Below are 70,770 nucleotides of genomic sequence, written 5' to 3' on the forward strand. Positions count from 1 at the left end.
AACTATTCTAGACATTAATCCCTTGTTGGATTTAGATACTTCAAATTTTTTTTTACCACTTTTGTCATCTATTTGTTAATTTTGTCTATAGTGTCTTTAAAAAGATAAACTGAGGCATATTAAAAAATTTTTGAGTTTATTTGAACAAAATTTGATTCAGTGGCAAACCAGAAGTGGTTAGGAACATGTCACAGACAGGGGCTTGGGGAAATTCTTTTGTATAGAAAAGGCAGAAGAAAAGTAAGGAAATTATTGCTTGGCTACAGCTTATAGCACAGTTGGCTGGTTGTGACTGCTAATTTTCCTTAGCATTTTGGTTTTGAAACCTGAAGGCATTTATAGACTTTGATTTGGGTTAGAGCACATCAGTTTAATGGCCTCCTTCTTTATTTTGATGTAATTAACTTCATCCATTTTTTTACTTGCAATTTGTGTTTTTGAACTGTTGTAAAATAGGTTGTTCTTCACCATGGGTGTAAAGGTAGTCTCTTCTACTATCTTCCATCAGTTTCTTAGTTTGACCTTTCACATGCAGACCTTTAATGCATCCAGTGCCCCTCTTTTAATGTGATGTTTAATTTTCTCCAGTTTATTTTCTTTTCTCTATTGATTTGTTGACCTGTGTTATTGTACATTATGTTTCCAAGTGAAGCTGATGTTGCTAGTCCAAGAAACACTGTTTGAGTGGCAAGATACTCAATAATAGGAGTGAACACCTAGTTGAAAGAACTGATGATAGTAGATAAGGGTGAATTTAGGAGAACATAAGGGCAATGTGTCATATTATTAAACATACCAATCCATAATGAGGTAAAAATCATGCTCATTAGAAGTTTTTAGATGACAAAATGGGGATGGTTTTAGTAACTTGGAAAATACGAATATAGAAACTACTCCCATTCAGGACCCGTTCAGACCACCTATGGATTCCCAGAGCTAAATCTATGAAATACAGAAACAAACCTTTGTTCAGTGATATTGAGAGCATGATTACCCAAAATATCAGGTAGCTATTTGAACAATGCCACGAAGTCCTGCTTTAAAAAAATAAGTTCATTCCCTTTGTCCAACAATTCTCCAGAGGAAAAAAAGCAATGGGTATGTACATCCTATTGCAAATAATGTAGGCACCAGTTTTCTTATCTACCTAACTGAATTCAAGAAATGTCAAGGAAAGGCATTTTTCAATTTTATAAACCAGTGTACTTGCCCTGATTAAACAATTCATACTAAAATCAAATCAGTAGGAGGGAGCTATAGACACAATTAGCTGCGGATTTAAAGTGTATGGGGTGAGGCATGGGCGGCAGGGGAATTTCCCCCCCCCCCCCCCATACTGTGGAATTTCATTGTTGGATGTCTTTGCTACTCATTTTTAACTAGGTCAATGCAAGACAGGGAGAGGGGCAGGAAGAAGGCAGCGCCACCCTGAAGTGCAGAGAACTAGCCTGTTAGTCAAGGGGGGCCGGCTTTCAATAGTGGGTTCTCTTGTTTAGCACGGACAAGTCGTTTCACTTTCTAGAGGTTCAGTTCTCGGCATCTGCAGTAGGCGTAGGGCTTGAGAGGCGTCTGATCGCTGTGTGCTCCACGTTTGCGGTCACAAAACTCTTCTCGCCCTTTCACCTACCCTCTCCGCGCCTGCGCCGAAGACGCGCCCTCCAAGGGCCTCTGGCCGCTTCTGCGCACGCGCCCTTTTTTATCCTTCCTCTCCCAAGTCCACCAGTCGGAGAGAGACAGGACTTCCGGTCCTTTCTAGACCGGATGCCGGAAGTGACTGCGTGCGAATCGGCGTTTTTGGAGGCCGGGAGAGCTGAGGTGCCTGTGCTAGTAGCTGCTTTCAGCCTGCAAGATGCCGGGTCTGGCGGCCGCAAGCCCTGCTCCTTCTGAGACGCAGGAGAAGAAGCCGTTGAAGCCATGCTGCGCTTGTCCGGAGACCAAGAAGGCGCGCGATGCGTGGTCAGTGCGCAGCCTGGGATGGGCAGGCGGCGGGCCCTGCGCCTCCTGCCGGCGCCTTGGCCCCCTGCTCCGCCTTGGGCGGGTCTAGGCCCTCGCTTTGCTGAGCGATGCTCTTCGGGGTGTTAGGGCCCCGCAGGCTTTCCTGTCGTCTGCGTTGCTGACAGCTCTCTGCTCGGGCGGGAAACGGATGAAGGGAGTGGAGAGAGGTCAGACTGACCGAGCTCGCTTCATACACTCGTTTCTTCCTATGAAGGGTGTTTGAACATAACCTTAGTTCGAAAGATGTAGGAAAGGATGGATTTGCTACTTGATTTCAAGAAGCTTTAAGTTAATGGAGACATATATACTAGTAATTGCTAGGCCACGTGGTATGGGCTGTTACAGAAGATTTAGCAAGACCAAAGAGTAGAAATATTCTGGGAACGCCTACCAAAATTTAGGCATAGTAGGACACAGGGTACCTGTCTTACAGTACTCAAGCGTTTACCCCCTCCCTTAGGTAGCTAATTTAAAAAGCAACAGTTTAGGAATGTTAGGTGACATTGTGTTCGGAATAGTACATCTAGATTACCGTCAATTGCTTCAGACCACTGTGGCTTCTCCCCAAAAATAGAGAGTCAGGAGTTAGTTATCTGATTCTTTGCCCCAAATAAGCTGTATGGTCCTAGTCTTTAATATGTGGATTTTAAAATGAAAAGTTCTTTGATTATCATGAGGGGTGCTCTTGCCTGCCAGTTTTTGCTGTTTATATTGTTGGGTGTCTTCTGATTAGAAGTAGATTTATTTAGATGTATCTTTATATAGGGCAGAATAAAAAATTTAATTCCTCTGTGATAGCAGGCAAAAAATTAAGTTCTCTCTGTCCTATATTTAATGTAAATAGTTTATTATAAAGCAGTATTATTCCTTGGACTAGAGGCAATATTTGATTTGCATACTTATTACTTCTAGTCAGATCCCCCCCCCCCCCAAATTAGTTACCTGTGAAACATCTTTATGAGCATGGTCATATCACAGGAGCCCCCCCTTCCCCTCCAAAAAAGCCATTTGATGTATTAGCATTTTTTTTAACTCAGGCTACATTCCATCAGACCTGTATTCTACCTCACTTCACATCACTACTATGCATGCTTATTTACTGCTAATATGCCTACTTTGTTAGATAATAAGTACATTTTGTTTTGTAGCATCATTGAGAAAGGAGAAGAGCACTGTGGACACCTAATTGAGGCCCACAAGGAGTGCATGAGAGCCCTGGGATTTAAGATATGAAATGGTGAGCATGGTACTCTGATTGGGAAGGTAATACATAGGCTCATTGCTTCAAATTTCTCCATTACTTTACAGATTTAGTTAGCAGTGATTGGGCAGCATTCTTTCTGAAAGGTAGTTCACCTGGTTAATCTAACATGCTGAAATATCACTAAAAAATAACTTTTCAGTTTTTAATGTAGGAAGTAAGTGATGCTAATAAATTGGGAGACATTTGGTGGATTTAGGAAGGGGGGAATTTAACTTTCAAGAAAGGGCTTGACAAAAACGTTTAGACTTATGTTAGAGTCAGAAGGAATCATGGCTTAGGAAGTTCATAATATTCTGTTGTGTAACTTAAAGGAACTAAAAGGAAAACATTCTCTGTTCCTTGTTTCTAATGTGGGTCTTCAGTAAGTGCTTTTAATCAAGGAGTAGGCAATACACAAAGCATTACTTTCTGCAAAACAATGGAATTTTTGCTATTTCTTTTTTGTACTGTACTTTATCCTAATAAAGTTCTAATAATTAAAACCTCAGACCATTTTTTTGAAGAACTTTGAATCTAAATTTTAATGCTGAACTGGACTTGAATAAATGATTTTCTTTTGTTTGGAAGCTCTTCCTTCAGGTAGCAACTTGACTCACTCCCTCACTTCATTCAGGTCTCTGTTCAAAACCCTCCTTATTGGAGAGGCTTTCCCTCAACATTCTATCTAAAATAGCATCCTTTCCCCATCACCATATCCCAGCCCTGTCCAATAGAACTTTCTGTGATAATGAAAGTGCTCTGCATTTGCACTCTCTAGTATGGTAGCCACTAGCCATATGTGCTGTTGAGTTAGTAAATGTGAGTTAGTAAAACTGAGGAACTGTATTTTTAGTTTTATTTAATAGCCACATGTGGCTAGTAGCTACTTTATTCTTAACACCATTGCCTGCATATTATGTATTTATTTATCAACTTCTTTGTTTTACTCCAACTAGAATGTAATCTTTGAGACAGTAGGAATTTTCTGTTTCACTCACTGTCACATCCCCAGTAGCTGTAATAGTACCTGGCACATAATAGGTGTTCATTAGAGGATTGATGTTAAATGAATAAATAAATGAGGAAGCTAAGTCCTATAAGTATGAGGATAAGAACTGGAACCTGTCTCCAGGCAGACTCCCTCTGCTTTGTGTCCCCACCCCTGCCTTTGCCCCCCACCCCTCCCATACACATCACACTGCCACTTTTAACTTAATAATAGTGAGAGATAATGTCAAAGCCACATACCAATATAACAGTAATAGAGAGCCTGGCTTCTTTCCCTTTCACCTCCGTCCGGCCTCTTTGGAATTTCACATGTGACCAGTGTTCCTCATTGAGCTGTAAAAAAGGAGGGGTAAGGAACTTGTCCTGAGCTGATAAGAAGTACCACTGTATAGTGGAAATAGTCTGGGCTGAAAGTCCTCAGGCTTAATTTTGGTTCTCCTAATGTCTAGTTTAGCATGTGTTTTACTTCAGCTACATTTAATGTTCATCAAGACATTAATCCTCTCTGGACTTTACTTTTATTTATAAAAAGAGGACGATAAGTTTTGTGATTTAAATAAGTTATGGTATATCTACTCTATATACATGAGATACTTAAGTGGCTTTTAGACTAGATGGTCATGGTGAATCATTTTGTAAAATATGTAAATTTGGGTAGGGGCCTGTGGTCTTAAAAAGTATAAATATACCTATTGATTATGTTTAAAGACATGGAATCTCAACATTTTTACATGGTTTTCTTGTTAGTATATGCAGGTCCAGGGGAGAGCCCTGAGACTGAAAATATACCTCCCTAAGTGGAGGGCAAGGAAACACCAAAGAGGTTGGCCAATCCAATCTGGTAATTATTGGTGTTTATTAAGGGAAAGGTATACAAGGACTCTCTTGGGCTGCTGCAAGACGAAATAGATCCCTGCACCCCTTGACAGGCACCAGAAAATTGTATAGAGTAAACGGAGGGCAGGCACAGGTACTAGTATGTGAATGCTACCAGCTCAGGACAACAACCTGTTTCAGAAACCAGCACATAGGAGGCAAGGGAGGGGTGCTGGTTTATGTCAGAATGAACATTAATTAAGATCAATCATTCTCTAAGGGGGGCAGTTGCAGAAAGCAACTGCTTTTCTGGCCCAGCTCTAGCTTGCGGGACAGATAATGTTCACATCGTGGAACAGACTCTCCTCCGCACTTGGTCATAATCTAACATAACTGGCTTCCTAGTCAGTTCTGTAAGCTGTTGGGTAGGGTCAAGCCTGCCTTAATAAAAGGGTGATTTTTTAAAATGATAATTTTAGGAGCATCAAAAGCTTCTCTTGGATTTCGTGTGGATTGCAAAGGTAGTACAATTGTTATAAGTAGCATATATTCACAAGGACCAGAAAGATATCATAGTTTTCTTATGTAATTGAGACAGAGTGAGAGTGATTCCTATGTTCTTCATTTGTCTATAAAAGAATGCAAGCGCTTTGGACTTAGAAGACGTTGTGTTTAACTGATTGTGTAGTCTTAGGCAAGTCCTTAACTTTCTGAACCTTAGTTTCCTCATCTGTAAAGCAAAGATAATAATACATGACCAAACTACTTCATAGAGTCATCGTGATGATTAAACGATATATGTATGAATAGGCTTTGTAAACTGTCAAATAGAAACCAGAAAGGTATATCCCATATCTTGGGAGTTGTGGATAGTGGACATTCAGTTGAGGTCTGTTGAATATATGACCTAATAATTTACTTTTGAATTCTGGTTAGGAGAATAATCTGAATTCAGAAGAGGACCCTTCTAAGGATTTTTGAAAGAGGAACAGGTGTCCTGTTTCCCTAATCCCCAGGGGGAAATGGAGGAACAGTGGAACAGTGAAGTCAAAAAGACTTACTGAAGTTGAGTGGATAGATGGTAGAATTAAAACTAGAGTCCAGGTCTATTTTTTTTTAATTTTTATCCTCAGTCCAGGGTATTTTTCCATTGATTTGAGAGAGAGAGAAGGGGTTCAGGGGGAGAAACATCTATCCGTTGCCTCCCGTACACACCCCAACTGGGGATCAAACCCAAAACCTTTTTGGTGTACAGGATGATGCTCCAACTAACTGAGCCACCTGGCAGGGCACTTTACACTTCACTCCTTGCACTTAATGAGGTTTTATTGCCAACATGCTCATTTTTAGGATTGCACATAGTCTTGATTTATAATCTGAAAACTTTATTATGAATGCTAATTAGAAAGGCCTATTGTTGAAATGCATAGCTATATAAATAACTCAGTAACCAGGTCATTGGCTGTAGGGTAAAATTGATATCTCTCAGACTGTTGGGCCACATTTTTCTGAGGATAGCTTCAAAGGAAAAATATTTTGCAAACTTAGGTCTTTCCAGTAACGATTATGAAAGTTCCAAATGCAAAAACCTTTGTAGATATTGTTATTTCCTAAATAGATAGGTCTTAAATTGTACCTTGAAATTAGTAGGTTGGGACTTAATATAATCGTAGGCCGCATTCAGTCTGAGGTGTACCTTGTAATCACCTGAGGAAATATTTTCCAAAACTCACAACCTTGGGCCCTGATCTGTACCTGTTGACTCAGAAACTCTTAGATGATTTTCAAGTGTGCCCCTCTTTAAGAATCAGTGGCTTAAGCCGAAGGGATGATTCTAAATATAGACCATCAAAAGACTTAATAGTATCGAAGGCAGAGACTTGAAAACTACTACTAAGAAAAATTAGGTGTGTGATGGTGGTGATTCTAAACATTTTCTTCTGTCTTATGACTGCTTTTATTGAAAGAGAAACTAGGGAAACCTAGAACCTGCTAAAAATGTGAAGAGGAAATAGCAGCTGGTATTTTTCTGCCTTTAGGATTCAGAAGGAACCTGGAGAACTCATTTTGGGAGTGAAAATCATTGAAAGAAATTTGAGGACTACACTTAGTGGTGGTGATAATCAGTATTTATTAAGTTTAACTGAACTTAATAATAGGTTGAAATATGCTTAAAATATGTTGATTTCACACACACAAGCAACTGGTAATGTATGAAAACACGATCCCGAGAAAATCCAGGAGAAGGGTTATTTATTCAATAGATATTTATTGTTTAAGACCCTAAAAATGCCAAGATGAGAAGGACAGGATCTCTTCTGTCAAGAACTTTACACCCAGAGATATAACCTAGAGGTTTACACAGAGACTTTCAGATATATATATATGATATACAGTCAGTAGCAAAAGGTAACTGTTTGCTTGAAATGCTGAGTGGCTTTATTTTTGGTGATCTTTCCTGCTCAAACCTTTTCTTTAACTGTATTTTTTCTTTGTGCCTTTTAGAACACAGAAAGTTTAGATGTTTTATTGTTATGAGGCTTATTTTTTCTAAACCAAATATAGGGAATAGCTAGATGAGGGAAGCACTTGCATTAGACTTGAAGAGTTGGCTAGCCCAAATGACTTAGTTACCATTTTAGCATTGTTCTGTTTTCTGGGATAGGGACTGGGGGTTGGGTTGAGGGTGAGAGGGGAGGTGGATGGGAGCTGTCTGGAGCAAAGCCTAGTACTGCCTGACTAGACCTGGTAACCCTGTCCTCTGCTACTCTTCCTTTTTGATCTTTACAAATGAGTTTCAAAAGGGTTACTTTTATTTTGCCCTTGAGATGAAGTGAGTAACTTTCCAGAGGAAGTGACTTGTGTGTAGAGCTGGCCTTCTGCCTTTCACGTCATACACCTTTGCCAAACGTACTTGAATCGGCAGGGAGGGGTTTGCACATCTCTTTTGAGTATCTAAAAATAAACTGCCTTAGCCTTTTTGGGGAAGATATTTTTGAGAAAATACATAGTATTACTTCAACAAAGACTTCTGAAGATTAAACAATGTGATGGATCGAACAGTTTCAGTAATGTTTTTAGTTAGACAAAACTAGAATTTTAGAATATGGGTGTTTTATTTCATGAATGGTTTAGAATAATTGTGGCAGTTAGTTGATTATACTTGGCTGAGGCACTCATTTCTAGTGGTCTTAATTTCCTAACTCCATAGGTCTGGCATGATTTTTGAAATTTGACTTTCTAAAATAAATCTTTTTCTGTAGGTGGTCTGCTCTGTGAATGACTAATTCCTGAAGAATGAAGATAATTTGATAATTTGGGGAGTTCTTTATTGAACTTTGATAAATGGAAAAAGAATTTATAATTTATTAAAGAAAAAAGGAAATTCCTTTGTCAAAAGTCTTTAGGTGTGTTTCTTTTTTGTGTCCTCACATCCTCACACAACATTCATTCATTCATTCATTCATTCTTCTTAATATATAGAATAAATATATAGAATAAATAATGTAAATTTCTCATGTCATTCTGGGAACTCTGGGTATTTGTTGTAAGGAGAAAGCAAATATTGATCTCATCCAATTAAATCTCCAAAATCAGGTGCATGGAAGTAAGAAATAACCCTTTACCAATTTGGCATGAATATGGTAGCCATGTCATCTCACTTAAGGTTCTTTTTGTTATATTTTTAACTTTCTTAAAGAACTAGACAAGCCTTCAGTCTCAATATTTTAAATTCATATTGTTGTTCATTTAAAAAAGTAATTTTAAATTTTGGACCACATTAGGGTGCCTTGGCTTGGAAGATCTCAACTGTTTGGCATAATTAATCTATAGGTGGCTAGTTACATTTTAGAATAGACTAAGATCCTAAGGTTAATGCCTAGGGGCCAGCGAGAATTGTCTCATTAATTAGATCCCAGGCCAGAGGCTGAATTATTACAAATAAATCACTAATAAAATAGCTCTACTCTCTGTAGTGATACCTGGAATAAAACAGAGTATGGTTCACTAACCCTGTGCTCCTGTTAGTTGCTTAAGGGCTAATGAAGCAATTGCTCATATTCTGCCTTTAACTAAATTGAGTTTCGGATCTCAACAAAAGATACTGAGGAACATAAGTAAGAGAATATATACTGTTTATACGTCACTGTGTGATGGGAAAGTTGCCAATCTTATAAAATAAAGGAGCTGAATTAAGTTATTTCTTAGGATTCATTCCTATTAATTACGAGCATGGCTTTGAAGTGTGACAGCCTTAGCTTCAGCAGCTGCCTATGTGACCTCAAGCAAGTTATAACCTCTTTGGGTCTGTTTTTCTCATCTGAAAGGAAAAAGAAGCAAGGATGGTAGTAATACCTAATTTACAAAATTATGAGTACTAATTAAAATAGTGTCTATAAAGCATTTGGCACAGTATCTAGCATTTAGTGTTACTGACATTCTGTGATTCTGTATGCATATTTTCACTTGAATATTTGACTAAATACTTTTACTTTAGTAAGTACTTTATAGTTTTTAGAGCATTCTTCTAGGTGAAGAATAGAATCTTGGACTCCTAAGACAGATATGAACCAACTTTTCACCCAGTACAGATCCCTGGCAGGTGATTGTCCAGATTCTGCCTGAATATATCCTGGGATTACGGAAATTAATATCCTTATCACTTAATGTTAAAAGTTTTTAAAAAATATATTTTGTTTTTATTGATTTCAGAAAGAGGAAAGGAGAGAGAGAGAAACATGAGTGATGACAGTCATCATTGATCCGCCTCCTGCTCAACCCCTGCTGGGGATCGAGCCCACAACCCTGCATGTGCTCTGACGGAATCGAACCTCAGTCTCCTGGATCATAGGTTGATGCTCAACTGCTGAGCCGTGCCGGCCAGGCCTTGTTAATTTTTGATATAAGCTGTTCCATACTTTTCATATGCATTTATATATTTTTTTAAACAAAAAGGTCAGTTTTCTATGCTATGTAGTTTTAATGAGATCATAATAGTAATTGCCTTTTGCCTTTCATATATTTTACCATCAGTGAGTAGTTCTACAGTGTGATTTGTATTGGCTATGTATAAGTCCATTCTGTGGCTTATTTACCAATTCCCTATTTTTTGTACATTTATTTATTAAATGTTTTATAGAATGCCTGCTCTATGGTAGATACCATTCTAGGAATTGGGTCTTAGTCTTGAGTAGGATACATACCAGATGCCTAAATTATTTCTGATTTTTTTTGGGGGGAGGAGGTATTTTGTTTTGTTGGTTGGTTTTATGGAAACAGGAAGAAATCACCTGAAGTCCTACCAGTCTACAATAGGACCGTTTTTTGGTGACCTTGGCATTCTTTCTGCATGTATACACCTTTTACTTTTTATTTTTTTAGTACTTCTTAATAGCACTGCAATGAGAGTTTCACAGGAAAGTCTTTACAAATGTCTTTTACTAATCACATAGCCAAGGAGGGGCCAGAGGTTGCACATTTTCAAGGTTTTGGATGAGGTCTACCTGACTGATCTCTAGAAAGGAGGTACCCATTTGTACCTTAGTATCTGAGGATGCCTAGTTCCCTAAACTCTTAGCAAGGTTAATTTTTTCAACCTTTGCCAGTTTGGCATGCTCACCTGATTCATAAAGGAACTAAAAGCACTCTTCTTGACATCTGCCATAGTTAAAAGTACATCTCACAAGACCTGCCCATCCTTGCATAGTGCTTAAGTCTTCCCAAAGATTACATGCAGCATTCTGGTACAACTAATAATAAGAGGTGTCACCACAGTAATTTGAAAAATGAAGAACTTCGCTTCCTAGTAGGTGACCACCACATTCTGAGGTACCACTTTGCTAAGCCCCTGCTATTCACAATAATTCCCAAACCCTTAATAAAGATTCATTCATACTATCCTATAATTAGTTCCCTTTGTCTGACTTTGAACTGTTTGACTTGAAGGCTAATGAGAACAGGACCATGTCCCTAGGCTAAGCCTACCTTAAGATTTAACTACACCTTCCATAGGTCTGATGTGAGAGTGCTGGAGGAACTATAACCGCAATTTTACAGACATTTAGGTGAGTACAGACATTCAGAAAGGTTTAAGAAATTGCTCTGGTCAAATAGATGGTGACCTAGGATGTGTCTTGGTTTTTCAGAGTTCAGGCCCAAGTTCTTTCCTGCACCAGCTGTCTAATATAAACATTCATAGTTATAAATTAATTTACTCTAAGCACATATTTTGTGAGGGCCTATTATGTGCAAAGAGTACATAATACTAGGTTTTGAGTATTCATGTGTGAATCAGATGTATATCTTGTCCTCAACGAGCTGAGAGGCTATTTGACTCAACATTTACTGAGGACATACATTATGCGAACTGTGTTCACTAACAAAACTTAGTAAGACATGGACCCTTCTCTCAAAGAGCCTATGCTCTAGTGGGTCTGTGTATATAAACTAAAAACATGACGTTGAATACTCAGTGCTATGAATATTCCCAGATGGCTTTCCTTAAAAGAATTTCTGCATGCGAGACTATACCAGTGTTTCTTTAGCTATTAAAAACCTCTAGGTAATAGTTCTGTCTGCATTGATTATGGAGCTTTTGACAGCAAGTAATAGATAATTCCTCATCAAGGAAGCCCAGCGTTAAGACAAGTTCTACATGCAATAATATAGGCTCAGTGATGCCTTCTAGGGCTCAAGTTATTTTCACCTCCAAGCTCTCCCTTTCAGGACTGATGTAGCCAATCATATACTTTGTTATTAAAGTCTTGCAGAGGACAGAAACCATTCCCAAGGCATGAGTTGTTGGTTTTTTTTTATAATCTGATTGAGCCAAGTTAGGTTTGTTTGTATTTTTATGAACCAATAATAGTTGTCAGCAGAATGCCTTATGCTGATTGGCTTAAACAGAATCCCTTCTCCCCATTTCTTGGACCCATGTGTAGAATAGATCATTAAAACAAAACTGGAATTCTGTTACAAGGAAGAAGAGGTAAATGGATATTGAGTAGGTATCCAATTTTCCACTAAACCATCTTGTTCCCTTCACAACTAGGTCATCCTGAATGACCAAGTTGAGTTTAGAGGAGCAATTCCTCTCACAGTTTACTCAAATTTTTGAGAGAATTATTATTATTATTTTAAAAATATATCTATTGATTTCAGAGAGAGGGAGAGGAAGAGAGAGAAACACCAATGATGAGAGAGTTGTCATCGATTGGCTGCCTCCTGCGTGCCCCCAGCTGAGGATCAGGCCCGCAACCGCGGCATGTGCCCTGATTGGGAATCGAACTCCGATCTCCTGGATCCTAGGTCGATGCTCAACCGCTGAGCCACGCCCGGCCGGGCTGAGAGAAAATTATTGATGGAACATAATAAGTAGTCTGATGCTCAGTTTTCATAGAATAAGACAATCACGTTCAGACAACTGTTGTCTGAAGAGAAGCCCTTACAGAAATCCTTAGGGAGCTCTGAATCTGGAGACGTTCAACTGCAAGTACCAGAATACCAGCTACACCTCCACGTCTGGAGGTTGCAAGTTCCAGGACTGAGACAATGGCTCGGTGATACTTTCAAGAACCGAGGCTTCTCTGTTTTCCTGTTCCTTACCCTTCTCTTCCTTAGGCATATAGTGTCTCCTGGCTATGGCAACTGCAATCATTACATCATCGCATAACTGTATTCAAGCCAGGATGAGAGCGCAGGCCTCCTGACTGTCTCCCGGGGAGTATACTTTGTCCCAGAAGCTCCCACGTGCACTTCCTCATATGTCATTGGTCACACGCCCACCCGCCAGCCTGTTGCTATCCAGGGGAATGGGATCTCATGCTTGGCTTTGACCAGTCTTATTTCAGGCCCTAGCAAGTCGGGGAGAAGCCCACCTTCCTTAACATATTGCTGAAGCAAAATCAGATTTTCATAAATTAAGGAAACTAAGGTTGCTATAGGATAGGCAACCAGTAGTGTCTGCCTAAGACCAACTTGGCAGTATGTGTCCAAAGCCTCTGTTCTATTTTAATATTTATTTTAGGAAGCATCCATCTCAAGCCCAGTGTTTCTCAGATTCTGTGTGGTGAAGAACCAGCCTTAATGTTTTCCAACTAACTCACAGCCCGATACTGGGAAAATGAAATTAAAAAATAGATAGAGAAAGGTACTTTTAAAAAAGACACAGTACACAAGCCCAAAGTTTTTATTAAACTCAAAGGCCACAAGTTTCTCTGTCAAATGGCTATAAAAAATGTCTAAATACTCTTAATTTCAGTTCTTATCTCATCATGGACCAGTAACTGTTCGCAGACCACTGTGCTTCATGACCACACTTGGCGAGGCACTGTCAGCGCGCTGACTTCATCATCTGGTGCCTGCCTGTCCCTCCTGCCTCGAGTGCTGCTGCTTCCTTTGATTCACCTACAACAAGCTGCTGTCTGTTACCAGAATATGCCGTGTGGTTTTGTTTTACTTCTGGACTTGACTTCACATTCTGTTCTCCCTTCCTGGAATGCCTTCCCCGAGCCGGGGAACACCTACTCATCATTTTAGACCAGCTTAAATGTCACCTTCCTTGCAATATTTTCCCCCAATTCGTTGCTCCCCCATCAGTGTACTTATTTTATTGGATTGTTATTTCTAGGTCAGCCTCCCTCACCAGATCAAAAGTTCCCTGAAGGTGATAATTGTCTTGCTCATATTTATATCCCCTGTTCTTGGAGCACATCCTTTGCCCTAAATAAGTGCTTATTGAATTGAGTCCACTCAACAAATAAGACTTATGTTTCTCTCTTGTTATTCTCCCCCAAATATTTTTTACTCTGCTTCTGCCTGCATGTTTGTGGGTTTCCTTATAAGAACACACCATTTTGACATGCAGATTTTTCTTTTGTCTTCTATCAAGGCTGGGTTTAAAAAGAAATTACAACTTTCAATTGTGTATTCCCAAGACGGGCCCTATCCTCACACATCAACATCACTATCACCGCAGCCAGCGTGGGGTTTATGAACCCGTGGTGCATTCCAGCAGCGTGCCCCAATCCCCTATAGCAATCAGTGAGCCCATATGTGGATACATATAATCTCCTAAAAATACCTAGCAAGGTGGTACAGCACAGAGAACATACAGTTTAGAGTCACAGTGACCTAGGCTTTAGCCCTTACCCATACACGAGCTCTGTGACCTTGGGCAAGTACCTTAACTTCTCTGAGCCTGGGATGACATGAGGAAACAGTAAGTGCTTGGTCAATGTTAGTCCCCTTTGCTGAGATGGGCACATGTGTGGACTGACAAGGAAAGCAGCCTAAGAACAGTAGTCAATGGGTTTGCCTGTCTCTTTAAAGTGTCGGGGCCAGCCTATGCTTCAGGCTTGCTGAGAAAGATGACTAGCTTTGAAATTCTATCTTGGGTTGCTTCTCTGTTCCTGTGCTCCTGATTTCTTTGCTCACAGCTGGCAGGGACAGCTGCATTGGCAGCTCAAGGGGTGCATGACTAAGGTGGAGGGATGAGCAGCTGCTGCCTGTTAGAAAGTGGGTGGTTTGGTTGGGAGGCAGGCATAAAAAGCAGTATGTGAAAATTCCCCCAGCCCCACCACCTAAATGGTATCACGGGTCCAAACCATTGCTATGATGGAGGCTCCAGGGAAGGCCTTTCCTTTCCCAGGCACTCTACCTCTTTTCCTTTACCACTGACTTTCTGCCCTCTTAACTTTAGAAAGGAGGGAATGCAATGCACATTTGTTGATTTTAATTAAGAAAAAACCTGACTTCCTTCAACATGCCATGCATTTTCACTCCTCTGTGCCTCACTGTTGCTGTTCTCACCACTGGAAATCTCCTCTCCCTCTACCTACCTGGACAATTCAAACCTTACACCTGGAATCAAACGTTAGCTCTTATGTCTTTCTCTATGCCACCTTTCTTCTAAGCTGCCACCTCTCTTTGAACTTAACCCAGTTGTGCATCACACATTGAATTGCCCTTGTTTTGTTCTGTTTTTTAATTTTATTTTTCAATTCCAATTGGCATTCAATATTATTCTGTACTAGTTTCAGGTGTACAGCATAGTAGTTAGATAATCATGTACTTTACTGAGTGGTCCCCTCGATATTTCTAGCACCCACTTTGCACCACACATAGTTATTACAATATTATTGACTATATTCCCTGTGCTGTACTTTACATCCCCATGACTATTTTGTAACTACCCATTTTTACTTCTTAATCCCTTCTCCCTTTTCACCCAGCCCCCCAACACCCTTTCCCTCTGGCAACCATCAGTCTATTCTCTGTATCTATGAGTCTGTTTCAGTTTTGTTTGTTTATTTATTTTGTTTTTTAAATACCACATATAAGTGAAATCATATGGTATTTGTCTTTCTCTGACTTATTTCACTTAGCATAATATTCTCTAGGTCCATCCATGCTGTCACAAATGGTAAAATTTTATTCTTTCTTATGGCCGAGTAACATTCCATTGTGTATATGTACCACATTTCCTTTATTCACCCATCTATTGGTGGAATCTCCCTTGCTTTTGAGGTATCTTTCCCTTGACAGAGTGAAGGCTCTTGGGAATCTTTGATTCTCTAAGTGCTTTGCTCATAAGCACTCATGAGTTGAAAACCTATGCTCCTCAGCATATTTGACAATTTCTAATTTCTCACTGACTATGGCAAGGTTATTAGCAGTATAATAAAAGCCCCTATGGATTGAGCACTTGAATAGTTCTGGAAGATGCTGGGCACACCCCCTCCCCCCTTCCCATACCTCAGGGGCAGTAGGAGTAATGGAGGTAAGGGCTAACCAAAAGCAAGGGAAAAACATCAAGGACTCATTTGGAAGCCAGAGGCACATTTCTTAGTATAATGTTTGCGTGTTCCAGATTTATTTCTTGGTGACTCAAAGTGGACCCCAGGTTCCTCCAGAAGTTCCTTGGACGTCATCAGACTTCTCAGGGGGAGTGTGGGGTTGGGAGTCGTGGATCTAGTCCTCTATTTCCACTTACTGTGCAAACTGCTTGGGACACAGCAGTAAGTCCTGTAGACTTGGGTTCAAATCCTGATTCTGCCTCTGACATGCTACCTGTGGGAACTTGTTACCTCTCTGAGCCTCAGATTCTGCCAGAGCTAAAAGGAGGATAATATTTATTTGGGTTGTTGCGATGACAAAATAATATTTATGTAAAGTACTTAATCTAGGTCTGGCACTCCATAGCTATTTAATAGGTAGTAATTATTATGCTTTGCAGATACTGGGGTGGGTAGGAGGATGGCCCGAGCATCTATACCATTGCATTAGCTATGACTAGATCCAAATATACACAGGGGAAAGTCAGCTTAGAACGCAATATGTCAAATAAATGCCTAGTGATATTTACAATGTGACTTAATAAAGGCCTGCAAGGGGCTTTCCAGTTCTCACTGTTAGGATTTTTTCTGATAATAGTCCCACATTTTCCTACTTTGATGTGCTCTCCTACCTCAGGAGAGCCCCTGACCCTGCGCAGAGAGAGCCCTGGACAGTGTCCTGCGTGAGTTGTGGTAAAGGCCGTGCTGGCTTTTCCTGTGTTCCCCTGCCTGCCTTTCTTGCCCCCGAGGTCTTATCTTGTCCTCTGGGGAGGTATGTTAAGTGCCCTGCCAGCCAGCCTGTGTGCCTGGCCTGTTTTTTCTCACTGCCAGTACCTCTTGTATTCCAATTCCAAACATGGTATCCATCTGGGGTCACCCTTTCTTCCGGTGCCAAGAGAGACACATTCCAAATGGAACACAAGTGTGCCTCCTGTGCTGGGCGCTTCATTCTGTTTGGGGAAAACAGAGCCGGCTGCAGCCCCTTCGCTGTCGCTCACTGCTGAAGTTCTCAGGCCCACAGTGCTGGCCTCTCCTCGGGACAAGTTAGGTTTTCTGCTAAGAGCCAAATGGGAAGACTGGCCTAAGAAATCGGGAGCCAGGAAAGCTCGCCAGAGCTCCGCCGGGAGGGCCAGCGCCTTGCTGAGGGAGAGAGGGTAAAGGCTTCAGCTTCTCCATGAAGTGTACTATGTCCTGCCATTCATTCCCAAAGCTCCCAGAAGCATTGCTCCTTGCGGAGGAGAAGCTGGTGGTGCGAAGCCAGAGGTGAGAAGACGCCTAGGAGGACAGACTACTCTGTTTTCGGAATTTCCTATGTGGGACAGTTTTGGAGCCCAGCAAGGCTTTGAGACGCCCCGAAGATGAGCACCAGCAGCAGCACCCTGGGCCAGCGTCTCTGGCAGGGGCCGGTGTGCGCTGGCTGGAGGCAGGATGTGGAAGGGGCTCTCTACCACCTGGCTAACTGTGTCTTCCTCCTGGGCTTCATGGGGGGCAGTGGGGTACATGGATGCTTCTATTTCTTTGGCTTTCTAGGCACGGGCTACGTGTGCTATGTGCTGTGGGGCTGGTTCAATGCCTGCGGCCTGGACATTGTCATCTGGAACATCCTGCTGGCAACGGCCTGCGTGCTCCAGCTGGCACACCTGGTCTACCGCCTGCGCAAGGACACCCTCCCTGAGGAGTTCGAGCTCCTCTACAGGACGCTGTGTCTGCCCCTGCAGGTGCCCAAGCAGGCGTACAAGGAGATTGTTCGCTGTTGCGAGGAGCAGGTCTTGACTCTGGCCACGGAGCAGACCTATGCCGTGGAGGGCGAGACGCCCATCAACCGCCTGTCCCTGCTGCTCTCTGGCCGGTAAGCTACTCTGTCACTGCCCACGCTTCTCGTTTCTCAGTAAGTCCCTTTCCATTTCATGTCCCTTTCCATTGAGGGAAGGATGTGGCAAGTAAAACACACCAAAATAGATTTTTCTAAGCATGGGTTTGCTTCCTCTTTCTGAGTATTTTCCCAGAGGAAACTAGATCATGAGGCAGCTTCTTGACTGGTAGGAAGGCTTGTGTGCGCACTTGCTGCTGGGAGGTACCGGGTGAGCGCTTCCCAAGCCTGGGTCTGAAATGACCACACTCACCCACACACACCCCCACACACACCAGTGTGTTATGCCTAAGCTATAGCAGTAGCTCTGTAAGCTTTGGAAAACTGAGCATTTCAATAAGATTAATTTATTCCTCCCATGTCCATTTAACATTTGCCAAGCGCCAACTATGTACAGGGACCAGTGCCCAAACAGAGGGGTTTCCTGCAAGCCCTGTTCCCTGCCAGGGCATCAAGGATGTTGGGGATGTCCTGTACAGACTCTGGAAGAGCCATCTGTACACGCCCAGGTATGGCGAGGGAATACCCCTTGGCCACTTTTCCATTCCCAGTAGTTCTAGTAAGTTTCTTACAGGCCAAGAAGTCAGATACTGTAAATCTGAGGGCCAGAGACTGAGGGGAGAATGGTGAGGCCCACATGTGTCTCACTGAGGATTTGGTGGAGACGCCTGGCTGACTCTATCAAGGAGGCTGACAGTCAGACAGGAGCAGTAGCGGTCTCAGTCAGGGTCAGTGTGTGCCCGACAGCCTGCATGGAGTCTCTGCTTCACATTTGGTAGGCAGTTGTGGAGCCTTAGTGGGACTTGATCTGCGGCTGAGCAGCAAATCTGGTGCACTGGTGCTGGCTCTGGAAAGCAAGCAAAGTATTTCAAAAGGCTTTGTCTTCAGTTTCCTCCTCTGCTTTCTTGAGGCCAAGAGAATGTGGTAGAAAAGATAAGCTAGTAATCACAAGGCTCTATTTTAAGGGGAAAAGAAATGAAACCAGATAAGACTGCCAATCACACAGTGGAAAAATAGAGTTTGATGATGGTACTATAACTTCTACTACTAGTGATAATATGCATTTATCTATTAATGTTTAGAATAAAAAATGTTATATATATATATATATTTTTTTTTTTTTTAATTTTTTTTGAGTCAGAGGTCCTGGATTGAAAAAGCTATCACATTTTGTGGGGAGAAATTTTATTTTATCTGAGTGAACTGAAGTGTAAGCAAATGCAATTATTTGTAAACAAATACATGCATAAATAGAAATACATTATGACTATTGCCAAAATGTTTGCCACCTACAATTCTATGCTTAAAATAAAGACAATTTAGGAAATGTGCTCGTTCCTGAGATCCATGTCATTTGCTTGCTCCTCTTAACTCCTCTCTGTTCAAAGGAGGGAATTGAGACTGGTGGGGGAAATGCCCACTCCGCTTGTATGCTGCTCACTTATGGAAATATGTTATAATTATTGTATGGTTCAGGTATCCTTAATGTGGTGGATTGACCATGAATTTCTATAAGACCACTTCCCTGTGAAGGGGAGAGAGGGGCTTGCTCTCTCAGCATGGCTTTTCTTAGTATACTTAGCATCGAAAACCCGAGTCAGAAATTAGGCCATTTTTATTTTTATTTCTTGCTTTTCAAGGTTTGGAGTAAGAGTTCTGTTTTGTTATTTTTCAATATCATCCTCTCAGTTTTGCTAGGTTGGAGCTGGGGAAGAGGCTTCTAGTCTACGAGCAGGCTCAGGTTTTACGAGAGGATCCTGCCCCTTTGGCTGGTTGTGGCGAGGCACCACGCACCTCAACGCAGCAGGCCAACGCTCCGCCAGGGAGGGGAATTTGTTGTGCTGCTCTCCCCACCCAGAGACAGACTCTCATCTGGAAACCGTTGCTGAAACCTCAGACATCCTTTTTGCTTTATTTTAATAAAGGCAAATCAGTCCCTTTCAAGACTTAGAAAGTGACTTCCTCAAAGTTTATCACCCTGTTTTTAGCTGTGGGAGAATTTCTTAATAATTATTCAGAACACCAGTACACACATGCACAGCCTCCAGAGCAGGCAACTGATTGTCTAAGATCTTCTGGAAAAGATGTTAGAAATGAACTTCCAATAAAATCATCAAATGTTATGGTTGACAAATTTCCTTGAAAGTCAAAGTCAGATATATAGTGCATTCTGGAAAAGAGGAGGGGCAAGACAGGCTCCGCCCACTCGTGAGTTTCCTCAAGTCTGTACCTACTCAAGGGTGGAGAGATAAGGTGACTTTCAAAACGGAGTATGCTGTTAACTGAGGCATTTACTCTGCTGGTTAGGAAGGGCACAGGTGGGGAACATGTTTTCTAAACTACATGTAGGAAGTGGAATGTGGAATCACTCTGTACTCCTCCCCTTACGGGCTGTCCAATGGCTCATGAAGTTTTAAAAATGACTAACGAAAAAGGGAAACAAACAAACAAACACCTAGGCATCCCAGATTACTCTCCAGGGTGGAACTGGGGAGCAGCTTCAACAACCCAAACTAGTCTGTTACAGCATCACCACAGGCGCACCTTGCTTTTAAACAACAACAACAAAACAACATAACAAAAACTAGCACTGGTTACTTTTCTAGCAATACGCAATTACACAAAATTAACTAGTACTGAGAAGGGGGAAGGGGCCCTGGCTGTGGACCTTGTCTCACACCAGTGCATGTGGGTAAGTGCAGGGCCTTGGTCATTAATGCAAAACTGAACTTTTCATTTTTAGCCTTTAGTTTGATTTAGACATTGTTTTTAGTATGATGTTGACACCAGCTGTGCAGAAAGGGCGCTGGAGGGATGCTCATAGTAGCACACCCCTTTTTCAGTTCTGGAGGCTCCGGGGAAGCCAATATTGTTTCATCAAATACGTTCTTTAGACCTTTCTGTGTGAGTGCAGAACACTCCACATACATGACCGCCTTTGGGTCACAAGCCAGCTTTTTGGCAGTCTCTGGAATGACAGGCTTTTTTTTTTTTTTTTTAAATTGTTGACAGTATTACAGATGTCTCCCATTTTCTCCCTTTTTGCCCCTCCGCTCAACCCCTGCCCCAGCCCAGGCCTTCCCCATACTATTGTCTATCCATGGGTTATGCATATATGCATGTATGTTCTTTGGTTAATCTCTTCCTGCCCCCCCCCCCCCCCCCGAGATCTGTTATTCTGTTCCATGCATCCACACCTCTGGGCCTATTTTGTTTGTCAGTTTATTTTGTTCATTAGATTCCACATATAAGTGAGATCATGTGATACTTCTCTTTCTCTAACTGGCTTATTTCACCTAACTTAACAGTTTCCAGGTCCATCCATGCTGTTTCAAAAGGTAAGAGCTCCTTTTTAACAGCTGCATAGTATTCCATTGTGTAAATGTACCACAGTTTTTTATACACTCATCTACTGATGGGCACTTGGGCTGTTTCCAGATCTTAGCTATTGTAAATTGTTCTGCTATGAACATAGGGGTGCTTAAGTTCTTTCTGATTAGTGTTTCAGGATTCTTAGGATATGTTCCCAGAAGTGGGATCACTGAGTCAAACAGCAGTTCCATTTTTAATTTTTTGAGGAAACTCCATACTGTTTTCCACAGTGGCTGCACCAGTCTGCCTTCCCACCAGCAGTGTACCAGGGCTCCCCTTTCTCCACACCCTCGCCAGCACGTGTTGTTTGTTGAATGATGGTAGCCATTCTGGCAAGTGTCTGTTTGTCCTTGGCAAATGACAAGTTTCTCCATAGTAGAGGGGCCATCTCTGAGATCAATTTGGGTCCCCAAAGCAAGAAAAGGAGTCTTTGGACAGTGGTGAGTTATCTCAGGCACCCACTGTCTTTCACATTTTCAAATGAGGATGAAGAGACCACTGAAAAACATACTAGAAACACATCTGTTTGTGGATAACTCAGCGGCTGTAATCTGTCATAACCCTCTTGTCCTGTGGTATCAAAAAGCCCAAGAGTATAGGGCTCTACACTGATCATAACTGTGACTGCATAGTTGGCAGAAAGAGTTGGTACACACTCAGGTGGAAATTTGTTGTGTAGAATATCAGGAGACATGTTTTACCAACGGCACCATCTCCCACAACAGCACATTTAATTGTCTGCACTGCTGAAACAGTTTTCTGTGCACTTTAACTGTTTCAGATCCAATGATGACCTCAGCTTCTCCTTAGAGATCTTTTTGTCTGCTCCCTTTGCCTCATAGAGACACCTCCTTTCTTGGTATAACTCACTTTAGAAGAGAAGTTGAAGCTAAAACTCTGTGTTTTCTGGGGAAAAGAGGGAAAAACCCATACTGGATCATAATCATTTTCCATTTTTTAATGTCATTTAGACTTTGAAGAGGATTTGGGGAGTCATTCCCTTTTTCCCACAGTCTCTTTTCTCCCTTTGCCAGGGTTCGTGTGAGCCAGGATGGGCAGTTTCTGCACTACATCTTTCCTTACCAGTTCATGGACTCTCCCGAGTGGGAATCACTGCAGCCCTCTGAGGAGGGGGTGTTCCAGGTAATAGGGAGCCCCATGGCAGTACCACCCCGCTCATCCCACTGTAACCCAGCAAAAATCCCCTCCCCGACCTCTCCCCTCTGACGTCCGTCCTTGGAGCCACGGCCAATATGATGCTAGGGGGTGAGAGCGCTCTCCTTCTGTGCAAAGAACACCTGGGCTCCTGGAAGAGGGATGGGTACCGACCACTGACAGGTGGGTCATGTCACTCCTATGCCTAAAACCCTTCAGAAGACCCCGGGGACCACAGTGTAAGAACCCATGCTTCTTAGAAAGTAATTTAAGACCTGTAGTGGTATCCAGCTTATCTCCCACCCCTCCCCCTCCCACTCTTTGCTCATCCCAGCCGTACTGAACTGGAAGTACTGCTCTAAACACAGCACGCTGTTTTGCCCTGCCATGCCTTGGCCCCTCCTGCCCCTTCTACCTGAAATGTGTTTGCCCATCTAGATGAGGCTGTGGCATCTCACTTCCTGTGAAGCCGGCCCAGACTGACCTCACCAGCTTCCACCCCCAGAGCCCGTTGTCCTGCCTGTGTACCTTTCTGTTCCTTCTACTTACGCTGCCTGGTGCACTTATTACTCTCTAAGGATCTGATTTCCTCTCTGTCTTCTGCACAGTGAACTCTTTGAGGTAGAAAGCTGGGCTTCCCCTTCTATCTTCAGGCTCTAAAGGACAGTAACTTGAACACAGTAGGTGGTCAATAAACATTGGCTGAACTGGCCTGTCAGTGGGCAGTTGGTGTCTCAGAGGACTCCATGGGGCATTCACATACACACCTTAAGGTGGGAACCTGGCTGCTTGTCCCCTCCTCTCTTCCCTGCCAATCCTCAGACTTCGCTTGCCTTCTTTGTAGTCCTCACTTACTGAATGGTTAATATGTGGCAAGCACTACATATTACATCATTGCCTTATTGGTTCTCACACAATCCTCTGGGCTAGATATTATTATTACCCCCATTTTACAGATGAGAAAACTGAGGCTCAAAACCATCAAGTAATCTGTCCAAGGTCATCTAGAAAGTGGCAAAGCCAAGCTGCCTGGCTCTACTATTTCTGATCTTTTTTAAAATGGTAGGGGCCCAGCTGGGCATGGCTCAGCAGTTGAGTGTCGACCTAGGATCCAGAAAATTTGGGTTCAATTCCCGGTCGGGGCACATGCCCGGGTTGTGAGCTGCAGCAGATCAATGACTCTCTCATCATTGATTTTTCTATCTCTCTCTCTCCCTCTCCTTTCCTCTCTCTGAAATCAATAAAAGATATATTAAAAAAAAAAAATTAAAAAAAAAAATGGTAGGGGCCACCAGTAGGGTAGAGTTTACACACACACACACACACACACACACGAGTTCTGTTACAGGGATTCCCCTTACCAGATAGTTTGCCAGCACTAGGTTCCATGTTTCTCCTACCGCTTTTATCAGGGAGCCTCTCAGGCTAGCATACGAGCCAACCCCATAATAGACACATGCCAGGCAGTACCACCTGGCTGGGCCTGCTTCCGCCCCACCCACCCTGACTCCTGGCTCTATGAGGACAGAGCCTGAGAGGTAATCCTGATCCCCCTGCCAGGACTACCAGCCTTAGGCCCCCTCTGATCAGGTTCCTACACACATACACACACGCAGTGTTCTTCTTTGAGAACTCCCCCCGCCCCCACAGGGCCATAAGAACCTCTAGGAGGGCTGAGTCAGATCCTGAGCCAGCAGGAACAGGCTCAGTTTCTGACAGTGATACTGAGAAACAGGTGGTGGATAAGATGAGTGTCCTCCCCTAAGTTATACTTGAAAGGAAGGGCTATAACCCCAGATGACCTTGCAGCCTGGAATGTAGGTACCGTCATATTCCTCCCATTTATATTTTTAGCATGCACCTCATTTGGGATCAATGAGATCGACATGTTTGCTGTGTAAAGTCCCATTTCCTCTTTGCAAATGTCAAGTGCTGTCCTGAGTTATAGTTCATCTTGTCCTTGCCTTGAATTACAGCCTTTGTTGACTAAGGTGGCAATCCATATCCTGAACCATAATTCTTATCGCGCTTACCACAAATGAATGGACATTTCATCCCACCTCTCACTTTTTATTGGGCCCAGGGCCTCTTTCATATGTTATCTCATTTAATCAATTCAGCCAAACTCTGAGGTGAGAATTAAAGAAAAAGCTTGTCAAATTTACAGACATAAGTTAATAAACAGGTTTCCTGAAGATCTTTGGGGAAGGATTGTAGACAGAACATGAGAAAGTGACATTAGGTTGTTTAACAACATACGAGGTAGAAAATCTTCACCTGAATCATTCATTCACTTCAGTGATATGTATACTTACCATATACCAGGAATTGTTGAAGGTGCTTAGAATTATCAGTGAACAGAACAGATGAAGATTCCCTGCCTCCATGCAATTTATATTTTAGTAGGGGAGGGCAAAAAACCCCATAGATATAATGACTAAGTAAATTATATGATATGTTAAACAATCATAACTGCTGTTTAAAAAATTGAGTAGTGTGAGACATAGTTGCGATTTTAAATTAGGGTCATGGAAATCTTGTTGAGCAGGTGACATCTGAGCAAAGACCTGAAGAAGGCGACAGTGTGAGCTCTGTGAACATCTCAGAGAAGAACATATCAGAGAGAAGGAAGAGCCAGTGCAAAGGCCCAATGTTGGGAGGGGCTAGCATGTTTCAGCTACAGAAAGGGGGCCAATGCTGCTGGGACGGAGACAGGGAGGGGAGAAGGTAGAGGGAAGGGAAGTCAGAGAGGTTACTAGGAGCCACATCATGTAGGGTCAGAGCATATATTTCCTAGATAGAGCCAAAGGATTTCCTAACGCATTGGATGTAGTGTGTGAGAGATAGGATTAAGGAAAACTCCAAGACTTTTGGCCTGAGCAACTAGAAGAAGGAAGCTGCAATCAACTGAGATAAGGAAAACTGTAGGTGGAGTTGGTTTGGGGGGGCGGGGGGAGAAGTTCAATTTGGGATATATTAGATTTGTGTCATCTATGGACATTTAAATAGAGATGCTGAATAGGCAATTTATATTTGAGTCTGGAATTAAGGAATGAGGCCTGAGGTTGAGATGTAAATTTCAGAGTCATTGGCATACAGATGATATTTAAAGCTGTTGGGTTGGACGAGATTGCCAAGTGAGTGAGTTTAGACAGAGGAGGGATTCAGGAGCCAAGCCCTGGGATACTCTAGTGTTTAGAAGGTGAGAGAAAAAGAGGAAGCAGCAAAGGAAGCTGAAAGTGAGCAATCAGAAGATTGTACCAAGAGAATATGGTGTCCTGGGAATCGAGTGAAGTAAGTATATCAGAGAGGAAGCAGTCAACAGGGCTGAACACCAGGGAAACTGACCACTGCTACTTTGAGGTCATTGGTGACCTTACCAGGAACTGTGTTTGTGGACTGTTAGGGGCAACCCTTTACTGGTTTAGCAGAGAGTAATTGGAGAAGAGTTGGAGATGGCAAGTATAGACAACATATTTTATGGAGTTTTGCTGAAAAGGAGAACAAATTAATGGAGTGATGGTTCACCAAAGAAGTGAGGTGAGGAAAGAGGATTTTCATTTTTAAAATTTTGATTTATTTTAAGATGGGAGAAGTAGCGGCAAGTTCATAAGAATGCCCAGTCTTTATGTTCGGCCCTAAGGACATTGTTTACGTCCATATTAGCTCTTCCAAATGCCCGCTTCTTCGGGATTCTGATTTCTTGTTTGGCAATTGTTAGTAAGCATATCTAAAGTACAGGCCATGGCGGACAGTGACCACTACTTGCTCAGTGGTTAGCAATGAATGGATTGTGAGTACTTACTACTTTCAAAATTCCTCCTCATGAAGCAACATGCTCAGAGAGATTAAGTAATTTGTCTGATGTCACAGAGCTGGTAAAGGGGTAAATCTGGAAGCTTATACCAGCTTCTGGCCTTGATGAGGTGGTTCAAGACCCTATCTTTAGCTGATAATTAGGGAGAAATGAGTAAAGAAAATGAAAGAAGGGTACTGCAGGGGGAAAGGGAGAAGAGACAAAGATAATGGGAGCTCTGGTAGGCAAGGCAAGAACTATAAGGATTGTATAAAATCTCTAAGAAAGAATGTAAAGTTAACCTTACCTTTAATTCAATAATCCATATTCATAACTTAACACCACACCTGACAATTGAGTCATCTCTCAATAAATATTAGCTACTATCATCATCATGATCATTTCCATTGTCTCCATTTACAAATTTTCATCATGAACTCTGCCAACCTTCTCACTGTTAAAGTATTTTGGCCACTTAGCTTATTAAAAATTGTGTGATTCTCACCCAGCCAGGCGTGACTCAGAGGTTGAGCATCGACCTAGGATCCAGGAGATTGTGATTTGATTCCTGGTCAGGGCACATGCTGGGGTTGCAGGCTCGATCCCCAGTCAGGGGCTTGCAGGAGGCAGCCAATCAATGGCAACTCTCTCATCATTGGTGTTTCTATCTCTCTCTCTCCCTCTCCCTTCCTCTCTCTGAAATCAATAAAGATATATATATATTTTTAAATTGTGTAATTCTATACTATTGTCCTTCACTATCCTAAGCATGTTTCCACTTTAACCCCAGCTCTACCACTCATCATTGTTTTAACAAAGATTTATCAAGCACCTACTGTGTGCGGGACACACATTATTTACCCTGCAAGTGTAATTTAGCTTTGCATCCTGGGCACATACTGAAAACTCAGAAATTCCTAGATGACTAAATCAATGGAGAGTGGGGTGCCTTTTGACTTTGTGTTCTGAAGATTTCTTCATCCTGTGTGCCCTTTTTCTGACTTTAGTCATCAGATCTGTCTGGCTACTTGCAGTGGCCAAGTCAAGAGCAATTTCACAGACTTGAATCCCAGGCTAATGATCTGTCCACCTGCTGCAGCTTGGCATTCCTGATACCCAGGGAAGCTCTTCAACTAAAATGCTTTCCAGCTCCTCTTGCATCCCTATAGTATCCTTCTTTATTCTTTAAACAAGCTGTCATCACCATTCTGACCTTTCTTCAGAGCACTAGCAGCCCCTTCTCTCTCTTGAAGTTTCATCAGACTAAGACCCTTCTGTAGCCATTAGTGGCATCAGCCATGGGGCCATAGACTGTGAGAGCTGAGGAGGCCAGATGTAGACACTGAGGCTCCAAGAGGTGAGGGCCCAGTAAGTGCATGGCTGATCCCAGGGCTTCTGACAAGGATATGTGCCCATCAGAGCACACAATTAAGTCATTCACTGGACCCCCTCCAGGCAAGGCCACAGGGGGAGAGGTGCTCCCACAGCTTCTTCAATAAAAGTGCAATTGTTTACCAAGTAACTATATATATGTTTCTCTCTGCTTAACATGAACATATTTTCTGGTTTAAATCTTCACTCTCTACTCCTGACCCCCCTCAGGTCACTCTGACTGCAGAGACCCCATGCAGCTACATTTCCTGGCCCCGGAAAAGTCTCTACCTTCTTCTGGCTAAAGATCGATACATCTCCCGGCTCTTCTCGGCCCTGCTCGGCTATGACATCTCAGAAAAGCTCTACGCTCTCAATGAGAAGCTCTTTGCTAAGTTTGGGCTGTGCTTCGACGTCCGTCTCCCCAGCCTCTATCATGTTTTGGGCTCTGCTGCTTCAGATTCAGGGCCGGAGTCCGAGAAGGAGGAAGAAGCCCATGAGCCAGCTGCATCCCCTCCTCAGGCCATGCCCACTTCTGTCCAGCAAACACCCCCTTGTACTCCCCCTCCAGCTGCCACCAATCCCCCTGCTCGGCCCTCCCGGGCCAGGATGTCCCGGCCTGACAGCGGCGTCCTGGGTGAGGACTCCACCAGTCTGGTGCTGGAGGATTTTGAGGAGGTGTCAGGATCAGAATCGTTCATGGATTATAGGAGTGATGGGGAGTACATGAGGTGAGGGAGAACTAACATGGGCACAGCCACCGGCTCAGCATCCCGTGTAAGTACTCAGAAGGCAGCTGCCACACCTGCCTGCCAACAAGTGTCCTTAACTCAGCTTATAAGAGCAAAAAAAAAAGCATTTCAGGAAGCCTGTCCTCTCAGAGGACTCCTAGAAAGTGGCGTTAACCCACCCTTGCCCATAGTAACGCACTGCAGGTGCATGCAGGCATGAGGGGATTTTCTAACTCGTCCTTTATTCAATGTGATTGCATTTTTGAAAGTGGCCTGGTTGACATTTTGAGCAAGCAGATAGGTTGCTAAATTTTTCGCAAGTTTATGCGAATAGCTTAAGGAGATTTTATTTGTGGCATGCATTTTGTGTGTGTGTGTGTGTGTGTGTGTGTGGCATGCATTTTATAGGGGAGAGAAAGCTGGCATGGCTCTAATTCCTATTGGTTCTTCCTGGCATAGAGTCAGCTCTGGAAGGCAGTCATTGTTCAGCCTGGGTTGGGCAGTTATCTGTTAAAATTGTGTATTTCAAAGAGGCTTGGGATCCAGGCTAATAACCCTGGGAGGAAAATGTGCCCGCCTTGCCCTCCTCTCTCCTAGTAGAAAGTGTGCCCCTGGCTCAGGCAGGGCACTGGGTGCTGCTCTGACTGAACGTGACTGTGATCTGATGTGTATGCTGAGGGCTGGTTTTCCCCGCAAACCACACCCGTGTGGGTGGAGCGGGCTCGAGTCTGGGAGGACTGAAGGTACCTGCAGGATTTCCTTCGTAGATCAGAGGAGTCCCTGAGAAAGGCTGTACAGAGCAGTTCTGGGAACTGCTTTCATGTCCCCTTTGCTGCTCTCGCAATGCTGTGACGTTCTCCTCTGGGACTCCACACGCCCACGTGGAGGCCTGGCTTTTCCTGAGGAAAACACCACAGTTTTCGACTTAGAAGGCGTTTCCTAGTAAGGGGGGCAGGCCCTAAGAGACCATTCGTTCTTGGGGAAGCTCTGACAAATTTCCTGAGGAACTAGCTCAGGGAGAAAGGTTTCCAGGGTACACGAGGTGAATGAGTGAATGTTTGTGTATTTTGAAAAACAAGTTATATAAGTGATGAAAGAGGCAAGAGAGGTGAATGTTAAGAGGTTAGATATTTGGTTTTATAGGTTGGGATTGTATCATCTCCTGGGGTACCAGCGTCCCTAGAACCATAGTTGAGCTAATTCTGGGGTAATTCCAAGGATCTATTTAACACCCAAGATCACTTTGTCGACCCACTTCACTTGCATTGTCCGTTCTCATGGCCCCTTTCCCGTTGTGCTGATATTCACCTCCCTACCCACTCGCCCCCCCATCCAGGCACAAGGATTAGGTCCTGTGGGTCCCTCTTTCTCCAACTCACCCGCCCCCTGAACATGCTCTTAACTCACAGCAGCTCTCGGTGTTCACATGCTCTCCCTGGTCCCCTCCTCTTTTCCTGGCTCTGTCGGTTCTCTTACGTCTTCCCTCCTTCTGACCTCCGCTCAGTCCTCGGTTGCCCCAGTTTGCTGCTCTTCAGAAAGAGGAAACACCCTTTCCTCTTCTCAGTTAATGTCCTCTCTCCATGTTCGTCCTCTACGTCTTCTCCACGTCGTTGTTCACGTATTGATCTTTCTGTGACCTTCCTTTTCTTCCCCCCACTTTCCTGCCTTCTATCTATTCTTCCTCCTAAACTATCCTGTACCCCCAACTTAGTTTTTTGTCCTGGCTCTTCCAAGATCAGCACTTCTCCCTCTGCCTATAAAGAAAACCGCTCGCCCTGGCTGGTTTGGCTCAGTGGTTAGAGCGTCAGCCTGCAGACTGAAGGGTCCTGGGTTTGTACCCAGGGCATGTACCTCGGTTGCAGCCTCGATCCCCAGGCCCGGTCTGGGCACATGTGGGAGGCAACCAATTGATGTGTCTCTTTCACATCAATGTTTCTCTCTCTCTTTCCCCCTCCCACTCTCTCTGAAAACAATGGAAAAAATATCCTCAGGTGAGGATTAAAAAAAAGAAAAGAAGACCACTTAAGCCCTGCCTGGCGTGGCTCAGTCGGTTGAGCCTTGTCCCATGCACTGGAAGGTTGCCGATTTGATTCCCCGTCAGGGCACATGCCCGGGATCCTGGGATCCCCGATAGGGGCCATGCAGGAGGCAGCCAATCGATGTTCGCTCTCACGTCGATGTTTCTCTCTCTAAGGAAAAAAAAGAAAGAAAAGAAAACCACTTAAATACAGGTATAAAAACTCTTAACTTTAGGCTGCTACACATTTCATGCAGAAGTTTTCCCAAACGTGGGTAGGCAGCTTGGTAAATAAGGAAGAGACTTGGACTGGGAGGCCAGAGACCAAGCTTCTATGTCTGGCTCTGCTACTTTTTGCAAACCACACAACCTCACTGAAACTTACTCTCTTCGTTTGACGAGTTGGCCCCCAAAGGCCCTCTTGGGTTTGTGAAAGAAGGCAAAGGGTGAGTTGTTCAGAGGAGGAAAGGGGAAGGAGTCGGTCAGCAGTGCAATGGACACAAGCCCCGGGCACGGGAGTGTCTTTCAGCAATAACTCTGCTATATTTCACTCCAGTTTCTCTTGTGTCGTAAGACTCTCTTCCTCCCTGCTGGGTGGTGGGTCCTGCTCTACTCAAGGTTCCCTCCGTTCTGTAGCTGTGGATTTTATCATGTGATGACAATGCAGATGTTCCATATGAAAGGAGGTCACAGCTGTCCCCAAGCTCCTCCACCCTTAATACTCTCATAAGAAATGCCTCTTTCCAAATTCCGCCATTTCTGAAGCTCAAGGTGAGAAAATTGCCAATATAGCTCACATTCTAAAGTACTAGTAGTTGCAATACAAAGAGAGTAGGTTTTTAAATGTTTGTTTGAGCCATAGAGAGAAAGGAAGAATCATAGTTCTCTTGCAAACCACAGTCTTCAGAACAACCTGAAAACATGATCAAATTGGCCCAATTTCAGACGCCTTTCCGATCAGCCTGTGATAATGGTATAGTTTAAACCGGGAATCCCTTTCTGGAATTGTGTTTTGGGATGTTTGATTTGACTTATTTGCCATTAAACTCCTTCGAGGGTCATTACTGTAATGAATAAACATAGTCCCCTGTGACTGGTAGCAATTTGCTATCGTTTCCTTTATAAAATAGGGCACAGTTCACCAGCCATCCCCTGGCTCTTTGGTTACAAAATTGGAAGCTCATTGCTATTCACCCCAGCACAGCAGCTACATAAGGCAGGACGCTGGCTGAACTCTGCATGGTTAAGAATGACACAGCTTCATCACACTGACACCCGTGCTTGTCCCTTGTACCGATCCAACTGAACACCAGCTAGCCACAGTGAGAGCTCCCACTGCAGCTCTTTCTTGAAGAGTTCAATTTTTAGTCTTGAGGTGCCCAGAACTGAACCACAAATGGGTGCTACTTCTTTTAACAGGAAAAGCAGTGCTGCTGGATAGTGTATCCGCGCAGGGTCTTACAGCTCCACCCTGCAGTATCCCTGTCTGCACTGGAAGTTTCCCATCTAATGCCTGGATGCTCTCACAGTGTTCAATTTGGTGTCTTAGCTGTAGGAGATGCTCAGTGAATACATCTGCGAGGTGCTCAGTTAGGTCAAACAATGAGTCCATTATCATTAATTAATTGAAAGCTGTCTGAAATGGGGCTGATTTTGATTACATGTTCAAGTTGTTTTCAAAATTCTGTGGTTGGAAAGTAAAAACTATATATTGTTTTCTTTCTCTCTATTATTTAAACAAACAAAAAATGAGAAAGAGATTACAATATGGAGACTGATTGTGGTCAGGGAAAAATGTCAAGACCAAGACAGGGTACCAAAGGCTGGAGAACCAACTCAACAAACATTTACTGAGTATCCAGTATACAGATATTTCAGGGATTGTGCCAGGTAATCACATCCTGAGTAATCATGAGTAACAGTTGAAAGAACTGAAGATGTTTAACCTGCAAGATGGGCATTTTAAAAAGAGAGCAATGGAACAGACCGACAATTCTCAAAGGGAAGGTGGGAGTGGGTGGGAAGAGATTAACCAAAGAACTTCTATGCATGTATGCATGACCCATGGACACAAACAATAGTGTGGTGAAGGCCTGGGGGTGGGGAAGAAGGTAGTAGGGGTCAATGGGGGGGAAAAAGAGGACATCTGTAATACTGTCAACAATAAAGATAAATTAAAAAATAAATAAATAAAAAGAGGGGAATTAGAATTTGCCTTAATTTGGTGTGATTCTTGAGGATAAAAGATGTCTTAAAGGCTGAAAGCTATAAGGAGAAGGGTTTCAGCTTATTATTAATAATGGATTGCCTCACAGAATAGTGAGTTACCCATCACTGAAAGAGTTCAAGCAGGGACACAAAGAAATCATCTCAGAGATTTTTAAAGGCGATTCTGGCCCCAAGAGAAGAATGCCTTAGGCTGTTGCTATTAAGGTGCCTTCTAACTCTGTGATGGTACGGTTCTGTGATTCTGAGATCTGACTCTAGTCCTGCCACTCAACCACCATCAAGAGCAGTTCCTCATCTGCAGAACAGGACCAATAGTCTAAGAGATAATTAATACCTACTAATAGGAGGTCTGCCTTACCAGGTTGCTGTGTGAGGAGTAATTGAGATAAAATATACAAAGGCAGTTTGTACATTGTACAGCACAAGTTTAATGCAAACTGTATTTATATGTGTGTAGAATTGTTTGGCCGTCTCTCTCTCTCTCTCTCTCTCTCTCAGATTTACATGACTTCCCCCCTTTATTTACCCCAGTCTGGCTTTTTAGGGAAGGTGGCCATTGGCAGAATCCCCTCACAACTAAAGGAACAGCAAAAAGGTGGAGCCCCCCCCCCCGCAAAAAAAAGAAATGCACACTAGCTCCTCAGCCCCTGAATAATGAAGTGATGGCCAGGACTTCATCTGTTTTCCTTCATTTGCTTAGGAAGAGGCAGGTCACACTATATTTGGGCTCTTTCCCTCTGAAGTGCTGCAAGGTGTTTGGGTAGCTGTCAGTGTTGTTAAACAGCACTTTTCTCCCAGAACCTGTAAAGACTCCTCGGCAGAAAATTTGCCCTTGAAGGTGACATGACAGGTGATGCTGGTGGGGGGGTCTCAGGTTCTGGGTCTCCAGGTGGTAGCCCTGCTCTACCTGCTGAGGCTCCGCGCAGTCAGGTAAATCAGACTTACCTGCCCCCTGGGTTACAGTAGCCTGCAGTTGGTGTTCATTCCCTGGCTCTTCTTCTACTTATGTCTCACAGGCCTCATTTGCCTCTCTTTGTAAAAATAAAAGAGAGAGGTCTTATAAAACGCCCCATTTTTCTCGACAGAGTTTTTAAAAACTCATTCAGTAGTGTTAGGAAGTAAAGTTCTATAGCTTCTTTTTGGAGGCAACAGAAGTTGATCTCTTGGTCTCTTCACTTATAAATTGAGAGAATTGAACTAGATAACTTCAAAGCTGACTCATCCTAATGTTCTAGAATGAAATGATTCAAAGATACAACTGCACCTGAGTACAGTTAAAACACTGGGAATTTTTAAAGGTTAAAAAAAAAAAAAGGTAAAAGAACTCTATGAAGTTTGGCAAGCTATTGGGAGCCATAGTGCTAAAATCCCCTCTCTTTTTCTTTCCACAGCTTCTAGAATTCCTCTCCAGAGCTACTCTCAAGTTAAGTCTACCAGACAGGCCCCCTTGGCTCCAATCGGCACTCCTGAACTTTAAGGATCCTTGGGATATCTTTTCTCTGGCCACATTCACCTTCGAAGGAAGGTCCTGTATGCACCCCCTCTCCTCGCCTTCTGGGAGGCTCACAGGCAAGATTGAAGCACACACAGAGGTGCCAGCACTTCAGCTTACACCAGGGTCCGGAGTGACAGATTCACCGTCGCCAGCTTTCCTGCTAGGAGAAGGCATCTACGAGGGCAAAAGGCACAGGTTCCATTCTTTACTAGCTTCAGAATCTCGGCCAAGTCACATAGCCTCTCTGGGCCTCATCTGCAAAGTGGGGACTATAACCCACCTCACAGGGTTGTTGTGAGGATTATGAGTTGATTTAGGTAAAGCACTGAGAACACAGCATGGCACCTAGTAAGCACTCAATAAACCACTCAGTTCCTTTCCCTGTGTTGTTTCTTTTAACCTTCTGAAAGGATGAGTGAAATGTCAGCTATCCAAGAAGTTCTCACTGTGTGTGTGTTTTTTAAAAAATTTAATTAAAATTCAATGTGTGGGAATAGAATTTTAAGTGGATTTAGAAATTTAACGTATTCTATTTTATTTCTCCCCTAAATACTTCAACCTAGATTCCAATTACCTATTGCTGTGGGCATTCACCCCTAAAACAGTGACTTAAAATAGTTACAATAATTTATTTTGCTCATGAATGTGGGGCTTGCCTGGGCTCAACTGGGCTGTTCCCACTCAAGGGTTCTCATGCTGTTGCATTCAGGCAGTGGCTAGGGCTAGAATCATCTCCGAGGCTTCTCGATCATGTGTTTGGGGCCTAGCCTGGGAAGGCTCAAACAGCTGGACCACCTGGGGATTCTTGCGCATCTCTTGCTCTGTCAATAGTTTGTTCACTTTTGTTGCTGTAGAAGTACTATGTTGTATGAATATACCACAATTTATTTATCTGTTCTACTACTGATGAGTTTGGAGTAGTTTCTAGCTTGGGGCAACTGCTGTTATAAACATTCTTGCACATGCCTTTTGGTGCACACATGCATACATTTCTCAGGTATATACCTAGGCCTGGATTACTAAGGCATAAGTTCAACTGTAGTAAATATTATCAAACAGTTTTCCTAAGTGATTATACCAATTCATATTCCCACCAGCAGTGTAGAAGAGCTCTAGTTGTTTCTCATCCTCCCCAATAGTTGGCATTTTCATTAAAAAAAAAAAAAAATTGGCCATTTGGGTGTATGTAGCAACATATCATGTGGCTTTAATTTTCATTTCCCTGAAGAATAATGAGGTCGAGGACCTCTATTGTGTTTTTATTTTCCACACACATATTCTCTGCTGTGCAGTGCCTGTTCTAGACCTTGTCCATTTCCCTGTTTGTTTGTATGCTCTTGCTTATTGACTTAAAGGAATTCTTTAGATATTCAAGTTAAAAGTTCTTCATTGCCTCTATATTCAAATATATTCACCCACTTTCTGACTCACTATTTTTCTCTAAATGATATCTTTTGATGAACATGAATTCTTAATTTCAATGTCATAATTTTATCACTTTTTTCTATCCTAGTGTGTTCTGTGTCTTGTTTAAGAAATCTTTTCTTCCATTGACGATATTTTTCTGTTACCTTCTAGATGTTTTGTTGTTTTACAAGTCACAGATCTGCAATTGACCTGGATTTGACGTGTGTGTATCTATGACATACGGATCAAATTTGTTATTTTCCAGAGGATATCCAATAAACTCAGCACTATTACTGAGCTGATTATCCTACCCCCACTAGTGACCAGTGTCCCCTTTGCCATATACCCGAAGGTCTGTTTCTGGATCTTCTATTATCTTCCATTAGTCTGTTTTTCTATCCGTTGACAATACCACCAGTTGTAACTATTGTAGCTGTATAATAAGTTTAATATCTGGTGATCTTCAAACTTCTTTCTTCAAGTCTTTGCTATTCTTGGCCTTGCTCTTTGTATTTCCATCAGCTTGTTAACCTCCACAAAATGATAAACTCTGTTGGGGTTTTTATTAGAATTACATCCACATTGTGAGTCAGGTTGGTAGATAATTGATATTTTTTAAATCCATGAATATAGTAGAGCACTTCATTTATTTTGGTCTTTATTTTTCCATCAGTAGTGTTTTGTAGATTTCCATGTAGAGATCCTTGCACAGCTTTTGTTAGAATTATTTCTAGGTATCTGATTAATTTGATGCTATTGTAAATGTTATCATTTAATATTTTTTTGCTTTCTAATTTTTGGTTGCTAGCATGTAGAAATAGAATTGATTTTTGTATCTTCACCTTCTATCTAGTGATCTTGATAAAGTCACTTACAATTCTAATAATTAATCCATAAAGTCTTCAGGATTTTCCATAGATTCAATTATGTTATCTGTAAATAGTGATAGTTGTATTTCTTCATTCCTGACCTATGCATACTTTAATTTTCCTCTTTCTTCTTCATTTTTTTTTTTTCATGCCTTGTTGCACTGGGTTGGACCTCCAGTACAGGATGACTAGCAGGGACGATGAAGACATCCTTCTCTCATAGTGAAATGTTTTCAATATTTCACTATTAAGTATGACATGTGCTGCTAGGTTTTTATGATAGCCCTATCAGGTTAAAGAATTTCTAATCCTAATGTTCTAAAAGCATTCTTTTAAGATCATGAACAAGTATTGAATTTTATCAAATGATTTTCTGCATTTATCTAGCTTATTTTTTTCATTTATTCTGTTAATGAATTACATTAATAGATATGCAAAAGTCAAAACAAACTTGCATCCCTGGAACAAATCTAATTTTATTATGATGTATTTTCCTCTTTATATATTTCTAAACTTGGTTTGCAAATATTTTGTTTAGGATTTTTGCATCTATGTATCTTGTAATATCATTGTCAGGTTTTAATATCAAGGTTACGCCGACTTTGTAAAAGGAGCTGGGAAGTATTCTTTCTCTCCTTTTTTCCTATTCTCTGGAATGGATCTCTAACCCAAAACAGTTTTATAACTCTTGAGTCTCATCTTGCCCACCTTACCGTCTGCTCTCTGTCTTTTTCTTCACTCAGTTGCCCATGCCCAAAATCTTGGAGTCTTTCCATTAGTCTTGTTAGTTTTGTTTTTGAAATATATCCTTGAAGGAACTCGAGATCTAGAAAAGGAGAGACAGGAGTTATAGGTCCCCTCCCCACTCCGCACCAAGGCCTTATTAAGTCAAGATCCTGGGGCCTGACCCCTCTAAGGATTAATCTTTTCCCAGAAGACTCCTCAGTCTCTAGTGTAAATTGGCTTATTGTGGCCCATAAATAGTTTAAGAGGAAGCTGGGTCCCTGACTCACTATGTTAGTCCATTGTGGAAAACATTACATAAGTGGTTGAAACCAATATGTGACTTACAGACATTCAGCAGAAGATGTCCCTTCCTATTTCTGGGATCAGAAAGGGTTCATGACAAAGTTGACTTTGAGCTGTTAGGCAAGGCAGGAGCAATTCAGATGAAAGGAAAACTCTAAGTCAGAGTCCTGGGAGACAAGGGAGTGATGCCTGGAGAGGAAGAGAACCAATGGCTCTTAGTGACCAGCTGTGGAATCTGAGTTCTGATTAAAAGGCAATGGGGAGGGCTTGGCTCAGTGGTTGAGTGTCAACCTATGAACCAGGAGGTCACGGTTCAATTTCAGGTCGGGGCACATGCCTGGGTTTCAGGCTCAATCCCCAGTGGGGAACGTTTAGAAGGCAGCGGATCAATAACTCTCTCTCATCATTGATGTTTCTCTCTCTCTCCCTCTTCCTTCTTCTCTCTGAAATCAACAAAAACATATATATATATTTTTAAAAAGCACTGGGGAGTGATCAGGGAAATGGTGTACTCAAAGCATTGCCGAGGTAGCTTGTATTCAGTGCATACCACAGAGTAGCTGTTTCATAAATATTCACAATCTGAAGGGCTTGAGTAGAGAAAACAAAGCAAAGAAAACAGTTGAGATGATTGAAATGCTCAGCAGGATTGTGAGGCACCAAAGAGCAGAACATATGTTGGCTATGGGAACACAGAGGCAGACACCTAGCAGAGACCCTGGGGAGAATTGTCTGTACCTTAGAAGTCTGTACCTTCTTCCCTTTATATTCTTCTTCTTTTTAACTCTAACCTGAGGGTATTTTTTCCATTGATTTTTAGAGAGTGGAAAGGAGGGGGGGAGAGAGAGAGGGAGAGAGAGAGAGAAACATCAGCGTGAGAGAGACACATTGATTGGTTGCCTCCTGAATGCGCCCTGGCCAGGCCGAGGATCGAACCTGCAAGCAAGGTCCAAGCCCTTGATTAGGAATCAAACCCGGCCTTTGGTCCAAGAGTTGACATTCTAACCACTGAGACAAAACAGCCAGGACTCTCTTTCTGTCTTTAAAACCCTCACCTGAGGATATGTTTTTATTGGTTTTTATAGAGAGAGGAAGGGAGAGAGAGAGAGAAACATCAATTAGAGAGAAACATCCATTGGTTGCCTCCTGTAGGTACCCTGACCAGGGATCGAACCTGCATCCTAGGTGTGTGCCCTGACCTGGAATCAAACCTGCAACCATTTGGTCTATATGACAATGCTCCAACCAAGTCACTTAGCCAGGGCATCCCTTTATATTCTTGACATCCTGGTTTTCTATAGACTCCCCCACGGATCATGTTTTTTAAAAAGAAATTTAGCCCGGCCGGGCGTGGCTCAGCGGTTGAGCATCGACTTGGGATCCGGGCGATTGGGGTTCAATTCCCGGTCAGGACACATGCCCGGGTTGCGGCCTCAATCAATGACTCTCTCATCATTGATGTTTCTATCTGTCTCTCCCTCTCCTTTCCTCTCTCTGAAGTCAATAAAGATGTATTTTAAAAAATAATAAAATAAAATAAAAAATAAAAAGAAATTTAAGTTATTGATTTGAGAGAGAGAAAGTGAGAGAGAATTGATTTGTTGTTCCACTTAGTTACGCATTCACTGGTTGCTTCCTTTATGTGCCCTGACTAGAGACCGAACTTGCAACCTTGGCATGTCTAAGCAATGCTCTAACCAACAAAGAAATCCCGCCACAACTCTGAGTAACTGAAGAAAAGTGAGCAAAGCTCTCAACAGTTTCATTCTTACTTGTCACTGAATTTATACACCAACACGTGTTCCCTGCTCAGAAATGTCCCTAGAGATCATGAGATTTTATTTCACTTTTAGTTGACTTCTCTGACGTGATCCTTCCCAAGAGTCCTCTTTTGCACAACACATGATTTCCAATTGCCTGCTGCCAACAGATAAATGCTCAATAGCCTGGAGTTGTCCTCTACTTCCTCTTTTTTTTAAAATTGATTTTAAAAGAGAGAGAGAGGGATTTGTTGTTCTACTTAGCTATGCATTCACTGGTTGCTTCTTCTATGTGCCCTGAGGGGAGATTAAACCCACAGCCTTGGCATGTTGGTCATACTCTAACCAACAGCTACCAGGGCAGGGCCTGCCCTCTACTTCTTGGCCCTACAGCCTGAATCTTACTCATCCCTCAAGGCAAGTACAAATGCCTCCTTCTTTCCCACATTCTCCCTGCCATCCATGTGCAACCAGGGTTGAGAATCACTGCTCTAAGGAAATAATTACAGTGGGATCACTGCAAATATAAAAGTATGTATCCAACATAGAGGAAGCAGGGAGGGGGGTGGTAAATTCTGGCCACGGAGGGAAAAAGGGAGGATTTTCATGACCCTTGTCAGAATTAACCTGGCCCTTTCAGTTCTCATAGAGTCCTCTGGGACTACCTCCCTCAGCTGTCACCACCCTCTCTAGACATCCTCTCTAGGCACTTGAGGGCTGGGCAGATTCTTACCCATTGCTGTAGTCCCAGCACCTCACACAGTGCCACATGCCTGGCATTTAGTTGATCTTTGTTAAACTCAGCTGCTCAATGTGGATGAGCTTATCACTTGGAATTTTAAGAAATTTCTAGTTCCACTTTCCAGTTTTCTTTTTCTTCTGCCCCCCTATTGAAGCCAGAACATTTTCTTTTTCACCCTTGCATGAGTGAGGAATGAGGTTCTTTCTGTCTGGTTTATCAGGACCCTGCCAAAGAGCTCAGGCCTGATGCCTGCCACCCCTCAACTCTTGGTCATGGGCAGCTGGGCTTTCTCACCCTGCTCCTCCCCTAAAGTGTCTGAGAGGAAAACACTGGCGACTCCATCTTTCTCCAATTTGGTTCCTTCTCTTTCCCCTGAATTCTGTTTCTCATAACCCAATTCCTTGTTATTCACCACGTATCTCCTATTTCTCTCCTCCTTTTTTCCTTCCAGTAGTTTCTAAATTACTTTAACATCTGTATTGTCTTCATCACAAACATAAACATATTTTTAAAAAACAATCACATTTACACTGTTACTTAATCTACTCTAGTAAACCCCACTTAAATTCAACAAACTATATAGGGTGTCCCCCCCCCCAAAATGTATACACACACTTTGAAGAATTATAAAGGCAGTGCTTATTAAAATAGATTTCATTTTCAAAATTGAGCTATCAGCTGTTAAAGTGTGTATACATTTTGGGGGGACATCCTGTATATATATATATATTTGTGTATATATATATTTGAGAAGGCCCCTTTTTTTTTTTTCATGCACGTGAACAAGTGATCCCAGCTTCTGGCCTGGGATCCAGGGAGGGGTCATGGAAATTCTCCCCTTTCCCTCCGTGGTCAGAATTTACCATCTCCCTCCCTGCTTCCTCTATGTTGGGTACATACTTTTATGTTTGCAATGATCCCACTGTAATTATTTCTTTAGAGCAATAATTCTTAACCCTAGTTGCACACTAAAATAAACTGGGAAGTGTAAAAAAAAGTGCCAGTGCCATAGACAAAACAAGACAGCCATGAGAGCTGACAATTGTTGAAGCTGGATGATGGGCACCTGGGGATTCATTATGTCATCTTTCTAATTTTGCATGTGTTTAAAATGCTCCATAATAAAAAAGTTAAAAGTATATATTTTATATATTTATATAAATATTTTTGTACATTACACATATCATATTATTTTATATATAGTAATAAAACTGGGCCCATAGCAAAGCCATTAAAACTGAATTTCTGGGGGCTCTGGCCTTAGAATCTGTAGTTGTAAAAGCTTCCCAGGGATTCTGAGGGTTGGGGATATGGAGACTTGGGGACTTGAAGAGGATTAAAGTGATCATAGGAGCTACTTCTGGACTGTGATCTTTCGATGGAATGTCAGATGACTGCCCCGAGGGTATTTATTTTTAATTTGGATAATTGATCAAATATTCCTAGAATGGCAACTAAAGATAGAACTCCTTTATCCCATTGTGTATGCTGCAGTGTTTTAAGTAAATTATAGACCACCAACACTGACACACAATAGCTCTTTTTATTATTTTCCTACTAATGTGTGAGCTTCTGAAGAGATAGTCCTTCCTGTCTTGTTTGTATTTGCATTCTCAGCACCTGGCACACGGACAGACACTTTTCCATTACCAAGCAATGTGTGTTAAATTAAGTTATAAAAAAAGGAGATGGGGATGACATAAGTAGAAACTGGGTTAGGATGTTCTATCAACATAGTATAGGGTTAGGAATACAAAGCTCAGGAGATGGAGGAGGACTGAGTGGAAGCTACAGTGACACTCTCCTGCGACCAAAGTGGAATTACAGCTAAAATATTAAAAAACCACCCTGAATAATCAACTGCAACTGAGGACGAGCTGGAGAGCATCCTCATAACCAAGGAGGAAAAGGGGAGGCCGCATAGAGACTGGCGGGAAGTGCGGAGGTGCAAGAGGGCTGGCTGGGCTCCTGCAGGCAGCGGCTGAAGGTCCGGAGGAATAGCTCAGGGTGGGGGGTTCCCACTGAGGACTCTGGGGCCTAAAACCCAGGCTGGGCTTCCCAGCCAAGAGCACCAGAGCTGAGAAAGGTGTCCACATACCATCTGGCTGTGAAAAGCAGCTGGGTTTCTGTCTGCCAGGGAGAGATGGCCGAAAATGCAGGCACCCTCTTAAAGAGCCAACCCACAAAGTCTCATGTGTAGCCACTCACCTTGGGCTCCAGCAGAGGGAGGGCAGAATGGACTGGATCTGTGTGAAGAGAACCTATGGTTGTGGGCTCTGGAGACAGAGCTCAGAGGGCACCCTCTAGATTCCTGTGCCAAGTCATTCCCCCAAATTGCAGAGGACATCTTTCACAGGCAGACATTTATCTTCCTAGCAGCAGCTTTTGCTGAGGGGGAAGCAATTGCCCCACCCCATTGGTAAACCTCTGGCCCCACCCTGTGGAGTTTCTACAGCCTGAGGCTCATTAAGAGAATCAGATTAATTAGTCTGCAAGCAGAGGCAAGCCTCAGTGTGCTTTGAGTCTTTACCTGATCCGCTTCGGGACCAAGGCCTTGGGAAAGCAGACATTGGTGTGCATCTTGGTCCTGTCCAAATGCACCCAGCCCCAACAGAGGGGACCTCAAGCCATGGGTTATTGATAGCTCCGAACAGGGTACACAAGGCAAGTCACAAACAGCATCTAACATGGGCCTGCACCAGATACCTTCCAAAAAAGACTGAGAGTCCTAGCAGGTCTACCTAATACACAGAAACAAACCCAAATAGGGAGCCAAAATGGGGAGACAAAAAACAAGCCCCAAATGAAAGAACAAGAGAAGTTTTGAGAAAGAGCTAAATGAAATGGAGATAAGTAATCTATCAGATATAGAGTTCAGAATACTGATTGTAAGGATACTCAACAGCATGAAAAGAGATATGGAGACTAAAAAATCACCAGTTAGAAATGAAGAATGACATAGCAGAAATAAAGAATACACTGGAAGGAATAAACAGCAAATTAAAGGAAGCTGAGGATTGGGTCAGTGAATTAGAAGACAGGGTAAAAAAAAATCACTCAATCAGAGATCCAAAAAGAAAAAATAATTTAAAAACAGGAGGACAGTCTAAGAGAGCTGTGGGACAACATGAAAGGTAACAATACTCACATTATAGGAATGCCAGAGGAGGTAAAAAATAAGCAAGGGTTAGAGAATCTGTTTGAAGAAATAATGGCAGAGAACTTCCCTAATCTGATGAAGGAAAAAGTCACACAAGTTTAGGAGGCACAGAGAGTCCCAAGCAAGAAGAATCCAAAGAGGCCCATGCCCAGACACATCATAATTAAAATGCCAAAAATTCAAGACAGAGAGAATATTAAAGGCAGCAAGAGAAAAGAAATCTGTTACCTACAAAGGAGCCCCCATAAGGCTGTCAGCTGACTGCTCATCAGAAACTCTACATGCCAGAAGGGAATGGCATGAAGTATTCAAGGTAATGCAAAACAAGATTCTGAAACCAAGATTGCTCTATCCAGTAAGGCTATCATGCAAAATAGATGGTGAAGTAAAGAGCTTCCTAGAAAAAAAAAAGGCTAAAGGGGTTTATCACCACCAAACCAGCATTGCAGGAAATGTTAACGGGACTGCTGTAATAATGAGAAGAAATAGAGAGAGAAACATAGGCATAAAGAATTAAAATGGCAATAAATAAGGACCTATCAGTAATAACCTTAAGGACTTTAAGGGAGAGATCAGCAGCAATACAGTCACAGTCATGGACTTTAACACCCCACTGATTTCACTGGATAGATCTTCCAGACAAAAAGTCAACACAGAAACAGTGACTCTAAATGGCACACTAGATCAGATGGATTTAATTGATATTTATAGAACATTTCACTCCAAAGCTGCAGAATATACATCCCTGTTAAGTGCACATGGGTCATTCTCAAAGATACACCACAGGTTAGGACACAAAACAAGTCTCTACAAGTTCAAGAAGGCTGAAATCACATCAAGCATCTCAGATCACAATGGCATGAAATTAGAAATCAACTACAGTCAAAACACTCAAAAACATTCAAACACATAGACTCTAAATAACATGTTATTAAACAATGAGTGGGTTATCAGTAAGATCAAGAAAGAAATCAAACACTTCTTGGAGACAAATGAAATGAACACACAACCACCCCAAATCTATGGGACACAGTGAAAACAGTCCTAAGAGGGAAGTTCATAGCACTACAGGCCTACCTCAAAACGCAAGAAAAATTTTTAGTAAACTATCTAACCCTACAACTTGAAGAATTAGAAAGCTCCCTTCTGAAGCCACCTGGACCAGGGCCTCTGTTTGCTGGGAGTTTTTTTATTACTGCTTCAATTTCAATTTCATCAGTTGTTATTGGCCTATTCAGGTTTTCTGATTCTTCCTGATTTTGTTTTACATGATCTCACTCATATGTGGGATCTAATAAACAAAATAGGCTGAGGAACAAAATAAATCCAGAGACATAGAAGCATGGAACAGACTGATGAATCTCAGTGGGAAGGCGGGGGTGGGGTAGTGGGTGGGGAGAGATTAATCAAAGAACTTATATGCATACATGCATAACCCAAGGACACAGAGAATAGTGTGATGAAGGCCTGGGAGGGAGCAGATGCGGGCTGAAGGGGATCAATAGGGAAATATAGGGGGAGATATCTGTAATTTTTTCAACAATAAAGACAAATATTTAAAAAGGGATAGAAAGCTCTGGAGCTAGACCACCCGGGCTCAAATTTCTGCTCTACCACTTAGCTTTGTGTCATTTGTTGCCTAGTTACTTAACTGCTCAGCACCTCAGCTTGTTCATATGTAGAATGGGGGAGAAGAAAAGAACCTATCTCATATGTTCTTTTGTGAGAATTCATTTAATATACACATATACTAAAGCGCTTAAAACCATGCTTGACACATAGCAAGCATTCAATACATTGCAGTTATTAAGAGGACTACCTTCAGATTAGTGCCTGGCACATAGTAGGCTTACAATAAAGGTTTGCTGAATGAATGAATGAATGAATGAATGAATGAATGAATGAATGAACATTCTGGTTTTTTGATTGCTTGTCTCCAGCTTTACCCATTTTCTTGTACTCTCCAGATAAGAAATCTAGCAGACAACAGCTTCTAAATTGAACCTTGGGTTGAGAGTCCCAGGGAGTGATCTTAAGGTTGAGGTGGATTGAGTTTCAAGTTCAAACCTGGAGGGCTGTGTGACTAATCTTGGAGTTTTAAAGTTGAGAGGGCTGGTGACTGCATGAGAGAAGGGACATTTTTAGTTGAGTTAGTGTGACCTCAGTGCCACAAAGAGGGGTGTCCACATATTGGGGTGCCTTTCCCAGTGTATTTACCTAGATCTCTTTCTAGCTCTCCACCTTTAAGATCTGTCCACAATAAGAATCTGTCTCCTGACGTAGGCCTAGGTAGAGACCCAGAGACCCAGAACTTCAAGGCAGCAGCAGGAACTTACTTCCAGATAAACAATGTCCTTGGTCTATCTTCAAAAAGTTATTAAACCTCACACTCACATGTAATGAGGAGTCACATAGAATGATTAAAGTCCAATGGAAGTGCAGTCCAGGTTAGGTGCAATATAAATTAGTAGCTGTGCTTTTCTCTGGTGGCTGTTGGACTTTGGGCAATTCCCTTCTTTTTCTGGGCCTTGGTTTCCTCTTCCTGACATTCTGTGGCTTGATGACTAATATACAAGCACTTTAAAGAACACGATAATAATAATTTTAGTAGATCAGCCTAGTGGGGGTAACAATTTCTTTTGGGAAAGAGTAAGAGAGAAATCTAGCCACAGAAGTTCCTAAATTCTAGGTTAAGAAGTTAAGAAAGCCCTTATTTCAGGAGAATCCCGAGAAAATTTTAGAGTGAGAAAATGATACATTAGGTAGAGTTTGTAGAAATAATTATTGGGCACAGGTACACAGAGTGGACTGGAGTGGAAAGAAGCTGGAAAAAAGAGACCAGTTGAGAAGTTTGTGCCAAATCCAGGACCTTACTACATGTCCAAGGCAACAGACAGGAAGGGACAGATATCAGACACATTTTGAAGAAACTGAGAGACATGCTATCTGAGTGTAAATCAGGTATTGAGAGGAAGGAGGAAAATGACCCTCCCTCCCTCCCTCCCTCCCTCCCTCCCTCCCTCCTTTTCTTTTGAGCACAATGATGTTCTATGTCAAAGATGACTTAGGCTTCAAGCCTGCATTTTGGATAATGGTGGTGGCTATGACCATAAGGGAAGAACAACTTTGGGGGGAGATATTGATTTAATTTTAGATGGATTGAGTTGGGGCTGATGTCAGGACACTGAATGGCTACATAAAGCAAACCGCTATGGTTTCATCAGTGAGAGAGTGACTACTGAGGGGCATGGAAGGGCTCGAGCACTGGAATAATTGAATAACCTCTGAGGTTTCCTCTAAGTGGAAGAAGCCAACCTTCTCTAGGGTAGAGGCAGGGCTGTGATAATCATCCCAGGGCTTGGGTGTGCCCAAGAATGAGGTTAGAGATGTGTTTAAGACCAGGGGGGGGCAGTATGTCACTTTCAGAAGGTCACTTAGGATCACTCAACTAGGAGATCAAGGGATAGGTGAGGATTCAGCAATTTGGGAAGATTTATGTTTCAATATAATTTCCTTTATATATACAACCAGAGCTTCCTCCTGGAGAGATTTTTTAAGGTTAAAATGCAACACTGGCAGGTGAAATTTTAAAACAAGATGAATAAAGGAAGATCATTCCTCACTCTTATGAAAAGACACCAACCCCTCCTTTAGAGTTAAGCCTCTCTGTGCCTCACCTCTCCTTGCCTTTGTCTACGTCACTAGAACACTGTCTTCAATTCAAGGCGCTTTTATTGCCTGCTTACAACGTGGGAGACACAGAGAGTGAGAAAACACGATCCCTGCCTAAATTTAAGGACCACACAATTTCATAATAGAATCCTGCTAGACATGTAATGAGCTATTAACCACCATCGCAAGGCAGTATCCAAGCTGACTAAAATGACATACGGATGGAGACAGAGCTGGAAGTGGACCCTGAATAGCTGGTAGAATCTGAAAGGGGTGGTGTGGGCAGTAGGTGAAAAAGCACAGGGGTGGCATTGTCCAAAGTATGATTTAAGAGAACATGCTGGCTTCAGTACATTGGGGCACATTTTAGTCAGAGTGGGGCCAGACTGAGATCTCTATTTGGGTAAGACAGTTTGGTTAAGACATCTGATACTAGAAATCAACTTGAGCAGGTTAACCTATATAACATGGTGGGGAGAGCCCAGAGTCAGGTGGCTTAGTGGGAACCCTGATTTCACACATTGCTAGCTGTACGACCATGAGCAAGTTGCTTAATTTCCTGTTCCTCAGTTTTCTAATATGTAAAATGAGATAATGCACATAACTGTTAGGAAGATTACACAAGATAATTTATATAAAGGGATTAGAATGCTACCTGGCACATACTAAATGCTCAGGAAGTTTTAGCTTTTCACTTTCTCTTTTATAACCTTCTGTATGGGCTGAAATTTTTTAGATGAGTGGAATTTTACAATCATAAAAAACAATAAGGCTTTATTTTTAAAAGTTCAACACAGGTCACCCCTAGGGAGTTTCAGTGCTCTGAAGACTCCTGTGTTCACATGAATGTCCAATTTAAAAAGGTAGTATTTCAGGCTCTTATAATTCTGAAGGAAAAAGGGTCATTCCAATTTCACAAATGAGTAACTGGTCAGCCAACTTGGAATCATCTGAACACCACATGGTAATTCCAGAGGAGAAATTTGGTGATTTGGGTTACTTGTCTTAGGGAGAAAAATACTTGAATAAATAATTGCAATGAAACTATTTCTTTCAACCATTGTAAGAGTGTATGAAAATGGACATTTTTGGAAAGTAATCCAGTATGACTAATCTTTTTTCCCCCCTAAACATCGATTTGTTGTTCCATTTATGTTTGTATTCATTGGTTGATTCTTGTATGTGCCCTGACTGGGGATCAAACCCACAACTTTGGCATATCTCGAGGATACTCTAACCAACTGAGCTACCCAGCCAGACATATTACTTACCTTTTGATATATTTGTTGACCTAGCAAGTCTCACCAAAGATATCTACTATGTAGAAATGAAGGCACCGATATGAGAATAGATGTACAAAAATATTTATTGCAGCATCATTTGTAGTTGAAAAAACTGGAAGCAACCTTATATGTATCACAAAGAAAATGGCTGGCTAAATTATAGTATATCCATACTGTGGAATATTAGACACCCAAGGAATAAATTAGACATACGCATGTACCAGGAGGGATATTCATGATATATTAAGTGACAAGGGAAAAGTATAGAGTGATATGTGTGCTATGGTTTCATTTTTGTTAAAACAAAAACAACCCCAAACAAAAAATAACTTTGTGTATATTTGTATTAAAATGGAGAAATGTGTAGACGGTCATACAGGAAGCTATTAACATGGATTCCTCAGGGCCATGGTAACTATATGTCTACAGTCTGACTTGCTAAAATGAACATGTATTGCTTTTGCAACTTTTAATATATGTATGTATAGTAAGGTGGGGTGAATTTGGTGGGGAAATTAGTAGGAAGACCAAGATTGAGAAGAAATCACTGAGCTGCTTTAAATGAATCCTAGTACCCAGACCATGAGTTACCATCTTGCTTTAAAAAGACCTACTAAAAAAATAAATGTTATCAAGGGGTGACTGGGGTCTTTGTTAGCTTTCCCTTTTTCCTAACCCCACACACATCCCACCTACTTAGCCAGGTTTCCGAAAGTGAGGGCCTTGTATCCTACACGAGGCAAGGCGGCTGAAGGTAGGACATAGACCCAGCGTTAAATAACATTAAATCTCATGGCTCCATTGCTATTCATGTTTTGTATTTCTTTTCCACCCACTGATTACATGTAGAAGAAAGTCCTTGGCATTGACAAATGTTTGACATCTCTCTCATCCTTGCTAATCTTCCCTTTTTAATAAGGGCAAGCAGGCTTACGATGTAGAGCCTTCCGCAAGCCACAATATCTAGTTGGAAACTTAAACACTGTTACGCTCTCACTGCAGTTTTTCTTAGGATTCATTTATGATAAAAACTGGTTTATCATTTACGGTAATGATCTCAAATTTCTGATGGGGAGCAAAATAACGTGAAAGAGAGTCTAAAAGCACTTTAAAGTAAGAATATATTAGCCAAGAAACACAGGGCTGTGCCCAAAAGCAAAGCAGCAAGGATGCGGACAGGAAAATTGCGGGTCAGCGCAGCCTAACAGCAGTCAGCATCGGCGCCGGAGCCCAGCCGTGGTCACAGGCGTCCGCATGGAGCAGAGAAAAGTAAGAACAATGTGCTAAGTGATGTCTCAAAGGATGGCAACCATGTGACATAACATGGAGCTGAGCAAACAGGAAATGCAGCCTAATATAGCTCAGGGTAAGAATTCTCTAGGGAGGCTCTTGCCAGGAACCTGGGTGAGTGAAGGGAGGGAGTAAAGAAAAGAGAGGGTTTGGGTTTTGGAAGAAAAAAAAACAATTCCAAGGCTGCACATTGGAGGCCATCTAGGTTCTTCAGACAGGTTATTCTCCTCCTGACTGCGGTGGACAGTGCAGAAAATAAAGCGTGTGTGTGTATTGTGAAAAATAATAGAAATGGAGCCGCTTTAAAATGGAGTTCGAGTTGCCATCCCAAAGAACTGCTTTGTATGTCTTATTCCTCAAACTTTTGGAAAGTTAAACTGGACACAATAACCTTTGGACTGGGCCTAAAGCATCATTATATCCCAAACAACTGTTTGGAAATGTAACACGCAAGCAGACATTATGACCACAGGACATTCTTTAGAATTAGCATCACCGTGTTAGTTTATCTGCATTTATAGAAACTCCTTCCCCCTGTTCATGGAATTTCCCCCCTTCCCTTTCTTATAAATGCCCCTGGCCTTCATCTCCTAGGAACTTTATCTGGGTTTCTGCCTGAAGCAGTGCTTCCTGGATAGCTATTCCTTTGGATCACAAATAAATGCTTGTTGCCCCTCACTCTGGTTTTATTTTTAGATTAACAGCATTCACACTGCATCACCTGTCCCTTTGGTTGCATTTCCATGGCCTGGAGAAAGGCCTAAGTTCTCTCTCCTGGTGATCTGGGTGACTTGGCTCAAATGGAACAACTGTAGCCTGTTACTTATATCAGTCGCCCTGCCTTTACTATGGAGAGTGAATCAGCAAATCAGCAGTTTCCTTTAAAAGCACACTTATGTAGGTTTTTATTTTAAAAAGCCTTGAACAGATATTTGCACACCCATGTTCACAGCAGCGTTATTCACGATCGCCAAAAGGTAGAAACTACCCAAATGCTCACTGATGGACGAACCAATAAAGTAAATGTGGTGTATGCATACAATGGAATATCAGCTACCCTTAAAAAGGAAAGACATTCTGACACATGCCACAACATGGATAAACATTGAAAACATTATGCTAAGTGAAATAAGCCAGTACAAAGGGACAGATATCGTGTGATTGTATGAGGTACCTAGAATAGTAGACTGCACAGAGGCAGAAAGTAGAATACTGGTTATCAGGGGCTGGGTGGAGGGCCAGTGGGAGTTATTATTTAATGGGCACAGAGTTTCAGTGTGGGGTAATAAAAAACAAGTTCTGAAGATAAATCATGGTGATGGTTGCACAACAGTGCCAATATGCTTAAAACCACTGAATTGTTGTTCATTCAAAAGTTATTAAAATTATTTTTAAAGAATTAATTTAAAGGAAACCATTAAGTTTAGAAGAATCCAGGTGGTACCTGACTATAGAGAAAATGGTGAAGGTGTGGGCCAGACCTCTCTGTTTATTCCCCACCCCCACCCATCCATTCTCCGCCCTTCTCTGCCCTGCTTTCCCTCCTGAGCCACATCACTGTGCCTCCTGCCTTCCAGCTTCTAGTTGTAGTCACTCGATGGGGAGCACTAGCAGGGGAATGAGGGAGGAAAGAATAGTGAGGTTGGAGACTCCTGTTTCCCTGGCTCCCTCCCTGCAATATTGCTGCGTGGTGACTGTCCCTTGACTGAAGGTCTCGCAGCCCACGCTGGCTCCAGGTTCTGGTGCTCCTTCCACTTGCCTCCTTAGACCCAGGGCAGTAGCAGCTCTCACTGCTGCTAGCCTTGGAACTGCACTATCCCATGTGGTTTCCTCACTTCCTGCTAACACCTCTGTAAATAGTCCTTTGATTGAATTCCCCTCAAATTACCCAATTTGAGTGCAGCATCTGTTTCTTGCTAAACTGTGGCTGATACAAGGTTATTTAAAAAGATGAAAGTTTGGGAAACACTGATACAAAGAAAATCTACCTATATTCCCCCAAGATCTCTCTGACCCCACCAAACCTTCCAGATATGGTAAGGGAGGTGAATGGCAGCATCTTCTGCCCCTCCCCTCATCCCCTCTCTTGTTCCAAGTACTTCTTTCCAATTGCTATTTTAATGTAGAGAACTCAGCATCTACTGTTTTCTCCTATCCCACAGACTGTAAATCACATTTTTTGGTATGTAACAGAATTCCATCCCAATACAACAATAAATGATTCATATGTTCCATGGAGTTTTATTTTTGATAAAAGTACTTTTCCTGTATATGTTTCTATTGAATCCTTGGTACAGATGCACAAGGATATGGAGTAACTGCTCTTAAGTATGAGTAGGAAAGCTGAAATGATATCTACATAAGGCTCTTCAAATTGGCATGGAGATAAAAATAGCTCTGTAAAATAAGCTATCTTTCCCTTCCAAAGTGGTGAATTATGAAGAAAATAACCAAGAGTTTTGCTTTCCTTTTTAGTAGTAATGGCCTAGAATAAGTTGAAACCCTCCTCTCTGAAATCCAGGGAGATGTGTCCTGCCAAGGTTTATACTATACACACGTGATGTTGAGGTCACGACAAACGGTCACATCTGCTTGTAAGTTCACCGCCTCAGGTAGGCAGACCATCTTTTTACTGCAAGAGAAGAGCAACAAGAAGGTATGTGCTCAGGGTAGGTTCCTTTTGGTCAGAAGAGAGGGTTAGGAGCTCTTGTGTTTTCATGATGTCAGGTGAAAGAAGTCTACAGTTGTCTACTACAGGAGCCTACTGTCCTCTAAGGGTTTGGGGTGGTAAGACTAATAATATAAAGGCCTGCTAGAAACAGGGTAAAGGGGATAGGGAATCTCAATCCACACCCATGAATTGACCAGTGGATGCTAAGAAGGAGGAAAAATGCAATTAAAATTTTTTATTCCAATAAAATCTTATATAGAAACCAAATAAGACAGATACAGATGGATGGATGGATGGATGGATGGATGGATGGATGGATGGATGGGAGGAGGGAGGGGAGAGGGAGAAAGAAGAAAGAAAGAGAGAGAGAGAGAGAGAGAGAGAAGGGAAGGGAGGAAAGGGAGGGAAGGGAGAGAAGGGAAGGGAGGGGGGAGGGGAGGAAGGAAGGGGAGGGAGGGGAGGGAGGGGAGGGAGGGGAGGGAGGGGAGGGAGGGGAGGGAAGGAAGGAAGGAAGGAAGGAAGGAAGGAAGGAAGGAAGGAAGGAAGGAAGGAAGGAAGGAAGGAAGGAAGAATGGGGTTTCTTATATTGAAGTGGGAATGCTCAGAGTTTAGAGTTTACCCTCTCTGGCTTCCTAACATTCCCAGCCCAAGATGGCCCTGCAAGAGTGTTATAAAAACCTTGGGTTGTTGTCATCTCTGCATGAAAGAAGCTCATCACTCATGATGAAATTAAATCTCAACAAGCATCACATCGAAGGATTGATTGGTCCTTATCGGTGTGTCTGGGGCAGGGTGGATACTGGGCTTACTTGTCATTGACGGGCAAAGGAGCAGTGCAGAACTTCCCAACAATGGTAGTCCGGTCTTTTCTCCAAATCCGGTGGGAAGCCTGATATTTGAGATTCACTTGGTGTATCTCGCACTGACGGTTGGGGTGAGCTAGGATTCCTCTCCCATGCAGTTTGCGTCTTGGTCTGCAAGGGAAAGGGAGAGTAAGTTATGTAGCACTTTTGACCTTTGCTTCCCCTTGGTCCTTAAGAGGCTCTGCTGGAAGCACTGGTTAGCTGGTCATGTACAAGAGTCAGCTCCTTGAAGGTGGGGACCACAGTCCTTTGTATCACTCCAACAAGTCCCTCTGCCCACAGCTTTGAACATGACTCGAAAAATGTTTGTTGATTTTTTGAAAGTAAGCAAATGGACACTGCAGCAAAATTGTAGCCCTTGGATTTTCACATCTGGAAAAATGTCCCTCATTCTTAGATTCCTAGTTGGAAAAGATCCACACTTTCAGATACACCAACCTTGAAGCAGAGCCCTCTTTTACAGCATTCAGGTCAAAGGATTTTGTGTGAGGACTATTCTACTCTATTTTTAACAGAGTAGAAAACCTAGCTGATTTTATTATCAATGCCGAGAAAGTCTTTAAATCAAATAAAATTTATTTAATTAAGCATACAGTCACTTTCACATTTGTCTACAACCATAGTAAATATAGTTCTTGGCATAAAGATACAGCCTTTGGAGTTTAAAACATCTCCAACTACAAGATTAAATATAGGAAACTCCCATTATTGTTTATGTGATAGTGGATTTGTTACTCAAATTAAAATAGTGAAATTATGTAGAATAAAGTAAAATAGAAATAATTTATTAATTAAATTCATATTTAAATTATCTTTATTTACAAAATACGATCCTGACAATGTAATTCCATTAAGCTCCAATTTGAGCATAAGTATAATTACTTAAGCAAAAGCTGCTAAACTGAAAATGAAAGAAGTCAAAATACTTTTGATGAGAGACTGCAAATTATTGTAGTTTCTTGTGGTTCTGGATGTTCATTCAGTAGTAGGCTCACTTGAAGGCAGAATCAACCCTGATGGGTACTTACTTCTACTTTCAGGATGTGGGGGTAAGGGTGGGGGTAAAATCCAGCTCTTGGGGGAAGATAATGAGGAAAAGCTCTTGGTGAATAGACATTTCTCATTGCAAATGGAGGAGGTGGTGGACCAGAAAAGTCCCTTGGAGGAAAATAATCACAGGAAGTTCCATACACGTTTCCTGGAGGTGGAGGAAAAAGAGGACCTCTTCTCATGTACAGGTCCCTTGCATCCAATGGAAACAATGGAGGAACAAAGCCAGGGCCAGTTACTTCACTTTTGGTGGGGAGAGATGCATCAGGCATATTTAAATTACCAAGATCATCTTCCCTATTGTTTCTACTGGATTCCATTTCCGAAGACATTGGCCCATCTGCTTTATCCAGTGACGGCATATTAAAACTTCTGAGTTCTGCTGTTCCAGATAGTCTACCACTATTAGAATAAAATCTGTCTTGCTTATGTAGAGGAAGAGCTGGGTCAGGATAAGTTTGGCCTGATGGAAGAATCATCATCCCATGATCCTGCTCCCACGGAGGTGAAAGGGACCCAGTGTCAGAAGGTTCCCTGTGAGGATCAGTTAATTTATCAGAGCTTGATTCTCCTCTTTCATTAGTAATCTGGAGGTCCTGAGGATTCCATGGGCCTCTTGAGTCTCTTCCTCCTCTGCCTGGAAGCAAAGGTGAGAGTCTGAGTGAACCCTTCAACAAACCTGGGAGGGAGAGAAACACTCTTGTTTCAGATGAAGGTTGACCCAATGGTGAGGGACCATGCAGGGAATACTCTCTGCAAAATGCTGTATTTGCAACATCAAGTGCATAAGGATCTTTTTCTAAAAGTTCAAATTTAAGCTCTGTTTCAATTAACTTTTGTCTGAGGTAAGAATTTTCTTTCTTTAAATCATTGAGGTTTCTTTCAGCAGTCCAAGCTGCCAACCAATTATCATGGGCTTTTCTCTCATGGGAAATAATCTGCCCCTGATAAGAATGAATGATTCTCTCTAATTCTTCTTCAAGATCTTTGGCTCGCTTCCTATAGGTCTCCAGCTCTTTGGCTGTACGGCTGGTCTTTTCATCTCCTTTAGAAAGTTTTTTCTCTTTCTCTAACTGGTAATTTTCTTCTGTTAGTTTCCTGTTACGTGTCATTTCATTTTCTCGACACAGTTCAGTCATTACTTTGAGTTTGTGCTGAAGCTTTTGGTTCTCATTTTCAAGATGTTCATTTTCTGACTGCAAAGATGCTTGTTCAGTCTGGAGATTTTTAATACACTCTGTAAGTTCTTCCTTTGTTTTATCTACCTCACTTAACTGGGTGTATATTTGGTTTCTTTTCCTTTCTAGGGTTTTTAAAGAAGCCTTTAACTTAGCAGCATGAATCAGCTTCTTCAAAGTTCTTTTGGGCTGATTACCGAAGAGCGCATCATTTTCTGAATCACTCATTTCCAGTTCCAAGTAATCATCTTTTAACTCTTCGCCAAGCACCGCAGCCCAGTCTGGCATCTTTAGCAAGCATTCGGTCAGAGATGTGATCTGGTTTTCTGTATCACACAGAACCTGTTTTGCATCTACTTTTGAGTCTTCAAATGTTATTTTCTCTTTATTAAGTTCACTCGCTTGTTCTTTCCATTCTTCAGCTTCTTGTAAAAGGTGTTTCTGGCTTTCCTGAGGTTGGGAATTTTCACTCAAAGTATCCTTTACAGCTATGTTAAGTCGTTCTTCATTCATCTGAAATATTCTGAAGGTTGTTTTGGCTTCAGCTACTTGTGATTTGAGTAATTTTGATTCATCTTCTAAGGACTGTATCCTTTTTGAAATATCCACCACCAATTCATCTTGTTCAGAGTTCTCTTCCTTTAACTCTTTTTCTAGAAAGAGTACTTCATCCTCAAATTCAGATTTGGAGCTTTTCAGCTTTTCACAGATGGCCTCCAAACTTCGAGCTTCTGTTGACTCCTCAAAGCTGGAATCCTTTAATGACTCTAAGTCTTCACAACCTTGTTGCACGAGGCTAAATTTTTCAAGTAGTTTACATTCTTCTTCCATTAGTGTAAAAAGTTCTACAGCAAGCTTATTCTCTTTCCACATAAAGCCTGCTTCTAATCCATCAAAAACTCATCCACAAAAAACAAGAGAGCAGCAAAACATCCAACAATAACTGCACATATCAGCAACTCCCCTAGAAAACCATAGGGATTAGGCGTTTTTCTCATATCTTCAGGCAATGAGGCCGCAGCCCTGCCTCGCTTTTCCAGGACCAGCCCCACGTGGGCCGAGGGGCAGCCCTGGGCTCCTCCATGGCGCCCGCACGGCCTGGGACTCAGCGACCTTGCCCCAGGCTCTGCTGAGCCACAACCAACGGCACAGTGCGCCGAGCTTCCGCTTCCGGCAAGCGGACCAGACCACTGCGCAGCCTGCTGCAGGGGGGTTGCTGGGGGAACAGCGCCAACAAGCCTCAAGTGTCCATGATGCCCACTGAGAAGCCTTGGCCCCTATTGATGCTTTACGTTCAGATGATCTGAAGGCCCTGCCCGTCCGCCAGAGCCTGCGACTTGCCCTCTCCTCACCGCACCACCCCTCGTTTGGGTTTGGGTCAGGCCGGGGTGGAAGCGGGGACGCAGGGACACGGTAAATTGCCCCTCCTTCTTCTCGCGAGATTCCTGTGTTTGCCGTGGGAGCTCACTCTTCATTAAAGGGGCCAGCGCTCTACCTGGCGGAGTCACCCGCCTTTGGAAAGCCAGGGGCTCTGGGCTGAGAAAATGGGATTCGGCCTCAGGCTCGGAGTTGCGGTGTGGGTCACTCAGCCCAAACTAGCAGGGCCTTGGCCCAGGGTCCCCCACCCCCCTCAGATGGCTGTGGCGGCAGTGAGGCTGTCCCGGAGGCCCCTCAGAGCAGCCTGGCCCCGATGGGCTGTGCTTCCCTCTGGCAGTCCTGAAGGAGCCTTCTGTCTGCACCCCATGGCAGCCCTGACTTCAAACCCCAGGGGACCCCATGGTCCAGGAAAACCCGCTGCCCTCTTTATTCCAGTTAGAAAATGCGAAGACTGCCCTGTTTTAGATGGAGTATGAATGTGTGGATGGGAAAAAAACAAACAAAAATCAGGTCTGGAGAGATTAAAGATGGCAGCCACTGAGAGGAAGCTACACTGACACTCTCCCAGGACCAAACTGGAATTATAACTAAAATATAGAAAAACCATCCTGAATAATCAACTGCAACTGAGGACGAGCTGGAGAGCACCCTCGTAACCTAGGAGGAAAAGGGGAGGCCGCATAGAGACTGGTGGGAAGTGCGGAGGTGCAAGAGGGCTGGCTGGGCTCCCACAGGAAGCAGCTGAAGGTCTGGAGGGATAGCTCAGGGTGGGGGGTTCCCACTGAGGACTCTGGGGCCTAAACCCCAGGCTGGGCTTCCCAGCCAAGACCACCAGAGCTGAGAAAGGTGTCCACATACCATCTGGCTGTGAAAAGCAGCTGGGTTTCTGTCTGCCAGGGAGAGATGGCTGAAAATGCAGGCACCCTCTTAAAGAGCCAACCCACAAAGTTTTATATATAGCAAAGCATCTTGGGCTCCAGCAGAGGGAGGGCAGAAGGGATGGAGCTCCGTGAGGAAAATCCAGGGCTGTGGGCTCTAGAGAGAGAGAGCTCAGAGGGCACCCTCTGGATTCCTGTGCCAAGTCATTCCCCCAAACTGCAGAGGACATCTTTCACAGGCAGACATTTATCTTCCTAGCAACAGCTTTTGCTGAGGGGTAAGCAATTGCCCCACCCCATTAGTAAACCTCTGGACCCACCCTGTGGAGTTTCTACAGCCTGAGGTTCATTAAGAGAATCAGATTAATTAGCCTGCAAGCAGAGGCAAACCTCAGAGTGCTTTGAGTCTTTGCCTGATCTGCTTCAGAACCCAGGCCTTGGGAAAGCAGACATTGGTGTGCATCTTGGTCCTGTCCAAATGCACCCAGCCCCAATAGAGGGACCCTCAAGCCATGGGTTATTGATAGCTCCGAAGAGGGTACACAAGGCCAGTCACAAACAGCATCTGACATGAGCCTGCACCAGAGACCTTCCAAAAAGGACCAAGAGCCCTAGCAGGTCTACCTAATACATAGAAACAAACCCAAATAGCCAAAATGGGGAGACAAAAAAGCAAATGAACAAGAGAAGTCTCTAGAAAAAGAGCTAAATGAAACGGAGATAAGCAATCTATCAGATATAGAGTTCAGAATACTGATTGTAAGGATGCTCAACAGCATGAAAAAAGATATGGAAACTGTGAAAAATGACCAGTCAGAAATGAAGAATGACATAGCAGAAATAAAGAATACACTGGAAGGAATAAACAGCAGATTAGAGGAAGCCGAGGATTGGGTCAGTGAATTAGAAGGCAGGGTTAAAAAAAAAAATCACTCAATCAGAGATCCAAAAAGAAAAAACAATTTAAAAACAGGAGGACAGTCTAAGAGAGCTGTGGGACAACATGAAACGTAACAATACTGGCATCATAGGAGTGCCAAAGGTCGTCAAAAGTAAGCAAGGGTTAAAGAACCTGTTTGAAGAAATAATGGCAGAGAACGTCCCTAACCTGGTGAAGGAAAAAGTCACACAAGTTTAGGAGGCACAGAGATCCCAAGCAAGAAGAACCCAAAGAGGCCCCTGCCCAGACACATCATAATTAAAATGCCAAAAATCAAGACAGAATATTAAAGGCAGCAAGAGGAAAGCAATTTGTTACCTACAAAGAAGCTCCCATAAAGCTGTCAGCTGACTTCTCAGCAGAAACTTTACATACCAGAAGGGAATAGCATGAAGTATTCAAGGTAATGCAAAACAGGGATCTTAAACCAAGACTGCTCTATCCAGCAAGGCTATCATGCAAAATAGATGGTGAAATCAAGAGCTTCCTAGGATAAAAAGGCTACAGGAGTTTATCACCACCAAACCAGCATTGCAGGAAATGTTAAAGGGACTGTTGTAATTAGAAGTGGAAATAGAAGCATTGCAAGAAATGTTAAAGGGACTGCTGTAATAATGAGAAGAAATAGAGAGAGAAACATAGTCATAAAGAATTAAAATGGCAATAAATAAAGATCTATCAGTAATAACCTTAAGGACTTTGAGAGATCAGCATCAATACAGTCATAGTCATGGACTTTAACACCCCACTGACTTCACTGGATAGATCTTCCAGACAAAAAGTCAACACAGAAACAGTGACTCTAAATGGCACACTAGATCAGATGGATTTAACTGATATTTATAGAACATTTCACTCCAGAGCTGCAGAATATACATCCCTGTTAAGTGCACATGGGTCATTCTCAAAGATACACCACAGGTTAGGACACAAAACAAGTCTCTATAAGTTCAAGAAGGCTGAAATCACATCAAGCATCTCAGATCACAATGGCATGAAATTAGAAATCAACTACAGTCAAAACACTCAAAAACATTCAAACACATAGATGCCAAATAACATGTTGTTAAACAATGAGTGGGTTACCAATAAGATCAAGAAAGAAATCAAACACTTCCTGGAAACAAATGAAAATGAACACACAACCACTCAAAATCTATGGGACACAGTGAAAACAGTCCTAAGAGGGAAGTTCATAGCACTACAAGCCTACCTCAAAATACAAGAAAAAATTTTTAGTAAACTAACCCTACAACTTGAAGAATTAGAAAGCTCCCCTCTGAAGCCATCTGGACCAGGGCCTCTGTTTGATGGGAGTTTTTTTTTATTACTGCTTCGATTTCATCAGTTGTTATTGGCCTATTCACGTTTTCTGATTCTTCCTGATTCACTTTTACATGATCTCACTCATATGTGGCATCTAATAAACAAAATAGACTGAGGAACAAAATAGATCCAGAGACATAGAAGCATGAAACAGACTGATGAATCTCAGTGGGAAGGCAGGGGTGGGCGAGTGGGGGGGCGAGATTAATCAAAGAATTTATATGCTTATATACATAATCCATGGACACAGACAATAGTGTGGAGAAGGCCTGGGGGGCAGCTGTGGGGTGGAAGGGATCAAAGGGGACAAAAAAGGGGGGATATCTGTAATACTTTTAACAGTACAGATAAATTTTTAAAAATATATGAAATAAAATGTTGCTAGCAGGTTAAATAAATAAATAAAGTATAGATTTCAATGGTTAAAAAAAAGAAATCAGGTCTGGAAACCAGACAGAGTTGGGGTGAAATCCAGGTTTGGCCTCCTCCCAGCTGAACGGCTTTGGATACACAGAGTCCTAGATGTAAACCCCAGCTCTCCCACCAGCTTGAGCCTCAATCATAGGGTTTGCTAGTGTTGATGAAGCCTGGAGACCCAGAGTGAAAACAGAATCCAGGGCTCTCTTAACCCACCCCCTTGGCCTTGTCCCTCTGATTCCCCAGCTGTTTGCAAGATTCGGGCAGCACTTTGGACTTGTGTCCTGAAATAGAGATGAAGGGAGGAGCATGAAGTGACCGACCTAGAGAGGCGCTGCAGAAAGGGCCGTGGGACCATAGACAAAAGCAAGACTCAGTGTGGAGAAGAGGCCTGCCAAGCCAGCCAAGCTTGGCACAGGCCAGGCCCACCTCGCAGAGCCACAAGGGCATCCTGGATTTGCTTCCTGTGACCTGGTCGGGGTTGTCTTTCCAGTCCTCTCTGGGCTCATAGGCAGAAGGTGGGTGGGGCTGGGCATGGCTCAGCCAGCTTGGTTTCATTTTCGTTTCCTGCCTCTACAGTGATGAAATGTTTCCTTCATGTACATTTTAACCCAGGGTTAGTCATTTAGTTTGATTTTTCCTTTTGAGGAAGAACCTGTATAACTTTGTATAAAAGCTGTTCCTTTTATTTTACATGTCGGAAGTGTTTTGATACACTTCAGAATAGGAAAATTGTTCACTAAGAAGCTGCTTAGATGGAGGAGCTTGCAAATTAGGATTATGAAGTACACTTTGAGTAGCCTGGGGACTTGGCCCCAGGGAAAATTTTCTAATTAAAAGGAAATTTGGGGGTTTCACAAAGTTATGGAAAGTAAGGGAAAGACCACCCACAAACCCCCTTCCATCCCCCTTTTTTCAATTTCTGTTCCTCAAGAGAAAAAAGAAACCCAAGGAATTGAAGGTAATTGTGTTCTGAGAATCTTCTTCAAAAAAGTAACACCAGTCTCTTGAGAGAGGGAAAAAGGAATCTGTGGATGTCCATTCGAATTATTCAGGGAGCCTTTAAAAGTATAGCTGTTGGAATGTAGTCAATAATACTGTAATACCTATGTGTGGTGTGATATGGGTACTAGATTTATTGGGGTAATCACTTTGTAAGTTATATAAATGTCAAATCACTGGGTTACACACTTGAAACTAATATAATATTGTATGGCAACTGTAATTGAAAAATTAAGTTATTTTTAAAAAGTATAGCTGTTGAGGTGATGCTCAGAGATTCTGTTATGATTGGTCTGAGGTGTGTCTCGCTGGCAGTATTTTTCATAGCTCTCCAGGCGATTCTAATGTGCAGCCAGAGTTGTGTGTCTCTGTCATGACTCCTGACAGTGTAGGCTCATCTAATGGCCTGGAGAGGTGAAAAAACACCCTTCTACGAGAAACACACCCTTGAAGTGATGTAAAGAAGAAAATTATTTAGCTACAATATACAGGGCTCAGGTAGGCACCTGAAGATCTGGTTAGGGTCCTGACTGCCTGCCATGTTCTCTGCGTGGCCTTGGTGAGCTGGAACCCTGGCTGGTGGCCTAGTGTTTGGGAGCCTCCAGCAGAAATTTGCTTTCCCTGATAGCACAGTTAATGTGCAGCCCTGCAGCCTGAGAAATGTTTCCAAACACAAATCTGATCCAGTCACACTCTTGTTTAAAATTCCCAGTGGGCCCGGCCGGGAGTGACTCAGCGGTTGAGCGTCGACCTAGGATCCAGGCGATTGGGGTTCGATTCCCAGTCAGGGCACATGCCCGGGTTGCGGGCTCGATCAATGACTCTCATCATTGATGTTTCTATCTCTCTCTCTCCCTCTCCTTTCCTCTCTCTGAAATCAATAAAGATATATTTTAAAAAATAAATAAAAATAAAATAAAATTCCCAGTGACTCCCCAAACTGCTATCAGGATAAAAACCAAAATCTCTAAGCTACATCAAACTAAAAGGCTTCTGCACAGCCAAAGAAATCAGCCTCAAAATACAAAGGAAACCCATGGTATGGGAGAACATATTTGCCAAGAATGTCTTTGATAAGGGGCTAATCTCCAAAAGTGTACAAAGAACTCATACAACTCAACAAGAGGAAAACAAACGATCGAATTAAAAAATAGGCAAAGGACCTAAATAGACACTTCTCCAAAGAGGACATACAGATGACCAAGAGACATATGAGAAAATGCTCAACGTCTCTAATCATCAGAGATGCAAATTAAAACCACAATGAGGTATCACTTCACACCTGTCAGAATGGCTCCATCAACAAATCAACAAACAACATGTGCTGACGAGGGTGTGGAGAAAGGGAACCCTGTACACTGCTGGTGGGAATGCAGACTGGCACAGCCACTGTGGAAAACAGTATGGAGGTTCCTCAAAAAATTAAAAATGGAACTGCCTTTTGACCCAGTGATCCCACTTCTAGGAATACATACTAAGAATCCTGAAACACTAATCAGGACGAATATATGCACCCCTATGTTCATAGCATCGCAATTTACAATAGCTAAGATTTGGAAATAGCCCAAGTGCCCATCAGTAGATGAGTGGATGAAAAAGCTGTGAGACATTCACACACATGGAATACTATACAGCTGTAAAGAAGGATCTCGTACCATTTGGGACAGTATGGATGGACCTGGAGAATATTATGCTAAGCTAAATAAGCCAGGCAGAGAAAGACAAATATCACATGATCTCACTTATATGTGGGATCTAAAGAACTTAATAAACTGATGGACAGAAATGACTCAATGACGTGGAAGCATGGGTCAGACTGACGAATCTCAGAGGGATGGAAGGGGGCAGGTGGGTGGAGGGGGAGAGAGTAACCAAAGAACTTGTATGCATATATGCACAACCCAAGAACACAGACAATGATGAGGAGAGGGACTGGATCAATGGGGAGAAAAAGCCACATCTGTAATATTTTGAACAATAAAAAAAAAGGAAAAAATAAATCTCTAACCTGTCCTTCAAGGCCTTGCTTGTTGTGGCCCTGACTTGTCCCTCCAGCCTCCCCTTTTGGGGCCTCAACCTCCTGCTGTCCCCTCCCAGTGCCATATTCTCACTAAGCCCTGATTTGGGCAACTCCTGAGAATCCTTAAATCATTACTCAAATATCATTTTCTCGCACTCAGTCAGGCGCCGCCTTACATTTTTGAGTAGCACTTGCTACTGTTGACAGTTGTGCACTTCTATGTGTGCACACTGGTCGTTTTCCTGTTTGTGTTCCCTCCATTCTCCTGCAAACCATATTTCCCTCAGGCTCCTCTGCCAGCAGGTTCCAGGGAGAATCTCGCTCTGTTCTGTGCTTTGCCAGTGCCACCCTGGCTTTGTCCCTCTAGCCCCAGGGTGGGAGTGGTTCCCCCTGTGGCTGATTTCTGCACTGCCTCCCTGTCCTTTTGGGTTTTCAGCTCTCCCAACACATTTGTAATTAGTTCCCTGAGTTAAATTCCTTCTATTGGACTACCTGGCTTGGGCTCTGGTTTCCAGACTGGACCTGACTGAGATGTTGACTTATCTGAACAGTGTGTGTCCTATGGGTTTGTAACTTAACCAAGTGCTTTTTGAAGAATCATGCACTGCTGAGTTCCTTTCTCCTGCCTGGCTGTGATGGCTTGCAGTTGAGGTCCTCTGCCCTCCCATCGCGAGCCTGGTCTCAACCAGCTGCTAGGCCCAATGTAACAAGGGAAGGAAAACACAGGCCCAGTTCCAGGAACTGGCACCACCCAGCGTCAAGCCTGCTTGCCCTCCCCTTGCACTCATTTGCTACCTGACACCCTGCCTGCACTTCTGCTGTGTTAACTCACCCAGTCCTGCTCCCCTACCCTGGAGTGGGTGCTTCCCGGGCTCTGCCAAGCCTTTTCTAGGCCAGTGACTGAGAGCCTCCTACTTGATGACGTCCCTATGCCCCCCTCCTAGATTCCTGAACACTATTTCCTATCAGGGGCACAGTTTCTATGTTTTCACCACCTGTTGGGACACCCTATCACTGCTGCCTGCCTGCCTCATCTGCTCTTGTCTGAATACACTATGCTTGGACCCAACACTGACCCTGAACCTGAGACAGTTTGCCAGTATGGGTCTGTGGGTACGTCTGTGGCAGATTCTGCCCTCACTCCCAGCCCCAGCCCACTGAGCTCGGGTCACTCGTTGATGATGACCCAGTGCCTGTCCTGGGATATGCGTGTGTGTGTGTGTGTGTGTGTGTGTGTGTGTGTGTGTGTGTGTGTGTAAAATAAAAGTAAGTCCTAAAGGAGAGAAGACAGCTGTGAGGGACACTTACTTACATAGTGATCTTGACTGAGGAGGTGGCATTGCTGCTAAAGAAGGTGACCTCGATGTTGGTGTCCTTGTTTCTTGGCTCCTGCAAGTAAAACTCCACAAGGCTGTGATGCACTGGGAAACCAAAGCAGAGCAGACAACTGAGCCAGAGGTTGGCGGTGCAGTGCCCCAAAGCCCCAGAGAGTGCAGTAATGCCACTAGGAGTCTTGGCTCTACCTCTTAGTAGCTGTGTAACCTGGAGCAGATTACCTGTCACTGCAGATCCTCAGCTTCTTCAAGTGTAAATTGAGGAAAATAAAAATAGATACCCCACAGGTCTCAATGAGAATTAAATGAGTTACTACATATAAATTCCGTAGACAGTGCCTGTGCCTAAGAAGCATTCAATCCATGTGAGTTTTTATTATTACTTGTAATGCTAGATTGTCCCACTCCATTATCTTTGTAGTGTGGTTTTGAAAGAATCAAAAAAGATGTCTCTTATATTAAATAATTAAATCACAAAATATAGCCGTGCCACTAGGAATCTTGGCTCTATCTCTTAGTAGCTGTGCAACCTCACGCCCCTCCCCCACCCCAGCATACGCACAGTGTTGGGGAACACACTTGAATGCAGGAGGTGACTGTTTCCCTCCCTATGGCAGATGGGTGCCTATGTGGCATCTCCACCCTCCCTGGCAGCATGGATACTGGGGGTCTCAAAGCTGGTGTCCTCGGCACTGAGTGGGTGAGCAGCTTGGCTCACGGTGATACCCCTGGAGCCTGCTGTCCCAGTGGAAAGAGAGGTTAAGGAGTGCAGTCCTTTCCTTATTAAGGGGTAGGCCCATCTGGTGGCATTTCACAGTAACTTTGGTCTTGGAGCATTTTCACAAACTCCTTTGGTGATAGGGACATAGCTGGAAAAGCCACCCTTCACCTTTCCCTTACCTGTGGTCCCTCTGGGCTCATGGGTTAGTAACAGGGCCCAGGACAGATGCCAAGAATTCACCAGAAGAAAAGAGAGCACTACATGTCCCCCACCCCCACCCAGGACAGTGCCACACCCCTTCCATCTCTCTTTCTCATTTGTTTACAGTGGGGTGTAGACTTACAGTGACGGAGAAAGTTGAACTGAAGTGGAAAATTGCAATGTGAAAAATAAAAGCTAGTTTACATAAGCTTTAGGAATTTAACTCTCTGGGCTGAGTTTGCTATATTATATCACTTCTTCTTTGCCAAATGTTATCTTTGATCAAGAAAGTTTCCTAAGGTTCTGTTTCTTCCTTCTCTAAGTTATATGGAAGTCCCAGGAGGAGCAGGTCTGCTAACACTGGGTCGGTGGGAACCAGTTTGCACAGGAGCGTGAATGGGAAGCAGCACACAGAGCCCTGGATGTTTGGTCCAGCCTTGCTGCTTACTCACTGTGTTGCCTTGTTTAAGTCACTGAACCTCTCTGTGCCTCAGTCCCTTCATCTGTAAACAATAACCTGGGCATCACCTCAGAGAACATGGTGAGAATTAAATGAGGTGATTTTTAAAAAAGCACTTTGTGTGAAATATTTGGAGGAGATTCTCTGCCCTGCCAGTGCTAGCCTGGCAGGGGTACAGGGTGACCCCTGTCCTGGTTAGCACTGCTGAGGCTCAGCCCAGGGCCATGATGGCCTGGGAGTGGGCGCAAACAGGGAGCTGGGGGCACCACCTGAACTACCAGGTAGATCTGCCAGCTGCCAGCACCACCTGAACTGCCAGGTGGAAAGCTCTACCCCCGGGGCACGAAGGCCCCAGCCTGGACGCTCAGAGCAGAAGCCTCAAAACACGCAGGCAAGCAGGTGTGCAGGCTCGCTTGTTTCTTTTGGATAGACAGGCCCATGCTTCTGGGGGCATTGGGAGGGGATCGCACAACAAATATAAAACAGAAAAATTATGGCTACATGAATCTGCGTCAGTAGGGACCTTAAAGGCTTGTAATCTCCACGTGCTCCCCAGGCTCCCTGTGGCGCGTATTCCTAGCTGCGCAGACAGGGAGGAGCCAGTTCAGGTTTCCCAGAAGCTGCGTGGGAACTGGAACTAGAACTGGGCGCCTGCCCCCCGCAGCACTGCCTCACCACTGGACAGAGCACCCTCCTACAGGCTCACCTCCAAGGGGCCGTGAGGACAGATGAGCAACCAAGAAACACGGCTGCAAAGAGCAGGTTCTCAGGAGGGCAGCAAAGAAGCGAGTGTGGAGGCACGTGGTGGCACGGGAAGCATATAGATTTTGGAGTCAGAAGGCCTGGAGTTGAATCCTGACTCTTTCCCCCAGCTGTGTGGCCTTGGGCACGTTGCTCCGTCTCTCAGGCCTCGTTTTCCTCACACCCACCTCTCTGAGTTGGGTTATCAAGGGAGCTGATACATGTGAAAAGCCCACAGTTAACTCTTGTAACCCACTTTGCTCCTAAGAGGTAGCCATGAATTCTCTCTGGCATGGAGTTGGAAACACCTGCATCCAGTTTCCCAAATTCTCTGATTGATAAAGGGAAGGAAGTTATTAATTATTGGGGTCCAGTCACTGTGCTAGTGACTTCCTGTGTACTATTTTATTTTATCTGCGCGATTGGTTCTTCGAAGTAGGTACTATTATTGTTCCCATTTTCTATATAAGGATATAGAAGTTCAGAAAGGTTAAGTAACTTCCTCCAGATCACACAGCTGGTGAGCGGTGAAGCCAAGATTCAAATCCTGATCTGCGTGACCATAGAGTCAGAGCTTTCGGCTCCCTGTCACACTGCACCAGGCCTTCTAGTACCAGGCAGGCATGGCCACAAAGATCCCTCCAGCAACCAGACACAAGTTGATGAGAAAGTCAGTTAGAATTAGCATGGCCATGTAATTTATCATCCTAACCTGCATACTTCTGTTCTGTGTACACAATAAACCACACAGGATCCCAGGATAGCAAGCCTAAACCAGGAAGCAGAGTCACCCTAATTAAGATGCAAATCGCATAGGGAAAGATGATGGATGGTTCAGCTTGTAATGGAGTTCATAGATTCTAAGACACACTTTTCTCTCACATTTAACATCTTTATAATCACTGGCACCTTAGCTTCAATGAAATGCAGTGGTTAGAAGCAATGGTGAACAGTTGGAATATGTGAAGGGGAAGGAAGGCAGAGAGTGAGGCTCTGTATTCCTCAGGGGCCCTGACCTAGGAGGGTTGCCAGGGTGGGAGACACATAGGATGGGCACCGAGGAGGGCATTAAAAAGTATGCAGGAAGGAGGAAGCCAGGCACATACCCAAATACTGCTCTAGAGAGGGCCTATGCTGGAGGGCAGATTTCTGCAGGCGGTGGGGAGGAACTAAGATCAGTATATAAACAGAAAGTTGCTCTCAAGTCCTCACATCCTTAGTAGAGTAATGGGTTGAACTACCTCTGAAAGTTCTGGTTCTATCTGAGAACATAGCAGCTATTCCCACCCCTCCCATGACATCTTTGCCCCAGTTCTTCACCTCCCATCTTGGCTACCATGCCGGGCTGGACACAGCCCAAGCCAGAGCCCTGGACTCTGCTGGACAGCACACTGGCAGAGCTGAGCCATGCATTTTTTCCCCCCAACTCACCACAGTATGGAGCCCTGGAAGTGGTCTGGAGGTAGACTCTCACTTCCTTGGGAAGTGGCTCTATCTTGACACCACCTTGTTCCACCAGCCCTGGAAGTCAAGAAGCAAAGACAGCAGAATTCTGAGGCGGCCGCTTCAGGGTCCAAGGCACCCAGCCATATGTTGATTAAGTCATGCACCCATTCATCCTACAAACAACCTCAATGCATGCTCATTACATGCCATGCCCTATGGTGAGTCCCAGGATACGTGCACTCAGTCCAGCTGGGGATAAACACACAAGTAAACAGGAAGTACATTCTTTAGATCGCCTGGCCCATTCTCAGGAGGTATTTCTAAGAAATTTGAAATTATGTCTCCAACTTGCAAAACAATGTACATGACAGTTGTTTAATGGCATTTATCTCCTGCGTAGTAGGAACAGAGGAAGTGTTTGACCTGAATAGTGGTTGACAAGTTGGGGAGGGCATTCTGGGCAGAGAGTACAGTTTGGGCAAAGGCACAAAAAGTAAGGACACATGCAGTACTCTCGGGAGTACAGTAGTGAGCAGTCTCAGGGTGTTTGGTGCCAGTGAAAGTGTAATGAAAGATGAGGCTGGACACTGTGTAAAGTTGATGTTATACCTGCCAGTCTGTCACATCTGGGGGAAATCAAGACATATACCAGGGTAGGAAGTGATGTTGATTTGCTTTATTGTGGAAAGCTAGCCTTGCTTTACCATGTTGTCAAGCTGAAGTCCCTTTCATTCATGTACCAGGGGTGGAGAACATCTGGCCCGCAGGCCATATAGGCCTGGCCCTGCCAAGGCAACCACAGGCGGGACTCAAAATTCAATAAATCTAGGAGCTTTTTTCATAGCTAATTTTAAGTTGATCATTTTGTATGGCCAGTGAATGATGCTATAAATATCCAAATGGCCCTTGGCAGGAAAAAGGTTCCTCAACCCTGGATGACTGGCTGCTGTAGCTCTGAGTGGCAGCCAGGGGTGGGAAGTGGGAGAGAGAGAGGGAGGAAAGAACCATTTACACTTCCCAGAGTTTTTCCTGGGGCCCTTCATCCTCGATAACCCCAGGATGTTCCCAGCAATAATCTTCACAGGCGAGTTGACACCAGATCCCTCAGCCTTCCCTGAGTCCTTCTCTTCAGACTGGGCTGGATCACCCAGGAACCTGCCTGAGCCAACCAGCAATTAGGCATCCCCTCCAGGTGGCACATGGCCACCACAGCCTCATACCTTTAAATTCTTGGGGACTTCCCCACAACCTTGATTTAGGGACTATCAAGAGTTCAAGAATGGCTGGCTCAGCTAAAAAGACCTATGCCAAGCATCCAGTTTGCAAGTGGGGTCAGGGGCTCTGGACTGTAGCAATGTTTCTAGAGAGTGCACTGAGCCTGGACCTGCAGAGGATGGGCCATGTGTGTGAAGGGTGTGTGCAGGGTAAGTATGGCATCAGGCAACAGTATCGAGAGTGAGGGCTGGGACACAGAGGGCCGAACGCCATCCTCCAGGTTCCAAGAGGCAGAACACCTCATCTGTTCAATTTTCTTTATCCCAGTTGGGTAGATTTCTTACAAAGAAGTGACAACTAGCAAGCAAAGGGGTAGCATTTACCTATCCTTGGACAGGAAAGCAGAAAAGGGTTAAAACAATCCAGACAGTGTCCGGCAAGGAAGGCCTTGTAGCTGGCACAGGGAAAGGCCATCAAAGGACAGAGGTTCTCCAGGGCGCTGATGTAGAGGTACACAGCCCTCATGTGATCACAGATCAGATAACTGTAGCCTGAACAGGGGGAAGAAACACAACCACAGTTTCAGTTCAAGGCAAAGGGAAACCCCTTAATGCTACTTACTGTAACTCTATTGAATTTTCTATTCCAGCAGGCTGTAGGTACATGGGATATTCCCTGAGCCACATTTAAAGAATATGAATAGAAATGGTTACTGCATTCTTTCTCTTCATTTTCATTTCCCAAAGATACCTATGTGTAATCTATGAAGAAAATTGTTGACTCTGAGACCCAGTCTTCCATGAGAGCATACAGACCTGGCAATTCCGACCCCACTTCTCAAAATGAATATCTGCCTGCACATTTTACCTTCTTCATCATCACTCACAAAACCAATATTTTACAAAAAAATTTTTTAGTCTCATTAAACCCAACCCAGCAATGAGACAGTCAAAGGAATCAGCAGCAAACAGTTCACAGCCAACTTCTGAAAGCCAATGTGCTGGGGTTCACCTGGCCAACCGACTGATATGCTCAATCTGTCAAATGTCCCAATGTAACAAAAACTTGGTTTTCTTGTTATTGTTTTTGTTTATTATTTATAGTTTTGTGGTAACTCACATTGGATGAATTGTCTGGGGCTAAGAGGTCTGTAGTGAGCCACAGCTCCAGAGTTCTGGCATCTTCAAACTCTCCCTTCCCCTTGGGACACCCCCCCCCAACCCTGAAATCAGCAACCATGTCTGCGCTGTGTGTTGATTTTCCTTTTCCCCCATGGTTGGGATACTCTATGGCCAAGCTCCTTCTAGCTGCAATAGGGAACTGGGAGGGACAAACTAAACCCTTCTCAAATTGTGTTATGAAGAAAAAATAAGAAGTAGCCAACTACATGCCACAAATATTTTCAAAAACCATTAAAACCGCACTATCTCATCTGACCAACATTGCTGGAAACCCTATAAGTTGTTAAAAGGAATATGTTTTTGGAAAAATCAGTAAATTTGATTAGTGGTCATTCAATATAATTGTCAAAAGTAATCCTTAAAATGTCAAAAATTTGGTAAAACAGGAAGAGACTAAAAAGACAGTCAACAGAAATCAGGATAAAAGTTTGGTTATATTCATAAGAAGAATACAGGAAGACTAACAATACTTAATACTTAACTTTTGACTTAATGTTTTTAAAATGATGCTAAGAATATATTCAATGAATATGTATATATTCAAAAAGAACATTCAGAAAAATATACTTAAAAGAGAAGAAATGTATATTTATTGAATATACTC

At 43.1% G+C, this 70,770-nt stretch overlaps 3 protein-coding genes and 2 pseudogenes across 10 annotated transcripts in view; 2 read left to right on the forward strand and 3 right to left on the reverse strand.

Moving 5' to 3' along the window:
* The first annotated feature begins 1,754 nt into the window (after positions 1-1,754).
* COX17 (cytochrome c oxidase copper chaperone COX17) lies at positions 1,755-8,464 on the forward strand. 2 transcript variants are annotated; one of them, XM_081137840.1, is made up of 3 exons: positions 1,755-1,956; positions 3,144-3,258; positions 8,326-8,464. In XM_081137840.1, the coding sequence occupies exons 1-2, from the start codon at positions 1,850-1,852 to the stop codon at positions 3,226-3,228; spliced, it is 192 nt and encodes a 63-aa protein (XP_080993966.1). In that variant the 5' UTR covers positions 1,755-1,849; the 3' UTR covers positions 3,229-3,258; positions 8,326-8,464. The 2 variants fall into 2 exon arrangements, with proteins under 2 accessions (XP_080993966.1, XP_080993965.1); XM_081137839.1 differs by having other exon boundaries at positions 3,144-3,232.
* Positions 8,465-17,166: 8,702 nt separating this feature from the next.
* Positions 17,167-35,306, forward strand: POPDC2 (popeye domain cAMP effector 2). Of its 2 annotated transcripts, none has more exons than XM_081137705.1 (4): positions 17,167-17,746; positions 22,174-22,282; positions 27,693-28,238; positions 33,830-35,306. In XM_081137705.1, exons 1-3 carry the CDS (start codon positions 17,256-17,258, stop codon positions 28,194-28,196), a joined length of 1,104 nt encoding a protein of 367 aa, XP_080993831.1. In that variant the 5' UTR covers positions 17,167-17,255; the 3' UTR covers positions 28,197-28,238; positions 33,830-35,306. The 2 variants fall into 2 exon arrangements, with proteins under 2 accessions (XP_080993831.1, XP_080993832.1); XM_081137706.1 differs by having other exon boundaries at positions 27,693-28,098; positions 33,830-34,313.
* LOC308557900 (cell division control protein 42 homolog pseudogene) lies at positions 20,524-22,070 on the reverse strand (annotated as a pseudogene). Its single transcript has 3 exons — positions 22,067-22,070; positions 21,502-21,882; positions 20,524-20,766 (listed from the first exon to the last, which is right to left on the reverse strand). The product of its transcript is annotated as a cell division control protein 42 homolog pseudogene (transcript).
* Positions 35,307-50,023: 14,717 nt separating the features above from the next.
* PLA1A (phospholipase A1 member A) overlaps positions 50,024-70,770 on the reverse strand; it is a 36,309-nt gene continuing 15,562 nt past the window's right edge. For 2 of the 4 annotated variants that reach the window (XM_081138613.1, XM_081138615.1), the window contains 5 exons: positions 69,369-69,536; positions 67,756-67,845; positions 64,180-64,288; positions 52,626-52,790; positions 50,029-51,777 (listed from right to left, as the gene is read on the reverse strand). In XM_081138613.1, the coding sequence (XP_080994739.1) occupies positions 51,693-51,777; positions 52,626-52,790; positions 64,180-64,288; positions 67,756-67,845; positions 69,369-69,536 (617 nt within the window). In that variant the 3' untranslated portion in view covers positions 50,029-51,692. Of the gene's footprint in view, positions 51,778-52,625; positions 52,791-64,179; positions 64,289-67,755; positions 67,846-69,368; positions 69,537-70,770 lie in introns of all 4 variants that reach the window. The other 2 variants (XM_081138612.1, XM_081138614.1) reach the window with 2 other exon arrangements.
* On the reverse strand, positions 53,655-55,991 carry LOC308557788 (melanoma inhibitory activity protein 2 pseudogene; annotated as a pseudogene). The gene has a single exon. The product of its transcript is annotated as a melanoma inhibitory activity protein 2 pseudogene (transcript).

The sequence above is a fragment of the Miniopterus schreibersii genome, assembly GCF_964146895.1.
Source record: "Miniopterus schreibersii genome assembly, chromosome: 5".
In the NCBI taxonomy this organism is placed as follows: Eukaryota; Metazoa; Chordata; class Mammalia; order Chiroptera; family Miniopteridae; genus Miniopterus; species Miniopterus schreibersii.

Excerpts from the sequence above, each read along its gene's own strand:
- POPDC2 (XM_081137705.1), top strand. The coding sequence starts at position 17,256 with ATGAGCACCAGCAGCAGCACCCTGGGCCAGCGTCTCTGGCAGGGGCCG. Across the intron at positions 17,747-22,173 it reads TCCCTGCTGCTCTCTGGCCG|GGTTCGTGTGAGCCAGGATG; the intron begins GTAAGCTACTCT and ends TCCCTTTGCCAG. Across the intron at positions 22,283-27,692 it reads CTGAGGAGGGGGTGTTCCAG|GTCACTCTGACTGCAGAGAC; the intron begins GTAATAGGGAGC and ends GACCCCCCTCAG.
- COX17 (XM_081137840.1), top strand. The coding sequence starts at position 1,850 with ATGCCGGGTCTGGCGGCCGCAAGCCCTGCTCCTTCTGAGACGCAGGAG. Across the intron at positions 1,957-3,143 it reads AAGAAGGCGCGCGATGCGTG|CATCATTGAGAAAGGAGAAG; the intron begins GTCAGTGCGCAG and ends TTTGTTTTGTAG.